The sequence below is a fragment of the Hipposideros armiger genome, unplaced genomic scaffold (genome assembly GCF_001890085.2).
Source record: "Hipposideros armiger isolate ML-2016 unplaced genomic scaffold, ASM189008v1 scaffold_416, whole genome shotgun sequence".
Lineage (NCBI taxonomy): Eukaryota > Metazoa > Chordata > Mammalia > Chiroptera > Hipposideridae > Hipposideros > Hipposideros armiger.
Genome location: NW_017731766.1, coordinates 1,162,331 through 1,233,390, shown reverse-complemented (window position 1 = coordinate 1,233,390; position 71,060 = coordinate 1,162,331). Strand labels below are relative to the sequence as shown.

At 47.9% G+C, this 71,060-nt stretch overlaps 2 protein-coding genes across 5 annotated transcripts; one reads left to right on the top strand and one right to left on the bottom strand.

Moving 5' to 3' along the window:
- Positions 1-10,363: 10,363 nt before the first annotated feature.
- On the top strand, positions 10,364-14,761 carry FABP6 (fatty acid binding protein 6). Its single transcript, XM_019664085.1, has 4 exons — positions 10,364-10,487; positions 11,888-12,063; positions 13,247-13,336; positions 14,699-14,761. The coding sequence occupies exons 1-4, from the start codon at positions 10,421-10,423 to the stop codon at positions 14,750-14,752; spliced, it is 387 nt and encodes a 128-aa protein (XP_019519630.1). The 5' UTR covers positions 10,364-10,420; the 3' UTR covers positions 14,753-14,761.
- Positions 14,762-21,264: 6,503 nt separating this feature from the next.
- Positions 21,265-69,248, bottom strand: CCNJL (cyclin J like). 4 transcript variants are annotated; one of them, XR_002126412.1, is made up of 8 exons: positions 68,954-69,248; positions 68,463-68,577; positions 54,141-54,233; positions 43,135-43,348; positions 27,079-27,381; positions 25,392-25,551; positions 23,020-23,863; positions 21,265-22,122 (listed from the first exon to the last, which is right to left on the bottom strand). XR_002126412.1 is itself a non-coding variant. In XM_019664074.1 (7 exons), the coding sequence occupies exons 2-7, from the start codon at positions 68,523-68,525 to the stop codon at positions 23,440-23,442; spliced, it is 1,257 nt and encodes a 418-aa protein (XP_019519619.1). In that variant the 5' UTR covers positions 68,526-68,577; positions 68,954-69,248; the 3' UTR covers positions 21,265-23,439. The 4 variants fall into 4 exon arrangements, 3 of the variants coding, with proteins under 3 accessions (XP_019519619.1, XP_019519620.1, XP_019519621.1); XM_019664074.1 differs by having other exon boundaries at positions 21,265-23,863; XM_019664075.1 differs by lacking the exon at positions 54,141-54,233 and having other exon boundaries at positions 21,265-23,863; positions 68,954-69,246.
- Positions 69,249-71,060: the final 1,812 nt, after the last annotated feature.

Genomic DNA, 71,060 nt, shown 5'->3' with positions numbered 1-71,060 from the left:
AATTTCCATTGCTTGCAATGAAGAGCTCCATCTTCCTGCTCACAGCTGATTGGATCAGAGGTGGACACCTGACTCATGATAGACTAATCAGATTATCTCTCTCCTGAATTAGCTTTTGAAAGTCCTGTTGTCTGCATGCACGAGGGGGGGAGGGGGAAAGAGAAAGAGAGAGAGAGAGATTTCTCCAGTTCCTTATGAAGCCCTCTGTTTCTACCCCCTTGGGTTCCCAGAGTTGCCCCTGCATCCTTAAAATATGAGTGAAGAGTGAAGACAGGGAATATATAAAATGAAGTCACTTTAACCAGGCTGCTAAAATTATTAATAATTATGAAGGTTGAGGCATGAAGAAATACCCTACTCTAACTAGCCTGGAAACTTAAACTTTTTCAACTTTCCAGTATGTCAATACCTGGAAATACATCTGGTCATATATCAGACATCCAGATAATCCTCTGATCATTCCCTGAAGGACTCACCTGATATCTGGGCCACCTGACATCCACTTGACATCCATTATCCAGACGACCGGGTATGACCAGACCTCCTGGCATCAGACTGATAACCATCCTGGACCAATCCTAGGGCTAAGAATGCAGGACTGATTATTCTCAACAGTGCACTTTTTACTATAAGAACTCTTAACATTTCTTCTGCAGAACACTTCTGGGTTTTTGCATAACTGGGTTTCAAGTTTGCAAACTCTAAGACCCTTGAATAAATCTTTACCATTAGTTTCTACAATAGCTCAAGCCTCCAGACTCTTTTTGAGCTCATGTGACAAATATTAGATTGAATCAAATAAAATTGTCTCTATAGATCAAAAAGGTCAAATATCAATTCTGTACAGTATAACCTAAAGTTCCTGTTTTTTTTTAATTGGGGAATTGGGGGGATGGGAACAGTGCTGGGGAATTGGGGGAAGGGGAACAGACAAGTTGCTGTCATTTGGTTCTTCAGTCTAGTTGTGGAGGATGTTGCTTCACTGGCCCAAGTTGACACCATCATTGCGCTCTTCCCGGGCGAAGCAGATCAGTCGCCAGCTTCTGGACGGCCACTCACTGCGGCTGCTGGCCACTCACGCTGGCAGCTGGCTACATATGGTAGCCCATGGCAACCCACTGCCACAGGGGCTGCAGCCTACGCCATCGCCGGTGACTCACAGCAGCCCAGCTCTCGGTTGAGCTGTCAGCATCTTAACTGTGGAGGGCAGTGTCACTGGACCTCATATGTGGGATCCGAACCAGGGCCCTCTGGCATCCCAAGCCAGTTCTTAACCATCGTGCCACTCGGCCGGCCCTAAAGTTCCTGTTTTTGACCTAAGCTAGCTCAAGTGGTTTTCCTTACAACCCAAAGGGCTTTGTCTACAATGGTCAGACATTCCATCAGCTCAAAAGTAGGGAGTGGAACAGGCAGAGACAGAGCAGAAGCAGAAAACAAGGGTATTTCCCTGTTGGCAATGATTGTGTGCCCTGCACACCAGTGGCTGCAGGACTTGCCATCTCACCTCTGGGCACCGTATCTGAGGTCACCATCCACCACCAGCTTATGACCCATGAACATCCAGAGGAACTTCAGCCCCATACCACTCATCTCAAAAAATACTATTCATGTGAATAAACAGTCTTGAATAATGCTCCTGTTTTTGTTTTCTCCACATTATAGTGTTGCCGACTCATGTGTGCACTTCTTTCTACCCAACCTAATTATCCAACAATAGGGAACCAGTTAAATAGTTGTGCTATATCTATGCAATGAATTACTATATGGCCATTAAAGTGACGGCTGGGGCTGGAGTGGGCATTCAGGTGGTGGGAGTGATATAGGAGACCTGATAAAACTAGTTATTATGGGAAATGGGGCTGAGAACCACCCAGTGATGAGGGGAAGAACCACAGAGCTGTTTAAAACCTGGCTGAGGAAGGACTATTAATTTGTAATGGTGTCACCCTTCACTGTGCCTTTTCTTCTGGTCGTAGTCAACAGTCCTAGTGATGGGAGGTGAAAAGACAAAATTCTTTTTTGTCCAAACACGGGAACTGGGAAGTCAAGGTGATAAAGAACACTGAAGGTCCTGGCAGAGGAAGTGATGCATCCGTGAGCTGGATAGAAAAGGAAGTGAGGCTAAGAGTAGGGGAGGAACTGGGGGGAAGGGGATGAGCTGTGAGGCTCGGAGCTTCATTTAGTGCAATGATGACTGCTTCTTCTAATGGGTATCTCCATTCCCTAACGCATAGCCTGGGGCTCAGTAAATGCACACTGAATGAATGAATGAATGAATACATGGGTTATAACTCTGGTATTAGAGCCAGAGACTGGCGTTGTGTTTTTCATCAGAGAGCCAGGAGTATTCACAGTGGTGGCCAGGTCAGGAATAACTCAGTTGAAATCTGAGCTTCATCAACGACAAGCCGTGTGACCTTGGACAAGTCACCTAACCTTTCTGAGCCCCAGACTTTCTTTTCTGTAACTAGGTATAATAACAGCTCTCTCAGAAGTCGGTTGCATGGATCGAAGGAGATGCTGTATGTTGAGCACTTAGCACAGCGTCTTACACTTTGAGATCACAGGAGCAATAATGGTCTCCAAGAGCCTGTTGGTTCTGAGGCTGCATCCAAATCAAACTGCTGTATTTAGTTAGAAGACATGAGCGCAGGATCTGAAGCTAGACTGCCTCTTCCACTTACTGACTGACTGTGACATTTGTGAGCCTGTTTCCTCATTTACATAGTGGGGAGAACATCAGGCTGCCTAATGGACTGGTTGGGAGAATTGGGTGTTAACTCACATAATAAACCATTTAGCACCCCTCCCAATAGATGGAATCGGCAGTATTTCCTATCAGCCGAGATGGAGAAGTCCATTGGAGGAACAGGCTTTGTGGAGGGTGGAAGAACAGAAGTTTTGGACATGTTAAGTTTGAGATGGCATTAGACGTGAAGTGAAGCTCTTAGGGAGGCAGTTGGATATAAATCCAGAGGGGAGGTCTGAGATGGGGAAAAATTCGGGAGTCACCAGCATATAGCTGATATTTAAAGCCATGGACTGGATGAGATCACCAGGGGAGTGACTGCTCAGAGAAAACACGAGAAGGAGGACTGAACTCTGGGGCCTCTGACACTTAGCGATGATGGAGATAATTGTCACAGCAAAGCTGGTGACCAGACACAGTGATGTTGAAGCACACAGCTACCTCTGTCTCCGCCATATTTACTTAACACACTCTATATACTCTGTGCCAGGCTCTGAGAAAACTGCTTTACAAAAATTAACTCATTTAACGCTCATAACAACGCTTTAAGTTAGGCCCAGTTATTATCCCCATTTTGCAAGTGAGAAAACTGAGGCATAGGAAGATAAGTAACTTGCCTGAGGTCATTCAGCCAGCAAGTGTCAGAGCTGGGATTCAAATCCAGGCAGCCGGGCCTCAGAGTCCCTTCCTCTTCTAATTTCTAATTCTAATTTCTAACTGTGGATAAACAAAGTGCTCACTGGACTTGCTAAGAACATGCTAAATTTCTTAGCCGCTGATAGAGCAAGGAGAATCACCACGCAGTAACTTGCCCTCAGAGGTCCCGTTTAACCTTGACGTTCTAGGATCCACCCCAATCGGCATTTCAGATTCTTGGCTGAGGAAAGCAGAAGGGGCCTTGATCAAGGACTCTGTAACGCTCATTAGTCACTTATTTCATGCGGGGCCCTGGCAGCTGCCCAGGATAGGTCAGGGGGAGGCCCAGGGCTCCTCTAATCAGGGACTCAAGCGTCTTCATTTCCTGCTCCCTTCACTCGTTACTCTCAGAATAATGGTGACTGATCTGAGGCCGGAGCCAGAGTCCAGGTGGGAAGTTGGGGTGGCCCAGAGGGGATTAGCCTTGGGGTCCTTTTTATCTCCATTGGGGTTTGGTGGCTTTATTGGTTCAATTGCCCTATAAAACTTCACTGTGATACAAGGCAGTTTGAATTCATTCACCCTTCTTGAAAGGCTCTCAGTGAGTGGCGGATGGAAAAGGTAAACCCCAGGTGAAGAGGGAGAGAGGCAGGGCATAGGTGGGTGCACGGCTATGCGTCAGATGTACGCATAGACTCCAGGGAAGGGGAGAGGAACACAGCTGACTCAGGTGTTCCAGTGCCAACGTTGTCCTTTCCACACCCCCACCACTCCCATGTGCCATTGACCCTGACCTTGGATGAGTAGCTACTAAGGAGAAAACAGTCCTGGCCATGCAGAAGAAAGTCAGTGGAAAAGGGAGCAACATGGGGGCCTGCACAGGCCATCTGCGCCATCCTGCCAGCTCTGCTCACATCCTCTGGCGAGGAGATTCTCAGGGTAACTGTGTATCACAACCACGGGGGAACTTATCAAACGCAGACTCCAGGGCCCCACCCAGGCCTACCGAATCAGAACTTCTGGGGGTCAGGGCCCAGGGATTTCTATTTTTCACAAGCCCTCCCCTCCTGCCCCCTCAGCAGTGTATGATGAAGACCATGCTTTGAAGAACACAGCCTCACAGCCTGTTCCAGACTGATCTGAACAAATAAAAAGAAATCAACGGTATCCCAGTGCCTGCCAGGCACACATTCATAAGGAAGTGTGAAATGCATCCTCTCTCCTTGAAGGGATTACAATCTAATTGGGAGATAAAAGACACACTTTGTGAAGAGTTAAATGAATGCTACAATAAGTAGTAATTCAAAACAATAGGCTGATAGGCTGGACAAATTGGCAATGAGTGGGAATAACAGTATCATTCACTGACCACCTATGAAATACTAGATCCTGTGCTACACACCTTATTTATATACTCTCATTTAATCCTCATTTAATCTCATTAAAAGCTCCGGTATTTTTATCTCCACTTAATAATGATGAAATTAAGGCTTTGGCTTATTTGTCAGGTCCTCTCAGATCAGCCTTTCCTGATCCTTAGGAGGTAACTGGTGTGATGTCTCTTTTCCCACGATATCTCAGTGGCCTTTATCTCATTTATCACACCATGTTGTCATTGCCTGTTTACTAGGCTTGGTCTCCCACAAGATTTAAGGACAGATGTTTGGTAGTTCCAGAGTCTAGTGCACAGTAGGTGCTCAGGTAATGTTTGCTGAATGAATATAGGTTGTGTGTCTGAAGTATCAGAGCTAATAGGTGAAGACTAATACAATACCTATGACTCTAAATCCCAGGTTTCCCTTCAGCCATTACAAGAGGATGGCACAAAGTAGGGGATAGGGGGCTGGCCGAGTGGCTCATTTGGTTAAGAGCTCGCTTAAGAGTGCGAGCTCTGAGCAATAGGGTCGCAGGCTCTATTCCCAGCCCGAGCTGAGCTGCCAACAGGTGGCAGGATGACTCAGCTAAAAAAAAAAAACAAACGAAAAAAAACAAAGTAGGGGATAGGTTGGAGTAATCAGAGAAGGCTCCCTGGAGGAGCTGGTGCTGAAAGTATAATTTGGAAAGAGAGATGAGAGGTGAGCAGTCATTCCAGGCAGGCCAAGGCATGAAGGTGGGATTCAACAAAGTGCACACTTCTTCCAAGACTAGAGACCTCAGGGGGTTTTAGGAGGCTGCACCCTATGCCAGCTTACCCACCAATTGTCACCTTATATTTAACTTATATTCTAAGTGCTGCTGTTAAATTATTTGCCTCCCAGGTTTACAGGAAAATGACAAATGCCCTATTGTTTTTCCATGCCTAGCTCAGGGTGACATAATGTATTCTATTAGTGGATTTCTCCATTTGGAAAGTCCCTTTTAATAATGAATGGGATAGTTTTCAGTTTCTATGAAGAAATAAGATTCAGTAATGTCTATGATATAGTGCTAATTGGGGGGGGGGAAGAGGAGCAAAACAAAACAGTATTTTTTTATTTCATTTTTGTTAAAAAGAACATAAAATGTGATAAGCACAGACATGTTTGTGCGCATATGGGAAACATTTAGAAATTCATGTACTGAATTTATCAGCAGCTGGTTCTGAAAATGAGATGCAGTGGAATCTGGGACTGTCACCTTTACCCAGTTTTGTTTGTTTGTTTGTTTTTTTAAAGATTTTCATTGGGGGATTGGGGGACGGGAACAGTGCTGGGGAATTGGGGGAAGGGGAACAGACAAGTTGCTGTTGTTTTGTTCTTCAATCTAGTTGTGGAGGACGTTGCTTCACTGGCCCAAGTTGGCATCATCATTGCGCTCTTCCCGGGCGAGGCAGGTCAGTCGCCAGCTTCTGGACGGCCGCTCACAGCGGCTGCTGGCCACTCACGCTGGCTGCTGGCTACACATGGTAGCCCATGGCAACCCACTGCAGCAGGGACTGCAGCTTACACCATCGCCAACAACTCACGGCAGCCCAGCTCCAGGTTGAGCTATTTTCAGCATCTTAGCTGTAGAGGGCAGTGTCACTGGACCTCATATGTGGAACCCGAACAGGGGCCCTCTAGCATCCCAAGCCAGCTCTTAACCAATGCGCCACTTGGCCGGCCCTACTTTACCCAGTTTTGAGCTTCTGTCCTTTTAAACATTGAGTATGTATTAATATTACAATTTAAAAACAAGACCCTATGATGGGATTAAAGGTAGCTTTTAGTTTGTTTTGTTTCTCCCAAATTTTCTACATTGAGCATTTATTACTTTATAATCAGAAAAGTAAAAACCCTTTCCTCCATACACATTGTTAAAAAGAAAGGAAATAGATTCTCAAGATGGCACAATTTGTGATGTTGGGGTGGGGGCAGAGTACTTGGGGAAAGCACTAAAGATGCTTTAAACTCTGAGTCCCGAGAAATTTAGCACCTAGGCAGGATGGATATAAACCAATTCCGTCCTAACTTGGCAAAGCATGTTAAGAGCTCCGAGAATGTTCCAGATCCCATAAATTTGTAATCCCATTCTGGGGCTTTAGCTCAAGGAAATGCTTTAAAAAAAAAAAATCCTCTGCTATGAAGCAGCTCACTGTGGCCTGGCATTCAATGGGGTGAGGTGGGAACCCCCTAAAAGTCCAACAGCAAACATTATGCAGCCATTTCTAACAATTAATATGGCAGCTTTTTAGAAACATAGGATTGTGTTTGCCAACTAATGCTGAGCAAAGAAAAGTAGAATGGAACATTGCATCTACATGGTGATTGTGGCTATTATATGCCTCTTATAATGAGTCAGTGAGAAAGAAAGGATGAAAGAGAGGACAGAGAGAACTCTGAAAGAGGGAGGAAGAGAACAGGAAAAATAAAAAGAGTTACAGTGTAACGGGATTAGGGAGGATTTTTAGAAATGTCCTTAAATGATGTTGAAAGGTGTTTCAGTAGTAAATGTGAACTATACACAGGGGCTCTGTGACTTTGGGCCAAGTTACTTAACTTCTCTGAACCCCAGTTTCCTTCTTGTTAAAATGAGGACAATAACTGTATCTACTTCATAGAGTTGTTTTGGGGGTAAATGAGATAATCCATGTAAAACACTCAGCATCGTGCCCGATGTATAATAAACACTCCATGAATGTTACCTATTATTGTCATTGTTATTTCATCGTTTTTATCTATGAGGAAAAAGTCTCATATTCTCTAGGTGGGAGCATAAAGTGATACAGCCTTTCAGAAAGGCAGCAGAGTAATAGATACATACATTTTAGATGCAAAAACCCTTTGTTCCAGGAATCTTATGTCTAGGAATTTATCCTTAGCAAATAATCTTAGTAAATAATCTGACGTATATACCAAGAGGCGGGAACAAGAATGTTTATCTCAGAGTTATTTATAATAGAATAAAATTGGAAACAACCTAAAGGTCCAACAATAGTTACAGAAATAATGAAACATACATGGAATAGAATACTCTGGGACTATGAAGAATATGATATACATTGAAGTAATGGCTTAGACATGTACCTATATCATTACATAAAAAGGTTACAGAACAATATAATCTCATATACACTATATATACGTACAACATCCTAGTATACAATATGGAATGGCCTTTGCTCTCAAATATGCTTCATGTAATGCATATAATGTAGACCTGTGGTACATGTGAGGAATACACACACACACACACACACACACACACACACACACACAGAGACAGTGCCAAAAAAATGTATATACATTTTAAAATAACATCTCTTAAAATGTATATACATTTTTTAATTGGGGTGCCAAAAAATGTATACACATGACTTGTATTCATCTTCTGTCATCGGTATACTCGTATATTGAGTATTACAATTTTAATACAGTTTTTCCCTTTCTTAAAATGTGTATACATTTTTTTGCACCCTCTGTATATAAGAAAGTATATGTATGCATTTTAAAGTCTAGAAGGATAGATACTCAACTGCGGTCAAGGGTCGTCTCTGCCAGGACTGTCAGTTGCTCTGAATTATAAAATTTATATATTGGGTTGTCGGAAAAGTCATGACGTATTTTTTTCTATGTTTTTCATTGCAAAAATGCATCATGGCTTTTCCAATAACCACATATATATATAATTTAGCATCAGAAAAAACATGATGATGAGTGTGTGAATGTGTGTGTGTGTGTGTGTGTGTGTGTGTGTGTATTGGGGGTTTTACTGTGTGTTTTTATGGTTTTTTAAAAAATAAGACCCCTGGGGCCGGCCGAGTGGCGCGATGGTTAAGAACTGGCTTGGGACGCCAGAGGGCCCCGGTTCGGATCCCACATATGAGGGCCAGTGACACTGCCCTCCACAGCTAAGATGCTGAACAACAGCTCAACATGGAGCTGGGCTGCCGTGAGTTGCTGGCCACGGCGTAGGCTGCAGTCCCTGTGGCAGTGGGTTGCCATGGGCTACCGTGTGTAGCCAGCAGCCAGCGTGAGCGGCCAGCAGCCGCAATGAGCGGCCGTCCAGAAGCCGGCGACTGATCTGCCTCTCCAGGGAAGAGCGCAATGATGGTGCCAACTTGGGCAAGTGAAGCAACGTCCTCCACAACTAGACTGAAGAACAAAACGACAGCAACTTGTCTGTTCCCCTTCCCCAATCCCCCAGCACTGTTCCCATTCCCCCGATTCCCCAATAAAAAAAATCTTTAAAAAAAAAATAAAAAAAAAAAAAAATAAATAAATAAATAAATAAATAAATAAGACCCCTGGCTGGGGTATGTAATTCCAAGATTGGAGACTGAAGACTGGCAAAATGTGGCCAAGTTGCTTTCATCAGGTTAGAAGCTACTGAGTCCCAGGTCTGGGGGCGAGTAACTGTGGTGAATTCTGCTTTGAATAGAAATGATGGGGAGTCATGGCAAGAGACCTGCACAGTTTTTCTTAATAATAAAGACAGCTGAGAGCCTTTGTAGAGTGCTTTATATTTTGCACTGTCAACCTGTTGGATCTAGAGGACAGTCCCATGACACAGGAAGGGCAGGAATTATCACCAAGGAGATGGCGTCCCCACATGTGAAGTGGTGTCAGAAGACTGAACAGGAACCAGAAGTCAGGGGTCTGAACTCATAGCCTGCCCAGCTGTGAAGCTCAAGCAAAGTAAAATTCATCAAGCTCCCAGCCCATGCGTGGCACACAGCGGGTCTCCACACACCCTGGCACCGCCTCCTCCAGGTCGGCTCCCTGGGTCCATGGGCTGCTGCTTTACTCTGCTTGCATTATCTGCACCCTTCTTGTATCTGTTCTCCTTCAAGTCCTCTTTGCTGCAACCACATCCATCGTTTCCTTTCATCCTGGCCCTTCTCGCCTTCATCACACTGTTCCCTTATGCTAGCAGGTTGTCTTTCTACATTCTCAGCCTCCTGCAATGTACTGCTTCTCTAGACATCCAAATGCCATTGTCCCTTCAAAACGCCATCCTGTATCAGATGCCGTCTCCGACACAAAGATGCACCAGCCAGCCGGACACCACTGCTCCTTCCCCATGTCCCAGGCCACACGCCTGCCTTTCCTTCAGGACACGTCCCATCCTGTTTGCATGAGAGCTCTCTGCAGGTGTGTGTTCTGTCTCTGGACTAGGCTAGAAGTTTTCTTGGGAAGGGTGTATGTCTCATTCAGTGTTTCCTCAGTGCCGGCTCTACACGCAGGAGGTGCTAGATGCACTTTGGTCAATGAATGAGGGGGTGAAAGAGTACATGTGGGGTGATGAGGAGGGATGGAGGGCAGGGCATGGGTGAGTGGAGGGAGGGAGGGATGGGAAGAGTGGATGACACCCTAAACCCCAAGGCCATGCTGGCCCTGGCATTGCTGGGAATGGCAGTAGGGTTGCAGCCAGCATTTCCCAGGTGAATAACCTCAGGGCTCTGCTCCTCCAGGTCCTGCCCATGTTGTAAAACAGCAAGCACGCCCTCTTCAGGGGAGGGAGGCGAGTAGTGGGGTGATGTCGGGGCTGAGCCTCATCATCTGGGAAGGTTTATAAGCTGGGAAACCAGGCTGCTCAGCACCACGAACCTTCATCATCTCCCTGCTTCCTGGCAGCATGGCCTTCAACGGCAAGTACGAGATTGAGAGCGAGAAGAATTATGACGCGTTCATGAAGCGCCTTGGTGAGTGGGGTCCTGGGTATACCTTCCCTGGATTGATCTGTAACAGCCAGCTCTGGGCCAGGAATCCGAATTCCTGGGGTGAAGCGGGACAGGACTTCATTTATTCATTCATTGACTCCCTCATTTGTTGAGCAACTACTGTATCCCAGGCTCTCAGGCTAATAAGAACTATAAGACTATTTGACTTTAAAACATTTAGAGAATATTAATATCTCTACTTTACTGATAGAAAACTTGAAGCCCAGCGAAGCTGAGGGACAAGTCCAAGGTCACACAGTTAGAAATTGGTGAAGTGGAGACTTGACTGATTTACTCATTCAAACATTTTTTAAACACCTGCTCTATGCAAGCGCCAACCCAATGTTACTGATGGGGTGCCTCTGCATGACTTGCCCAAGGTCACTCTGTAAATCAGTGGCAGAGGCCATTAGACCTCAGGACCTTATGATGAGATTATGAGTGGTGTCATCACATCCTGCCTTGTAAGAGGTGGCCAAGGGGTTAGCATAGAGACTAGGTTTGATACGCCACTTATTCACTCAGTCATTCTGCAAAGGCCTCTTACTGTGTTAGGCTTTTGGGGCAGAGATTAAAGACCCCACTCATCTCACCACTTACTCAATTTGCAACACTGATTGTGAGGAACCAGTGAGACAGTGGACTTGACAATCCTGCAGAAGGCTTGGTGCACTATCTAAGTCTGAGGCAGTGCACCTGTCAAGACTCAGAGAATAGCCCCAGGGGACCAGTACCCTACATCTTGGTGGCAAAGAGGCCTCAAGAGCAGTACCAGTGGGCCCTGGGGCCTTGGGGGACGCAAGAGCCCTTCTGAGTCAATTATTGGGAGTGGCCCTGAAAGAACAGTGACCTGGCCTCACTTACAACAGTCTAGTGTGGAGTTATAAGTCAGCCCGGCTCAGCTCTAGACCCGCTTCTGCTGATATCCTCCACTGAGCTGCTGGGAAGCCCCTTTCCTGCCCTGGGTTGTCATTTCCTAACCTGTGAAGTAAGAGCCTTAGAAGGCAGTCTTGAAGGTCTCACTCACTCTAGAATTTTGTGAGTTTGGCAAGTTTCTGTTCTACTTGTAGTATGTTATTATCAGAAGAGCAGCTATTATCTATTGAATGTCAACTATAGGGCAGGAGTTTTTTGAGACACACTTGAATCCTGGCAACAGCCCTGTGAAATGGGCCTTATTATCCCGATTTTTGTGGATGAAAACCCTGAGGCGTGGAGAGGTGCTTGTCCAAGCAGCATGGCAGCATGGCTCATGGTAGACCTGGGATTTGCGCTTTTAACTGTCAGTCAGGCTAGCCTGCCTCAGCAGAGGTGAACCATTTCTCAAAGCTGTAGGTTGAAAGTAGCTCTTATACAGCCCCTCTGCTTGTCCCCGGTCCCAGGGCTCCCCAGCGACGCCATTGAAAAGGGTCGCAACTTCAAGATTGTCACGGAGGTGCAGCAGGACGGGCAGAATTTCACCTGGTCTCAGCACTACCCCGGGGGCCACTCCATGACCAACAAGTTCACAATTGACAAGGAATGTGACATGGAGACCATGGGAGGCAAGAAATTCAAGGTGAGAAGCCACTGGCCACCCCTCCCTCCTTCCCCACGCCTCTGGCTCACTTCTGGGTCTCAAACATGTCCCCTGGGGCTGCCCCTCAACCTGAGGTGTCTTTCTTTAGTTTACCTTCCAGCATTAAGAGCTTGAATTACTGGACAATTTAACCATTCCTAGGTTTTAATGCTACCATCAATAATAAAACTATAATGATCATAAAAATTGTTAACATTTGCTGAACAATTAATATATGCCAGACACTTGCCGAAAACTTCACATGTTAATAGTTAATTCTACAAAGTCACTATAGTTACTACCCTGATTTACAGATGGGGGACTTGGGCTGAGCTGGGGGTGGGTAGTGGGAGGGCAGACCTTCACACCCAGGCAGCTTGGCTCCAGGGAGCAAAACCCCTTTTTCATGCTGCCTCCCAGTGTCGCCTGGAGATTAATAGCCCAGGCCCTAGAATCAGAGTCATCTGGGTTTGAAACTGCAATCTCAGGCAGCAAAGAAGTGAAAGGTGGCTGTTTGTCCTCACCCTACCCATTCTGGCCCTTCCAGTCTTCCACCCATTGTGGGTCCCCCGCTGTAGCCCCCAACCATGACCATGAGAACTTTGGGCCTCAGGCCAAGGTGGAGAATAAGTAGTCATAATGTTCCTATTCTGCCACTTGGGGTACTTTAAACATTTAACAGTCTCTCACAATGTCTTTCTGTGTCAGCACATGTTGACCTGTCTTATTCTTTTTAATGGCAGCACAGTAGCCTATAACCTAGGTTGGATATTATAATTACAATTATAACCAATGCTGCAATCCACACCCTTGGACAACATCATCATCATCCTAATAATGGTGATCATCACTAACCCCGTCGTTAACAAGGAGGGCTGGCCACGTGCCTGGCAGTGTTCTAAGCACTTTACACATGTCATGTTAAATCACTTAGTCCTCACAGTAACTCTGAAGTGGGTACAGTTATACCCCATTTCAGTGACGAGAAAACGCAGGCACAGTAAGGTGAGGGACTGGCACAGGTAATCTATACCTTTCAATCTATGTAATCGTATACCTATGAAACAAATTAATTCCTAGAGGGGGACTGCCGGGGCTACCGGCGGGCCCTTCCTCCCTGAGCGGCTGGCCCGCGTTTGGGGTCCTCTGCCGACTCAGACTCAGTGCCCTGCTTCTCTTCCAGGCCACCGTGAGGATGGAGGGTGCGAAGGTGGTGGTGGACTTCCCCAACTACCACCAGACCTCGGAGATCGTGGGAGACAAGCTGGTGGAGGTGAGTGTCCTCTGCATCCTGGGAGGGCTGGTGTGCTTTTCTGCTCCCCCGCCCCCCAAGCTATGTCTCCTGAGGGACAGGCCTGTGGGCAGCTGGCTTTATGGCCCTTCCCTAGGGCAGGGTCCTGTGCTGAGTGCTGGCTGCACATCATCTCATCTGATCTTTGCAACAACCCTGCTACGCAGGGGCTTTTATCTGCATTTTACAAGTGAAGAGCCTGAGGCACAGGGAGGCTAAGTGATTAGCTGGAGGGCGCATATGAGTAGCTTTTATGGCAGAGCTGGTATTTGATTATAGGCAGCCTGACTCATGCCCATACTCAGCGACCTCAGACGCCCAAGTCTGGAAGCCATGGGACCCTCCCCAGCACATCAATGAAGGGCGAGTCCAGGTGGGCTCTGCAGGGGCAGCTGCCACCCCGCTCCACTTCCGCAAGAGACTTCAGGCCCTTCCTGCTAGATCTGCTTTTTCAAGAGAAGCTGGAAATTTGCACTGCTATGTGAAGTCTCCAGACTATTAAACGTTGGCAACTAATCGACCATTTTTCAAAATGCTGGCAGGGCCAGGATTAAAAGGGCCAACACACACACATCGGTGAACTGACCCCTCCCACTCTGTGCGTGCTCTGTAAACACGGGTGGGAGGTGCTGCCCTGGAGGCCCTTCCTCTCACCTCCGTTTCTCCCCCTGGGGGCTCCAGAATTTTCCCCAGGTGAAAGAAATGGACATGATGTTGAAAAGGAAAAGCTTGCTGCTTTCCTCTGCAGGGTATCAGGACCACCTGGTGACCCGGGCACATTCCATGGCAGCCTGTCTTGATGGCCTCGAGCCTAGCACTGCACATAGGGGGCCTTCACTGAATAGCATCTTCTTGCCTGCTTCTTCCACAAAACCTTAAGCTTTCCGAGGGCAGGGACCACATCTGCCCATCACCAAGCACTGGTGCCCCATAAACGCTAAATGGTGCAGAGGGTGGGTGTGGCCTCTTGACCTTAGAGGGGTTCCTTGACTGCTCAGAACTTCTGTTTTCTCATCTGTATGACGCGGACAACCTCATCATAGGGCTGTTGGGAGGATTCAACGGGAGAATGGGCAAGGCCTGGTGAGCTGAAATGAACAGACAGGTGGACAGTTATGTGGAGAGTCCCATCACCCATGTCATCTGCTTAGCACTTTCATCACATTGAGTCAGTGCAGTGACTCAAGTAACAAATTGGGAAACTGAGGCCTAGAGAAGTGGTGCAACTGACTCACTTCGACTCAGGGCTGGAATTGGAGGCGGCCTTCCTACAGCTGTGTCTCATGGTCATCTTCGCCTTGGGGTCCCTGCACTGACTCCCTCTTTTCTGGCTGCTTCCTTCAGATCTCCACCATTGGAGGAGTGACCTATGAGCGCGTGAGCAAGAGGCTGGCCTGAGCAAGCAGGCAGGGCTCCAAGGAGACTACCAAGCAACCAATAAAATTGGCACATGAACAGATGTTTTGCTCACTCCAGAAGCTCTTTCTCTGTGTTTTCTGGTGTCGTGGGCCATTTCTGGCTGGGTGAGGGTGGGAAATCCCCGAGGATGGCTGCACAGGCCCAACCTTGGCCCTGGGATCCCTGTGGGATCTGCATCATGGCAGAGGGAGAATTGAATGTGGACTGAACACTCCTGAGCCACTGGGAAAAGCCAAAGGCGGTGCTCAAGAAGCACGGTGGGCACGCTTCTGTGGACCCTTCACCCTACCCTGCCACCCACCACTCTGTGGGTGAGACGATCCTTTAAAGGGACAAATGTCACCTGGGAGGGGTGACGCACTGACTCTGAGATGGGCCTCAGGACAAGCATATCAGAACTGGTGTGTGTGGGGGGAGGTAGGATTGGTACTTCTAGGAAAGGCCCCCGGCTGCCGGGCTCCAAGGCTGCGCAGACCCTGGATGGACACTCGGGGCTTTAGCCGGGAAGGTGTAGCCCTGGTGCTGCTGTTAATTTGCTGTGGAGTCATCCCTCTGGGCCTCAGTTTACCTATTGGTACGAAAAGGGGTCAGGAGGACCAATGAGGGAATGAGGAGAAATGAATAGCCTATGAGATGGTGGCAGGGCAATGCTGGGATGTCATGGTTTGGACTAGTAGCTTGGGCAGGAGGGCCTGGGAGGAACTGTGAGAGGCTGCGGTGGGCTGGAAAAGGCGTTCAGAGGGTCACTCGGATCGCCTGGTAGGTGCCTGGAGCCCTGAATCAGGAAGCACTCTGAGGCAGCTTTTGGATTGAGCAGGTGTACCTGCCAGATTACTGCATGTGTCCAGGGCTGGGGAGTGGGAGAGGGAGGCCTCCTCAGCATTCACCCCAAGATAATCCCCAACCCAGAGCACTGAAGGGGGCTTTTTCTTACTCTCTTCTCTCCTGGGAGTGTTGCCACAACTGGGTGCCACCTTGACTTCGTTTACCCCGTATTTTTCTGTATGACAATTCACTTGTTTTCACGGCAGTGAAAGCTTCACATCACTTCTAACTACACATAAAAAGCCAACATCATTGGCCATACACAAAATTATTTAAAAAGCTGAAACTGAATGATGGTGACTTCAAGCTAGATTCTGTTGCCTGTCCAAAGCCCTGGGCCTGAGATCTACCTTTGAGAAAAGGGAAGAGAGATGTAGACACAAGCAGCATCAAATGGGGACCTTTGTCCTTGACTAATGAGAATTACTGCAAGACTACTCAAAAGAGAATGTACAGGTGTTCCCCACTGTTTGTGGGAATACGTTCCAAGGTCCCCAGTGGATGCCTGAAACCACGGATACTACACAACCCTATATCTACATTTTTTTTTTTCTGTACATACATACCTGGGATAAAGTTTAATTTGGGCACAATAAGAGATAAACAGGGCCAGCCGAGTGGCGTATTGGTTAAGAGCTGGCTTGGGACACCAGAGGGCCCCGGTTCGGATCCCACATATGAGGGCCAGTGACACTGCCCTCTACAGCTAAGATGCTGAACAACAGCTCAACCTGGAGCTGGCCTGCCCTGAGTCGCCGGCATGGCGTAGGCTGCAGCCCCTGTGGCAGTGGATTGCCATGGGCTACCGTGTGTAGCCAGCAGCCAGCGTGAGCAGCCAGCAGCCACTGTAAGCGGCCGTCCAGAGGCCGGTGACTGATCTGCCTCGCCCAGGAAGAGCGCAATGATGGTGCCAACTTGGGCCAGTGAAGCAACGTCCTCCACAACTAGACTGAAGAACAAAAGGACAGCAACGTGTCTGTTCCCCTTCCCCCAATTCCCCAATTAAGGAAAAAAAAAAAGAGATAAACAATAATATTAAAATAGAACAATTATAACAATATACTGTAATAAAAGTTATGTGACTGTGGTCTCTCTCTCAAAATATCTCATTGTGGACAGTACTCACCCTTCTCCTGATGCTGTGAGATGTGGACGTGATGAGGTGAAATGAGGTGCATGACATAGTTGAGATGTCTAGGCCACGACTGACCTTCTGACAATAATGTAACGCACTTTACGGCTTCTCTGTGGCGTATCCAAATTGCCAGCATCACTACGTTTGTGCTTTGCGGCCATTATCAAGTAAAATAAAAGGCTACTTGAACACTGACACTGCGACAGACGATCCGATAACCAGGGTGGCTACGCTAATGGCGGCGAGCGTGTACAGCGTGATGACGCTCGTGACAAAGAGACGAGTCACACCCAGGATGTGCGCCGGTGGGACTCGCGAGATTTCATTACGCGACGCACCATGGCCCACAATGTAAAACTTACGAATTGTTTAGTTCTGGAGTAGTTTTCCATTTACCATTTTCAGGCCGCCGTTGACCGCAGGGTAACCAAAACCGGGAAAAGTGAAACTGCAAACAAGGAACTATCGTACTAACGACAAGAGTTGAGTTATCTAAATTACCTTGAATATCCAAGTCCCACAGAGGGGGCATAAGGTTTAGCCAATGCTGTGCCCCGGGTCTGGCACACAGCAGGTGCTTAATAAGTGCTCCCTGACTAAGGTCCTTGCGGGCGGTGTAATCAGCAGCCTTTTACTCTCTGGGACCAGCCCAGCCCACTGGCAGCTCACTTCTCACCGCCTCCCACATTCTGCTGGGAAACTTATCTTTCCAAGAACAGCAGTCAGCAGCCCCCGCCCCCGCCCCCCCCCCCACCAAACCAGGACCCCACGAATTCCATCATTTTGCTAAGACTTATTGCTAATTAAGGGAACTAGGTAAGCATTAAATTAAACTACCAGTGTTGCTATTTCCCCTCCAGACTGAATAATTATGCATAATGAGCTCAGATAATAAGTCTCTAAATAACAGAGTTAACCATAATTAGGCTGAAAATTGAGCGGGGTGGGGGGGGGAGGTTGTTTTTATTTTGGAAACTGATTTAAGAACAAATTCAAATTATTGGCAGGGAAGAAATTTTTAAGCCAGTGTTGTTATAGATTCACAGACTCATGGTATAGGAGGACCTCAGAGCTTACCTACTTTAAAATCTGTATTTCACAGCTACGGCAACCGAAGCTCAGAGAGGGAAAGAGATTCATCTAAAGTCACACAGCAGAGAGTGCATCTCTGAGAGTCATGTGTAGCTGGGCGTCACTGGCTGATGGAGGCTATAGTTTCTCAGTCCAGCTGATGAGAGTAAATGGAGTCAGGTGAGCTGGAATAAAATGTCCATTTTGCTGACATCTTTTCAGGCAGGAAAAGGGACAGTGGTTAAGGGCTTTGACTCTGGAGTCACATTGTTGGGTCAGAATCCCTCTTCTACCACCCAGAAGCAGTGTGACTTTGGGGTAGTTAAGTCCATCCATTTCTTTGAGCCTCAGTTTCCTCACCTGTAGATTTGGATAATAACTGTACTCACCTACCCTGTTTTTCCGAAAATAAGACCTAGCCAGAGAAGAAGCTCTTGCATGATTTTAGGTGCCAAAATATGGTACCTTGGCATACTGACTATTTTAAGCTGAAGAAGTTTGTGGAAAAGGTGCCCTTCTCCTTGAAACCCTCAGGTGAGGGGTGCGTGCCCTCTACATCCTGGAGGAATCATGCTATGGTTTATTCTCCGGCTAGGTCTTATTTTTGGGGAAACATGGTAATAAGAGTTGTTATGCTACAACCTCTCTCAGCTGTGGCCACTGCCACCACGACCACCATCGCCTCCATTATCACCATCATTTACAAGCCAGTGTGATAAAAGAGTTTAGGAGTGCCTCTTCCACTAACTTGTGAGGCATGTGGACAAGCCCCTGGACGGCTCAGAGTCTTAACTGGTCCATGTGTAAAATGGGCTAATAAGATCATCCCTTGGGTCACAGAGAGGTTGCAAAGATAAAGGGTAAAAATCCATGCTAATGGCTTCCAGAAACTTAGAGGAGCTTCATCGTTTTGCTGTGCTGTTGAAGATGTTGTAGTGACTGCCCACTCAGTTCAGGTGCCCTTTTCCAGGCTCTTCGTGACCTTCACCCTGACCCTTGGGAGTCATCTCTTCCACTCCGCCAGGGCAATCTCTTCCCTCCTGCCAAGCTCATCTAGTGAAACGGGAGCCTCCCAAAGCATCTTTAAAGACCACCGCTAGGTGGCACTGCACCACCCGCCTGCAGCCCCGTGGAGGCCAAAGTCTATGTTGGGAAAGGGAGGGGTGAAGTGGGAGGGGGCGTGAAATCCTGTGATTGGGCCTTGGTGCAGGTGTGTGTATGTGTCATCTAGGGGTGACAAGGAATTGGAGGCCACATGGTCAGGCATATCTAAGTGCAAAACCCACTCCCACCACTTGACCATGGTGAGGCCTTGAACCTCTCTGACCTTCAGTATCCTCATCTGGAAAATGGTGGTGATAATTCTAGCTCATGGTGGTGTTGTGAGGGCAAAATCAGAGGAGGGGGAATAAGAGAGCACGAGGGACGTGTCAAATACAGGGCCTGGGACATAGTAAGTGTTCACTAAACAGCTGTTAAGGGCCCTTCTTGGTTGCTTCCACTGGTGAGAAAGGGTACATAGAGTCAGAGCTTTTTGAGCAGAGAAAATTGTCCAAACTTGGCTATGCATGTGCTTTTCCTGGGGGTCCTGCTGAATGGGGCTCTTTAGGTACAAAGACTGTGAAGTGCTCCCCAGCCAGGCATGACCTTGGAGACGATTCCAGTCCCAACCCTCCCACTTTGCAGATGAAAAAACTGTGATCTAGAAAGGGGAAATCACCTGCCTAGCTCCACATGGCTAGGGACTGGAAGGCCTGACTTCCTGTGTATCCTGCCTGCTGTTGTCTCCGGCAAGGGCAGGGGTCTTACGCGGTCAGAGCTGGCTCAGCAGATGCCTGACCACCTGAGTCCTTTCTTTAAAGCTAGAGCTGGGCTGGAGGGAAGTGAAGCTCAGAGGCTCATCTGAGCCCCCAAAGAAGGAGCCTATTTATTTACAATATTCCTCACAGAACTCACTGCTAACACCACCTATTCCATGCTTTCTTACCATTAACCTGAAGTGAAGGCAGATAGCCTTCCTGACTTACAAATGAGAGAGGTTCTGAGTAGAGAGGTAGCTTTTTTCAAGGTCATTTAGCTACGGACAGATGAACTCACACCTTCCACTTCTCAGGCCCAGTATTCTTGTCTATATACAAGTTGCAAGCTTCCATCCCAAGAATCATTCAAACCTAGTGTGTTTCGTTGGTCTTCTATTGTGTGAAAACCTTTTCATTTTTAAATTCAATGAAAAATTAGTAATTTCCTAAAAAGTATAGATTTCTAGTTTTTCTGGAAATCTGAAGGTTCAGCAACATAGAGCTTACCTCCCTGAAAGGTGTCACTGGTCAGAGCTGAGTAGAAGCCATATCCTCTAGTAGGACACTGGCTGCAACAGTCCCCAGCACCTCACGCTGTCTCCATCGCCCAGCTGGGTTCACTGTTCCCTGCCTGGTCCTGGTGGGCATTTGGGCTTAGACGCCTGTCAAATGATATGGGCTTTCTGCTGAAACTCAAGTCACAAAGTTCTTCCCTGCAGAACAGAGAATGAGGTAATGAGGGCCGGTAAGATTCCTTTCCAGGCACTTGGTACTTGGCATTGCCAGAGCTAGCCCAGAGGCAGGGTCCCTCCCAGGGGAGGCTCCAGGGGTGCCCCAAGCCAGCCCGATCTCCACCTTCACAGATGGGGCTCTGATCTGCCCTCCCAGATCAGAGCCTACTGGGGGCAGACAGATGGAGCCGTAAATTACATTAGCCCGTTGGCAGATGTAGAACAAGCTCTGTTTCTGTATTTCTGTCTGCTGGTGGGCATGCTTTGGGAGAAAGCCTGCCACTCTGTAAGTCAGGAGCACGCACGCCAGGCAACTCTTTTCTCCTACGAGCCCATATCCATTATTCTGTCATGTCTTCCCACCAGATGAGCAGAACAGCTATGAGGTCTTTCACTAATTTAAAACCCTGACTGAGGCACCGCCGGGAGGTGGGGCAGCTCCAGGCTGCCTGGGTTTGAGTGGTGGCTCCTTCCTTCACCACGGCTGTCCTTAGGCAGATAACCTGTCTGTGCCCCATTTTCTGATCTGTAAAATACAGCTAATAATAGTTCCTACCTTGTCGGGTTAAGAGGATGATTACAGGAAATGTCAGCAAAGTCCTTAGCACGGTGATTTATACACAGTAAATGCTCACGAAATGCCACCTGCTATGATTAGTGTCACCATCACCAGATGATATTTTATATATTCTGTTGGGGGGTAGGCAGCTTAGGGTACAACCATCAAACCAAGTAAACAAATTAACAAGATAATTTCACAAGCGTTTAACAGCAAAAAAAAAATAAAATGGGCACAGAGTGATTAGGGGTATTACAGAGACCTCTTCGGGAGGTGACATGTGAGTTGGCACGATTGTCATTTTGGGCCAGATAATTCTTTGTGGTGGGGGCTGTCCTATGCATTGTAGGAGGTTGAGCAGCATCCTTGGCCTCTACTTGCGAAATGCCAGTCACTCCCCTCCCCCAATTGTGACAACCGAAGACAATATCTCCAGACATTGCTACGTGTCCCCTGGGGAGCAGAAATGAGCCCTGCTAAGAATCACTGAAACAAAGGATGAAGGGAGAAAAGAATTCAGATGTGAGAACAGATGGCTTTGGAGAGATGGACTTTGAGCCGGGAGGACATGAGGAAGTACAACCTTGACCGTGACCCTAATCCAGGCATTTGCAATGTGGAACCAATTCCTTAAAATAAATTTCTCTCGCTATATGTAAAATGGATTCTGTTTCTAGAGAATGTTAACCAATTCAGTGGTAAGCCAGGATGTCATTCTTGCTGCCCGTATCCCCTGGGAGGCCCAGCTCCAACCCAGAGGGCCAGACCCAGTTCCATAGCAGCCAGTTACGCTGTTGCCCATTCTCTCCCCGTGCCCCCGACACTACCCCCAGTATAAGCAGAGACACCCACAGTGGTTGATGTGGAGTTGGGGGGGCAGCTGGCCGAGAGGAGCACATTCAGAAGAGACCTAAAGCAGGTGACGTGTTTATTGCTGGACACCTTTTGCTTGGGGGCCCCTCGCAAGCCCCCAGCCGCAGAATAAACAGACACGATAACTTGGAATCCGAACCAGGTGCACATAAATAGGAGGTTGGTAAAGGAAAAAGAGAAAAACAAACGAATGTGCAGTTTCCTAGGCGAGTGTGACAAAGTGGCAGCGCCATATCCATGCCTACTCTCTTCTTACTCCGCTTCCATGCTGAGGCTTTCTTCTGCTCAGAAAATCACCTTTGGATCCGACTCAGCAGCACGCCGCCACCTCCTGGCAGTCCCCCTGCCACAGTCTCCTGGACGGACAAGCGAGTCAAGAAAACCAACATGGGTTCTTCTTAAAAAAACAAACAAACCAAAATGCTTTCGTGGTTCTTTGCACCTCCCAGTTCTGTTGGTTCTGTTGGGGGAACAACGTGTCCGCCGACCCCGAACCAACCAACCAAAAAAACAAACAAACATGCTGAGCGCAAGCCGCGAGTCAGAACAACAACATATTGCACATGGTCACCCGTCTTCCTGAGAGCCCCCTCACTGCAGATACCCAAATACTGGCTTTCGATCCAACCGATCGCTTGCCTGTCAGTGGTGGTATCATAGACACCCCCCACTCCCCAAATCCAGCTGGCACGAAGCACACATTTCTCATTATTATCCTTTGCTATTAGCCAAACTCAAAGCCGAGGATGGAGTGAACCTCACGCACTACAAGCAGGTGGTAGAGAGAGGTGGGGATGTTGGTTTTAAACCTTTGTCTAACCTTCCAACAGCCTTTTACCTCTGGGTGGTTATTGAAGTTCTACAGGTGAACACAGCATCCAAGATACGGAATATTCTGGAATCAAGAGCCTGGAAAGTGGTTCTCCTCAACCATATGCTTTTGAAAAGGAAGTTCTGTTCCTACCCACGGGTGAGGCACAAGCAGGGGCAAAACCTACAGCCCGTGCGTGGGACAGGCAGGATGGCAATCAATCTTGTTTTTCTCCTAAGGAATTTTCAAGTATCACAAAATCCCTGATACAGTATGTAAACAAGACTAACGAACAGAAAGCTAGGTCACTTCGGGAAGCAGCAGCACGTGAAATGTCTAAGGTTCGACAACAAAGGCAAGCGAGTTGCCCACCGTGCTCAGGCATCACACACACACAGGCCCCTCTGCATGGAGCAAGGGAAAGCACCAATCTGGCATATACCGAGGTCCTGAGGACACGTCGGGCTGCCCCTTCTTTTTCAGTGGTGTAGCTGCCTTCGGCTAAACACCGGACATACTCGTGGACTGGTGTCTGCATCCGGTTCCTGGTCTCCTGGCCTCCTGACAGGTATTTCAGGGTTCGCTGGGCCCCTCTTCCAAGGGACAGCCACTGAGCCATTCTCCCTGCACCCCAGGCACACGTGGAAGACGTTTCCGGAGGAATGCTCTTGGGTGAGGTATCTCATCGACAGTTTTGCTCTGGGTCAGTTTTATTTAAGAAAAAGCACGGACCCTCTCTGTTCAAGGGCAATGAGGCTCTGTGGGGACGGCTTCCCTGTCACCTCACTCTGACGAGTTTCCCTTGTCAGTGTCCTCTTCCTCTGCCTGAGTCTCCAAGGCCTCCGTGTGGCCCAAGGGGGCCCTATCTGTCGAAACAACCTGTGGGGAACGCGTGGCTCGCGCTGAAGTAGCTGCTTCTGTAGGTGGCGGCGAGGCAGTGCCTGGGCTCAGCTCTGATGGCCATCTGCATGCTGAGGGATGCGGGGAGCGGCATGGGACACACGTCCAGGGACTGGAGGGTGGGGTACGGGGCATGGAGGGATGAGCCAGTGCCTCCTGAGAGCAGGGTCCCTGAATGGTGGACCTGTAGCGAGTCCCGATAGGCCAAACACAGGTCCTGCACAGGGGTCTGGAACTGTGCCAGGGCCACCGGTGTCGGCTGGCTGAGGGTGGGGTAGGCAGGTGGCTGGAACAGCATTTGGGTGGAGGTTGGGGGTGTGCCAGGCACCATCGCCAAGGCCTGGCTTTTGACTGCGACGGCGTCCTTGAGGACATTGTCATAAGCTCTGAAAGGGAAGAACCTGGGTGAGACTTAGAGGTCAAAGGCCATAACACAAGACACCTGAGAGCACCTCGACCTGCCTTGCTAAGTGGGATCCGAGGTCTGTGAGTTGTTACCGCCGGGCCTTGCCCAGTCTGTGCTCACTGCCCCCAGCCTTATCTCAGTTGTTCTCTGACCAACCTCAGGCCTCAGATCTCAGCTTGGGTCTGCCTCCTAGGAAACCCTCTTCTGACCCCTCACTACTAGCCTAGCTGTCCCCACAGCCCCTGTGCTGGACCATCTTGCGGACAATACCCCAGGCGATAACTTCCAGGTTGCTACCTGGCTTCCTGTGTTGAGTGTGAGCTCTGAGAGGGATGACATTGTCTGCTTTTGCCCACCACTGCGTCCCCACACCTGGCACAGTGCCCACCCAAGGGGGAAGAGCTGGTGCTTAGATGAGCACCACCTCTGCCTTCAAAGCACTTCTAGTTCTATCCCCAGCTGGGTCACTCCTGAGCTAGCAGATCCCAAGCAAGTTGACCGCAAGGCCTAAGTTTCTCCATCCGTAAAGTGGAATGGAACAGGTTTCTTATCATCTAAAAAAAAAAGGTTCCCATAAGCTTTTTGGGAAAACAAGTCTATGAGAGGCTTGTGTAATAAAGAAACCAATGCAGGCTACAGCAAGTCTGAGAGCGGGGTTATCCCAGAGTGACAGCCATGAAGGGGGAGGGCTGGTGGCTAAAAATCCAAGGGTTATCTGTCAGCACTCAGACCAGACCATGTTCTCTGGCTTTGGGTGCGTTCTAAAAGGCACAGGTTTTAAAACAAAGCCCAGGGAGTAGACCTGACATTTCAGAGGAATGAACTAAGGGCAACTACTGGCAAAGCTTCCCACATCAGGAGGCTGAGAGGTGGTTCTTCAGGGGCTGGGCCCCGTGGTCAGTGGGCTCAGCATCCAGATGTTGCCACCTGTCGGGTGCAAGAGCAACTGGGTGCAGCCAGGTCCTCGGTCTTCCTCCCTGCGGTCACCACTCAGCTCTTTGGCCTCCGATGTCAGTTTCATGGTGTTGGGTTTACAATGCCTTTAAGCATCTTCTCTGACACACTGAACGTTTCCTCCCCAAGATTCCCAGGGATCCTTGCAAGGAGGCTATAGACTCTTATGTTAAACCACTCTGGGCTTAGCTGGTTAAGAGTCAGCTCTGTGGCCATGTCTAAAAAAAGCAGCTTATAATGAGAGCCCCTCAATGTGATCGTCCATAAGACTGACCGATAGCCCAGGACTCAGATCAAAGAGCCCAGGCACTCAGAAGGATGTGCACACAGCCCCTCACTCCTTGACCTTAAAATTGCAAACCCAAAGCTACCCAAAATAAGAAGGGCCAACTCTCCAAACCTCAATTCTATCAGGGATCATCATGGCCTACATTATGTGAAACACGAGCTGGGGTACACACCATAAGCCCCAGACTTCGGGAAATCACCTGAATTGGGCCTCAAGTGGAACCTCGATATTTCTGACACATGGAAGGATCCAGAGAGGCACTTACACCAGCAGGATTTCGATGCATGTGCTGAGGTGTTCCAGGGAGTAGTTTGAGATTCTCTGCAGGTCTCTGGTCCAGTAGGGAGAAAGCTGAAGGCAAATTCTAGAGGCCCCAACACAGGCTGCAGCGACCACAGAAGGCTGGAACTTATAGAAAATATGATCTGAAAAAGAATCACAGAGGGCGTTGGCATCAGAAAGCCTCAGCTCGAGGCCTGGTGCCCCACCTGTCTTGTGTCCCCCAAGTTTAAGGCCGTTCACTGCGCACATGCACAGACAGGCAGACAAACACACACACACATACACACAGTGAAAAAGTAGACACAGCATGGAGTCCATTCTTGAACCTTAAGAACCTTGGCCCTCAGTCCGGGATGTCAGCCTAGAGCAGTGATTGTCAAAATATCATCCATGGCTTCTGGGGGCTGCAAGAGGTTTACTGATGTGCTACAAACAGAACCACAAAACATTTGTCCTTTCTTTGGTTGTTAGGGATGAGTGAAACACCATTTCAAAGGCTCCTGTTATGGGGTGTGACTAAAGGCTACTTAGAAATAGTAAGCAAGCCTGGACCACAGGAGGCACTTAATAAAACTCTGTCGGATGAATGGCCAAAAGAGTTTGATAGTCAGAACTGAAATTGGTGCTTGACTTATGTTTATTAAGGAACTTCCACCCCTCAGGTTCATTGAAGTATTATCAACAAATAAAAACTGTACATGTGTAAGGTGTACAACATGATGTTCTAGTATATGTATATACACTGTGAAATGATCTGAGAAATCTTAATGTCCTACTGAGATATCTGGCAGCATGGCAAAGGCAAACTGTTGAAATTTCCACAATTTTCATGAATGACACTTTGTTAGCCGTGCATTAATTATCACATTGCCTTAAATTACTTACGATTTTCGATGATTTCAACATTTGCTTGTTCAAAGTATGAAATCAATCAGGGTGGTAGTCACAGAGTCAGACCCCCAGGTTCAAATCTTAGCAATGACCCTGGGTAAGTTACCTCACCTCTTGAGCATCAGTTGAGGAAACTGATTTATAAAATGAGAATAGCAGAAATTATTTTCATGTGGCGTCATTGGAAGGTTCGAATGAGGTCATGTAAGCAAAGCACTAAAATAAGGAGCCTGGTATATAGTAAGTGATCAAGTAATGTTTGATATCACGACTGGTATTGTTACTACTCAAGACTATTTTGGTTTGTGGTGGATTATCGGGTGGTGGTATCAATTATAGTCCTGACGCAGTATTTTATCTAATACCTAGATTTTAAGACACTGGGAAGAGTGAGATTCAAATACAAGTCTCCAAACAGGGTACCTTTATTGTTCAAGTGGATGTAAACATCATCCCCTCGCTCATTCCATCTACACGATGATAGCCCTTCCAGACTGACCTCCCTGCAAATCTGTGCTACTTAGATAATCTGCAATGTTAGAGGTTACCGTTAAGAAACATTACCAGGTGCCCAGTGAGTTTTGTAGGACAGCAGCTGCCTGTACATAAGTTGCTATTTCTCTTTTACACGTGACTGGTAACACACTGGGCAAACCCTCGCTCCTTCTTTGCTTATTCCCTGCAAAGTGGGCATGACTTGGGTGGATGGGCCCCCCAGTCAGGATGGACAATGCCTCTTGGACAGGGAAGGGCTGACAGGTCCTGACATGGGGCCCCACCTTGCAGGGTGACCTCTAGGAAGTACTGGGCGTACTCCTTGAGGCACTCTTTGGTCTTGCGGGGGCAGGCGGTGGGCCAGCTATGGCAGTGGTGGTCCTTCTGGCTGACGGAGGCCAAGAGGTAGTAGTCCAGGAAGTGGGCAGGCGTGGGCAGGCAGAGGTTCCAGTGGAAGGCCTCCAGGAGCAGCAGCTCTGTGCTCAGCAGCTCCTTCTTGGTGAGGGTGAAGCTCTGGCTGCTCAGGATCCTTGTACTGTTGATTTGCTCCAGCTTGGGTACACGGTCTTCCCTGTCCTCGAACTTACCTGTGGGAGAAGCAGAGGTTACTGGAAGACGGCACTCCTCTGCACTTAGGAAGTAAAGGCCCACCTTAGTGGTGCCCAGATGGTGCCGGCAGGGAGGACAGAAAGCCAGAAGGCGCCACTGCCGAGGGGGTAAGGGCACACACTCCGAATCTGTCAAACGTGGGCTCAAATCCCCAAGACGTCTCTTCCAGCTGTGTGATCATGCACAAGTGTCTTACCCTCTCTGTGCTTCAGTTCTCTGAGCTATAAAATGGAACCCTATATCGCATAAGGCTTTTGTCAGATGCAATGAGAAAATGCACACCCAATGTTCAGACCAGCACGTGCAACACAGAGGGTGCTCAATAGCAGGGAGCAACAGGGGTAAGGGCCTGGGGAATAAGGGGAGCCCTCCTGTCTGGTCCTCACTAATTCAACCTCAAGGCTGGTCAGAGGGTCAGGCCACAGTCAGAATGACCCTGCAAATCTGATCCAGTCCCTCCAGATGTGGAAAAGCTCTTCAATAGCTCCCCGATGGAGTTTAAGCTCCATCGATGGGTTTTTAGTTTAGGGTTCTCTCAGGAACAGCTTGCTTGGGAAGTTAGCCTAGGAAAGGTGGATAGGTGGGAGAAGCCAGGAAGGGAAGAAAGCCAAAAAGGGCACATTATGAAGTGTGCCGCCACCGTGGACAACTGCAGCTTATGCCTATGAGGAATGCTGAGAAACACGGTAGAATGCGGGCCTTGGCCAAGGGCACCAAAGCCCTGACATATCAGCCTGTGGCAGTCGCCCTCAGGACAGAGATGCAGCCAGTGGCAGTTGGGGTCAGACTCAGTGAGGGTCACGGTGCAGGGGCTGTGGCTGGGGAGCTGTGGGAGGCTCTGCAGGTGGGGCTGCTGGGGAACTCCCCAGCCTTAACAGGCGCCCCCCCCCCCGGGAAACCTCGCACCCCTGGGGGGCCCTCCGTCACTGCCAAGCTCTGAAGGCCCTGAGGTCTTGCCTGTAAGCCTCGTCTACACAGCCCCTCTGCCTGCAGCACCCTTCGCCATCCCCTCTCCATTCCACCAACCTCGCCTTGCCCTCCACCTTCAGAGCCACTGCCCCTCGGAAGCCCTCCCTGACCACAGTCCCCACGTACTGCCTGACCCCCATTTCAGATGATGAGCCCTGAGTCCTGGCCTCGCTCTGGTCACCTGGAGCCTCCAAGCTCAACCTCACTGGGTGCAGAGCAGCTGCTGAGCGAGTGTCAGAAGAAGCAGCTGAGCTCAAAGCACAGTCTATGCCAATGAAGGGAACAGCCAACAAAGTGTCCACACACCTGTGCACAACTGCCAGCACTTCTGACCCAGTTCTCACCAGGCTTTCATGCTTTTTAGGAGAGATAAGGGGGTAACCACTCCAGGCTGCCTTGCAGCAGCTACACCACACTCCTCAGGCAGGCTCAAAACAGGTCACTGAGGAGGGAAATGCCGACTCTGGGAAGCCCGCATCTCCACCTTCTCGGCGAGCCTGACAACACCCACCACGTGGAAGAAGATGGCGTGACATGAACCTCTGGTCTTTGATGGGGAGGAGCTGAGAGAGTGGAAAGGTACAATATGGAGAAATGTACAACACAGGGAGGAGCAGAGACGACTGCCAACCGGCTCCTCAGCAGCTTACAGCACCCCCAGACACATCTTCCGGAGCCCTATCCATCAGGAGCTCCGCCTGGCACAGTGCCACCTCCAAAGCATATACCTTCCCTTGTCACACACGCAGGGGTAACTCGGGCAGGTAAAGGCAAGGTCAATGCGGCCCAAGGAGGGACGGCCTCTCGAGCAGCTGGAAATCTTGGGGTGGGCCTTGGATGACCAGGCCTTGCTTCATGTCCCAACACCCTCCCTCCCCCAGCACAGGACCCCACCACATCACGTGTCCTCCAGTGCTCAGGTCAGAGGCCACTGGATGTCCTCAAGGCCCTGCTCACACTCAAGACTGCTTGTTGAGTACTGATTATTAATTTTTCTGGCCAGCCCCTGATCCTTAATAGATACTTAACAGGTCTAAGCCCCATGAGGACAGGAATCATGTCACCAGGTCCCAGCGCGGTCCCTGGCACACAGTTGGTGTGCCCAGGGAATATGTGTTGAGAGAAGGACTGGTTCTCTCTGGATAGTGAAATTTTATGCCATTTGAGTTGTCCTCTGATGATCTCTGATTATCTGTATTTCCTAATTTTTTTCCCCAATGATTTTGTGTTCTTTGGGCAATTTAAAAAGAAAGAAACAATATAAATTTTTTTTGCAAAACTGTCAAGCTTTCCCCGAACCTTGTGCTAAACTGGGTCAACACTGTGCGCAGGCACTCAACAGATACAAACTCTCTTTTCGTCCCCGGAACAGAAGGTGGCACGGTGACGGTCACAGTGCCGGTAGAAACAGGCAGGCATCGTGCTGGGGGCTGGGGGTGGCACTAAGACCCTTCCATGGCACAGCAGGCAGGCAGCCAGCCATCTATGTCAACTGGCAGATGTGCTCAATCAGCTTAGTTTTCCTCCCTGCCCTCAGTGCTTTTCAGACCTTTCAGAGCTCTGTTGTTTCCGCCAGCCACCAAGGCCCAAGAGGATTACCCAGGAATGGAATGGGCCATGTTTACTGGGGAGTCTCAATTCACCTGCTGCTTCTTGCGGACCCACCCATGCAGGAGGCCAGCGCCAGGCAGAGGGGGATCTGAATTCTCAACATGGTGGCGCTGACATAACAGTACCAAGCTCCACAGGCCTCTCACTTCCCACCTAGGAATGTGCCCCGCGTGGATATGAAATGGCTGCACAGAACGAAACGTGCCCAGTGCCCAGCACACAGAGGTGCACAGAGCCCTGTGCTGGGCCGAGCACTGTGCTTTGTGCTGCGCACGCACTGGATCCTGCCAGGTAGGGTTTATCCGGATCCCCCAGAGACTCAGAAAAAGGTCAGAGAACCTAGGAGCAACTTCACAGCCTCTGCTCGTAGTAGCTGGCCTGCTGACACCAGCTCAGCGACGATTCCCCAGCACAAAACATTTCACAGCCAGAAAAGATTTTATGAGTTTCCTGGTGTTGCACGTGCCTGGCAGACATTTATTTCCTCCCCTCCTCCCACGATGGTGAGTGGGGCCAGCTCTTTGTCCTCAGCACCGCCACCACCAAGCACCGCCACTCAGCTGCTGGCTCCTTATCGACAAGACAAACGGCACAGACAACAGATGCCTGGAAGCCTTCAGGCAGGTCCCCTGGGAGCTGCGGGGGACAGAAGTCCCAGCCTTTCCAAGTCAGAAAAGAGCCACAGAGTCTCTTTAACATGCTTGGTGTGCTTTTTATTGGGAAAAATTTCCAAATAAATCTACAGAAGAGATGAAAGAACAGAAGCACAAACCCAGATGACCCTTCATCAAGATTCATTCACCAATGGCTGACACTGAGCCACGTTTGCTGAGTGTGCGTGTATGTACGCGTGTGCGCGCGCGTGCCTGTATACATAAATACTGGTTTTGCCGGACCATTTCTAGTTGGGTTGCAGATGTGACATGCCCCCCTGGACACTTCACCATCCATCCCTGAGGTCATTTTCCTGCATCATCATGTTTTTAGCAATCCTAAGAATATTAGCATTAATGCAATACCATTTTCTAGTATTCAATCCCTGTTTGACTTTTCTGCAAGGGTCCCCAAAACATCTTTTATAACCTTGGGGTTTTTTTCGATCCAGGATCCAACAAGGCTCACACATGGTGTTTGTTATGGTTCTTTGGTCCATTCTTGCTTTGATTTTCATGACACTGTCTCTTTGGATGAATCCAATTATCTTGTAAAATGCCCCGTAGTCTGGACTGAGTGCTTCGTCATGATCAAACAGTTTGGGCAAGAACACACAGAGATGATGTTTTGTCCTTCTTCCTGGACCACATCAGGAGTTATAACGTGTCAGTTTGTCACAGCCACAGTGATGCTATGTTTGATCGCTTGGTTAAGGTGGTGACACCAGATCTCTCCATTGTAAAGGTACCATTTTCCTGTGACATTAGTAAGTAGTAATCTGTGAGGTGACATCTTGAGACTCTGTGAAAATCCCAAAAGCCTTCAATGGTTGGACATCCACAGATGATCCTTTCCTGCATAAATTACTACATTGGGGTTGAAAGGGAATTTTTAACAATTCTATCATTCTGTCTACATTTTTCTTTTTGGATGTTTATCCCAAATTTGAACAGTGACAGCTCTATCAATATCCTTTTAGGATTAAAAAAAAATAATAATCCCAAACCTACTGAAGCACTCACCCTGAGCCTGGGAGGCCAGGCACACCCACGTGAGCCCTCAGTGCTGGTGGCTGGTGGCGAGGGCGCAACCTGCAAATGGTACATTTTTGGATCCTCTGCAAACTGGCTAACTGACTCCTCCCATTCCCAGGGGCCAGTGCGATTCTGGGCAGGCCACACAGTCAGTGGACCTAAACCCTTCACCACACACTAGGCCACTGTCCACACAGCCAGCCTAGGAGGGACACACACACACACACACACACACACACACACACACTGGCTTTTCTTCCTTTTCTTTTTCTTTTTAAATAGCGCTGTTTTTTTTTTATTGTGGTAAAATGCCTACAACATAAAATTTACTATTTTAACCATTTTTAACGGTACAGTTCGGTGGCATTAAGTACATTCGCATTGTTGTGCAACTAACCTCTAGAGCTCTTTTCATCTTGAAAAACTGAAACTGTATACCCATGAAACAATCACTCCTCGCCCCCCGCCCCCAGCTCCTCCTGGTAACCACCACTCTATTTTCTGTCTCTATGAATGGACTACCCCAAAAGACAGGCTTTTCTTCTTCTACCCACTGTCCTAGCAAGCAAACGGGATTCCCGACTTTTCTGAATTAGGGCCAAGAGAAGCACTATTTTTAATTGCTTAAAAAAAGACAAATAAAAACACACTTTATTTTGGGAAAATTTAAATATACAAAAAGTAGAGAAAATTTTATAATGAACCCCCATAAGTGCATTACCCAGCTCTAACCATCATCAGCACTTACACTGCCTTTAGAAACATTCTCTTAACAACAAGGTGAGGGCACGGAGCAGGGTTCTGTAAACTGTCAGTGTTGCCCATTTCTGATGTCCAGACCCAGTGCTGCACACTCTTCTAGACAGTGCTCCTGGTTAATTCCCCAACAGTCCTTCAAGCCGGGCAAGGTGCCCACTGAGATTTATTCAGGGCTACCTGCTGCCCATTCAGGGGCTAGACCTCGGCTCAGAGGTGAGGCCAAAGAGAGCCAGGTTTTCAAGCAACACAAGCAACAGCTGGCTCCTTTTCTTTTCTAAAGAAGCACAACGCCTTTAAAAACGGGCAAAGCTCTGGCTAGGCTGTGCTGGAAGCCCAGAGTGGACACCACAGTGGCTCCAGCCTCCTTCCCCTGGACTGTGACCTTGAACTCTACACTCCCGCTCATGGCTCCAAGGCTCACAGAGAAGGAGGTAAAGGGGAACGTGGAATCCAGCCAAGGCCTTTCCCAGATGGGTCCTCCCCACTGGCGTGGGACTTCCCCAGGTCCCACAGCTGGCTGGCAAGAGGCAGAGATTCCACACCAGGATGTGAGCTCCAGAGGTCAGGGCGGCTGCAGGCCAGGCTCCAGCACGGCCCGGCAGGCATCAGAAAGGGGGAGCCTCCGCAGACTGTGCTTGCTATGTCCACCACAAGCACGCTCTGGTCATGCTGGTAACAACCCTCCCTGGGAGGCTGGGCGTTTTCTACATGGACTCAGAAGCTCAGAAAGGTTAAGTGTGTTGCCCGGATCACCCAGCTAGACGGTAAGGGACAAGGCAAAATGAAAAGTCTGGCTGTCTGCTCCATGAGGGTGGGACCACATCTGTCTTATAGAACATTACAGATCCCCAGCACCCAGCACAGCATCTGGCATAAAGTGAAAACTTAATAGAGAGGTGGGGTTTTTTTTGTTTTTTTGTTTTTAATGAATGAATAAATGACTCCAAAGTTCAGAGCTTTTTAAACCACAACAAGGAAATTGTAGGTATTGTCACAAGGATCCCTACAATCCCAAGTCTCCATAATGAGTGTATCTATCTGGGTACAGGAATTCCCATGGGTGAGGGAGTCAGGCCAGTTGGGGCCCTTCCCATCGAACCACCCTGTTCTCTACAAATACTCTTGTCTTTACCCTCCCCTCTGCTCATGCTACTTGGTAACTTAATTCCAGGGCCTGCCCATTAAGGAGCTGTACAAACAACAGGACTTGGTTTTCTCTTCCAATGATAGAACTGAAGTTGAAGAGGGAGTCTCTACTGGGATACTTTCTGTGATAAAGGACCACCCCAACTCTGGCCAAAGCAGCGTTTTCATTAAAAAACTCTTTGGGGGGGGGCGGCCAGGTGGCTCAGTTGGTTAGAGCTTGTGCTCTTAACAAGGTTGCTAGTTCGATTCCCACATGGGATGGTGGGCTGCGCCTCCCACAACTAGATTGAAAACGATGATTGGACTTGGAGCTGAGCTGTGCCCTCCACAACTAGACTGAAACAACATCTTGACTTGGAGCTGATGGGTCCTAGAAAAACACACTGCTCCCCAATAAAAATTTAAAATAACAACAACAAAAACAAACAAACAAAATTCTTTGGCTTCCTGTAGTTATTAGAGGCCAGAAGGGTGTTTCCTGCATCCAGCAGATAAGTGTCTTTCCAAGGAACCAGGCAAGACAGGTTTTGAGCAATTTGACAGAGACGCCAGGAAACTACTCTGAGGCCAGCATCCCCAGAAAGGCCATTTTACTTCCTGATACAGCATGGAGGGGCAGACAGCACTCTGATGATGACCATGCTGGGTTCTAGGAGGCTCAGCCACTCACTGGTGCGTGTGGTCTGGGTAAGACTCAACCTCCTGGGCCTATGCAATGGGAATAATTGTGGTAAGGATGACATGAGGGCTCAGTTGCTGAGAATGCTGCCCAGGGCTTAACAGACATTAGAAACCATTCTTCTTTATAAACCTCTGCTCGATTCAGGACCAAGTGAGCAATCACGGTCACAGGTACAATGACAGTTCATGTCCTGGGTAGGATTTGATGTGGGGGAGAGAGAAAGCCAGGGACAGAGCAAGGAAACCCTCCAGCTCTAAAACAGCACTTCAGTAGCAGGAATTCAGAGCAGAGAGGAAGCTGTGAAGACCACAGGAAGTGGGGAGCAGGAAGTGTCCCCCTCCACTCTGCTCTTAAAGACTTGCTCCAGCCATGTCCAAGATCTCCGGCCCCTCCAGGGATCTGGAGGTTAGGAAATGTCCCAGAGAAACAAGCCTCCAATCCCAGCCATACTTGGGCTTCAGGGACCCTCTTGGCAGACCCGGCACCTTCCCTCCTGAGCAAACAAAGACAAAGCTCCTTTACTGTGCTTTGCTCCTTCCTCTTAAAAGCAAGGCTGTTCTGTCCGTGGCTGCATCATCGGTGTCTGGGACAGAGTAGTCCCCCCATAAATAACGAAGGAATGAATGAATGCACATTTCTGATAGGCTGAATCAATACCTGACTCCAACTTTGGCAACACGGACTACAGGTGAAGTTTCAGGCCCCTGTTCTCTTCAGGAGGAAATTCTAAAAATGCCTCCCAGGTCAGAAGTGGCGTTCAGCCAGCTGGGTCACACACCGACTTCCCTTCTGGCTGGAAGGACTTCCCTGTCTCAGGATGGAGCAACTGGTGTGATGACTTCACACGGTGACTCTGGCCAATCCCTGCCCCCCCGTGCTCTGATTTACAAGGGACCGAAATAACTGCACCGTTTAACAGCAGGGGCTGTAGGGCGGGGGCCGCTTGTCATGTACATGGCTGGCATCTGGAGCCAGGGTCGAGCAAGGGCTTCATGAGAGGAATGGCGTTGTCTCCCGTAACAAAGGTCACTGCTGTGCAGAAGGCCCATGCCACGCTCACCAGGGGCTGCTCTGGACCAGGCCTGATGGGGCTGCGGCTGCAGTACAAGCAGACAATGAGTCCTCCCGGGCAAATGACAAAGGTGTGGACATCGGGGGCCATAGGTCCTTTGTTGTTCCAGCCTGTGCTGAGAGTAGAGAGAAGGAGGACAAGAAACACCGCTTCCCTCCAGGTTCGAAGGGAAGCCACTTCCAGACATGAGACCTGGTGCTGAGGGCTGAAATTTTCATCCAGGTGAACTTGCAGCTCAGAGCCGGGGGTTTCCAAGCAATCTCTCCATTTGCTGGCCCGAGTCTTCCTGGTGCAGCCAAGGAGGTGATCTGCTACAGGACAACACAGTAGCCGCTGAGAATGAACAACTCGGGGATGGCTGTCTGTTTCCTGTCCCCAACCTAGCCATGTACCCTTGAGCAAGTTACCTGCCTTATTAGGCGTCAGTTTCCTCCTCTGTCAACAAAATAATAATGCCTACTTCATGGGATGGTTTTGAAGATAAAATGAGTAAATCCATGCAAAAAATGCAGCACACTGCCTGGTATAAAAACACTCAATAAATATTAGCCATTCCATGATCGCAAGGCCAGGATCTGCCTTCCGCCCCCAAGTTTTGATTATATATATATAAATGTACTGAGTTTGCAACTAATTTTTATTTTATTCTTTATGTATTTTTTCTACATTCTAATTTTCTACAAGGAGTAAATATCATTATCCCGTTGAGGAAAAGAGGTTTAAATTTCTCAGAAAAGGTAAGACACCACTGGTGGGACCCTAAAAGCTGGAACCAGCAGAGTAACTGCCAAAGAAGATTCTAGAAGGTGGGTCTGCCCTAGTCCAAGACTATCACAGCATGAATCTACTTTACAAGTGCCCGTAGGTCAGGAGGTGTCATACTTTCCTAGCAGAGTCCCATAAATCCCAACATGTTCAGTGACAAAGAAAAGACTTCCTGTCTAGACATTGAAATGCTTATAATTAAAATGAAGACTTAGGCGGTTGGGAGAGGGAGACGCAATGCAAGCTGCTCGGAAATTCAGGCAAACACGGATCACATGAAAACAATCTCTCACCTCACCACCCAGGGATGTAACAAGCTGGAATATTTCCTAAGGGCCTGAAAGTGGTTTCAAAACCAACTGCAACTGCCTTTCTGGTATTATCACAACCAATGCTGACTAGGTGGTGGGTGCCCAGCGAGGGGTGTAGGCTGCTGTGACCCGGGGGGTTAACTCTCCACCACGTGGAGTCTTCTAGGCGAGGCAAGGGAGAGCTATAATCTGGAAAATCCTCTGGTGGTTCTCCCAGGGAACAAGGGACCTCATGAATAAGGACTTTAGTGTCTTCTTCCACTTTGGCAATAGCAAGAGAGTGGGTATAATGCAATCCTGGCCATAAACCGGGGAGAAAGGACAAAACACAAGTATTCGCCACAGAGAAGAAATACAAACAAAATAAAAACGACCGCCTCGCTCCCAGCAGCCACACTGCAGATAGCATGAAGAGCAGACAGGGTGCCTCAGGGTCAATGTCCTGGTCATCTTCCCACTAACTGTGTGAGCCAGGCTGTTCTCCTAACAGGAAGGACAGCTGGGTTTTTCTTAGAAGGGCCAACAGGTTTGTTCCTGGCATGTGCCCAGAGACCTGCTGGTAATGCCTGGCTTGAAGGCTGCTTAAGACAGGGACTTGATCTGTTTTGTGCTCCACTGTCTCCCAGGCTCAGCGCATAGTAGGTACATGTGGATGAAATGAATCATCTTCTACAACAGGGACTTTAGATATTCCTTCCGTTCACCACTGTCTCCCCAGAGCTGAACACAGCGTCTGGCCTAGAGCAGAGCTAGAAGAAATGTTCTTTGAATGATTTACCTGTGTGAGGTCAAAGGCTCCTGAACAGTCCATGTTCAATTAACTCATGCAGTTTAAGATCCGACCCCCCACCCCCACCCCCACCCTCAGAGCCCAGAGCCCCAGGCCCTAGACAAGCAGGTCTGGGCACCAGACTTGCTAAGGCCAACAGTACAATTTCTGAGTTTCCAGCCCAGCCAGCTGTCTGACAGGCACTTCACACAAAACCCTCCCTTTGAAACAACCCTAAGCCTGCCAGTCTGAGAGACGGGAACACCATAGAAAATCACCCATGTCCTCGCTCACTGTGCTGGATGGACACTGAAGCCCCGGGCCCGCATTGGAACAGCGTGGCCCTCACGTGACAGATCACCTTTTCCAGTCTGCTCTGTGCTATGTGGCCACTGATTAGAAGGTGCACCGTGCACGCTGCAGTTGCTTTGCAGAGGAAACAATAAACAACTGTCACATTTAAGTGCACACATCCAATGTAAGACCTATTCTGATTTCTGAAACGTGAAACCATGGCCGGGAGGAAATGTCATATTCCTCCTGGGCACTCTTGTGTGAGATGCAAGAAGCTGTTAAATTTATCTCCTGCACAGGGGCAGCCACATTTCCTTGCAGTTAGGTCTCATCCTGTGAGAACATTTCATGCTTTGTCTGAAATACATCCCTGAAAAAGGCCACTTGGAAAATCGACCCCTGTGCAGGCACTGCTTACAATTAGTGCCTGGAGGTGGAGAGCTGGTTGGCTTGACCTCCCCAGGCAGGAAGGGAGTGCCTCCTTCATCCTTTCTACCGGGAGGGATTAAGGCTGCTTTCAAGCTTCCAAAATCTCCAAAGGTGACCCCATCCTACTCCACTGCCCTGCTGTCAAAGAAGCAACAGTTGCCAAATAATCAAAGCAGGGGGAGGGGAAAAGGAGGGAGGCAGGGGTGAATGCAGGGGAATGAAGGTGGTTTACTGGGAGAAAGAGAGGCAGGCTTCTATTAATATCTCAGATAACCAGCCCACAAGCGCCCAGCAAGCAATGGCTTTTACTGGTACGTGCCCTAAAAGATGCGCCTAATGATTTCCGGCTTAAGGAGCATTCAAAACAATTGGTCTGGGAACTCATTCCTCGCCTGGACATCTCAGACAGCACAGGGCAGAAAGGTGGGATACAAATGCACTTCCCACTATGGGGGGCGGGGCACAGAGAAAAAGCCACAAGTGGACACCCGTGAGGGGCCAGGACGCAGGTCGGACATTGCCTTTCTTCTGATAGTTTGCTATTTAGGTGGAAGGCGTGGTTCCAAAGGCTTCCGCAAATTAAATTCAATTTAATGAAAAAGAGATCTCGTTCGCTGTAGGTTCTGTTAAAACCTCTGCAAGGCCATTTTGCACTATTTATCAAAATCTTAAATGCACATGTCCTTTGACCAAAACAATTCCACCTCTGGGAATTGATCTCACAGACATATGCACTCCATGTACACGTACAAAGACATAGGGAAAAGGATAGTTGTCACATTGTGTGTAGCAGTAAAAAAAACAGACGTCAATCTAACTGTCCATTGACAGAGGAATCATTTAAACAGATGGCAGGGTTTATAATATGGAAGACTCTGCAATCGGTAAAAAGAGTAAGGGAAATCCATGCAGACTGATGGGAAAGATATTCCCGAACATACAATGAAGAAAGCACCTTTGGTTTTAACTCACTTGTGTAAATATATAGTCGATTCTAGTTATTCATGATTATTATGTTAAAGTCGCTGCAGACATCGAACTGGTGAACACTGAACTGTGCACGCTCCTAGCGGAAGGTACAAGGTTAGGCTCCTGTGAGATTCTGATCACAATCAATCACTAACCACATAACCTTGTTTTGTGTTCTTCTGTGTAATATTTTGTTGCTTCATTATCTGAATAATGAACTCATAACCAACAGCATAATAACTCATGTCTGAATAAAGCTTATCAAACACACATATTTTCTCCAAAAGGTGCACACAGCTGTCTTGCACTTGGGAACACTAGACAGCAACTCAGCACTCTGGCTGAGGGCCACTTTAAACAGCAAAAGCACCAACAAGCCGAAAAACTGGAAAATATGGCAAAGGACGCTGGTTTTACCTATGAGAGTTGAAACAAGAAGGCAGAGCGTTGCCTTGTTCCATCTCAGTGGGGAACACACAGCTTGGGCCACACTGCTGCTCTGCCTATGTCCGTGAAGGACCGCAAAAGCTCTGTGAGCACTGATTTGGGGTTAAAAATAAATGCCAGCGCGTAAGCGAATTCAGAAGTGCGGAATGTTCGAATCCTGAGGATCGGCTGTATGTTTGTACATGCTCGGAACATTTCTAGAAAATATACCAGCTTGATTTTGGAAGAAGACACAAGAAATCTGCTCCCAGAAGTTATCTCTGGAGCGGGGCATGGACATCAGATGGAAAGAAAAAAACAAACAAACAAAAAAAAACGGAAAAGGGAGGAAGAGAGAGACTCGTCCAGTTTTGTTTACTGGACAGTTTCTTTGGGTGTAATCTACGATTCATTTTCCCCACCTTGTAAATGAAAATGGGTTTATTTTCCCAATTATGAGAACAAATAAGTACATCTAGGAAAGAAACACACCAGGCTGTGGGGATGGGACTACAGATTCAGGAGGGAACTAATTTTTTATACCAGGTACACTTCTGTATCGTTTGGATGTTTTACAATCAAAATGTATCTCATACTTCTTGTATCCTAAGAATAAGGTCTTACATTTAAGGCCATGCTACCATATCAGAAAGGCCACTGACCCCATCCTTTGCCTTTCTGGCTTTCTCTCCTGCCCTCTTTCTTTCCTCTCGCTCTTTCATGCTCTGGGGCTAAGGACTCGATACCCAATCATCTCTGAACGGCAACAACCAGGCAAAAAGCAAAACGCCAAGTTCCCTCAAATTGCGCAATGACCAGCAATTCCAATTAGGTTTAGACCCAAAGGGAGTGAAAAACTGGTGTTCAAATACAACTGGTACCCAAACGTTCGTAGCAGCACTAATCGTAATAGTCAAAAGGTAGACACAACCCAAATCCCCATCAACAGATGGATGGGTAAACACAAGTGGTGTATCCATACAATGGAATACTACTCGGCCATAGTGAGAACTGAAGTACTGATACCTGCTACAACTTGGAGGGCCCTAGAAAACATTAAGTGAAAGAAGCCAGATGCGAAAGGCCACAGATTATATGATTCCTTGTATATGAAATATCCACAATAGGCAAATCCATATGAACAGAAAACAGATGAGTGGCTGCCGGAAGCTGGGGGTGGGAAGGAATGGGAAATGATTGCTTCATGAGTAGGAGGGTTCCTTCTGGGGTTATAAACATTTCTGTTGGCAATAAGTAACAAAGCTACTGTCTGACACCAGGGTGATGGTGATGTCACTCTGCCTAAGCCAACTCACCTGGAAATTGTGGGGTTTCCATGTTTTCAAATTGTCCTTTTAATTAAACAACAACAACAAAAAGGCAGTTGGGGGAGGGGTGCCGCATAAGATGAAAGATTAAAGGAGGGTGGCTCTGCTTATTTATAGTATATTTACAGCTAGCCTGTATGTAGAGCCTGTCCTGTGTTAATTAAGCAGGAAAAGCAATTACCTCAGTCACAGAGAGACAATGGGGCAGCTCTGCCACTGGCCCACCATACATAGAACAAACTATAAGCTTTTGCTTTTTCCACCTCCTTCCAAGGGCCTGCAGACATGGGTCCGGGCCGGACCCGTTCTATGGGCAAAGAAAGGGCTCTACGTCGATGAAAAGGTTCCATCTGTGCAAAGACTCTTATCAGGAAGCAGCACTCAAAACCTAAGAACTGACAGGTGGGGGCAAGAGGGACCGTGACTCTTCTTATCTCTCTGGGAATTATTTGGTATGGAATTAGCAGAACTTCAGACTTCCTTGCCGCTGACAGCGGGCACAGGGAGAGGGGAGGGACGAATGAATAGGATTTCAGGCTGCCATGGAAACTTTTCTTTGAGCATATGGCAGGTGTCCTGAAAACTCTGGTCCTGCCCCGAGGCTGGCTGCCGGACCTCAGGCATGTGGGTGGGGGCATCTGCCTCTCGGTCTGCAAGACTCCCTCCTACCGCCATGGCAGCAGCAGCACAAAGGACTCTCCAGTGTGTGCCTCACGTCCCAGCTCCCCAGACAGACGTTGGGGGAGAGGCTCCGTGGCCCCATGGAAATCTAAGTCCCCTGCCCCCAGCGGGCCTCGATGCAGCCCACAGATCACAGACAGCAGCAGGCCAAAGGCCATGGCGCGGGCTTCTCCCTGAAATGCGATGCCCACCCTGCCTTCCGCTGATGGGATGTCTTGCAAGACCTACATCTCTTCCCAGGACCTGCGAGAGCTGCATGGCGATTTGGGACTTTGAAGGAGCAGGCAGCCAGGCTGGACTCTCAGCAAGACTGGCTTGTCTGTGTGACATGGGAAATCCGGCTGGCCCAAGGGAGAGAAAATCACAAACTGGGAGGCTATAAACTCAAAGCAGCCGAAGGGATTATAAATAACAGCAGGTGGAAGGTGCAAGGGTGGCAAACAAGACAACATTTGGAAAAATCTAAAGCTTCTGGAACTAGGTGATTGTGCCCGTAGGGGGAAGGGTCACGGCAGTGTGCCAGGAGCAGACAAAGCTATGGGAGAAAACGGGTGCCATCTTCTCGCAGCATCAGCGGGACTCAAGGATGGGGAGACGGTGAACGTATAATAAAATAGGACCATAACACACTGTGGAGGAGACAGTAAAACCTGATTGAATTTGAAGGAGAAAATACTAGACGTTCAGGAAACGTCATGATGGCTGCTGGCCACTCTGGGGCATTCCGTTCCTCTGCGTTAAGGGCTCCTTAGAAAAGGGTGGGAGCCCAGCTCTAAAGGAATCCCCCTCCGTTCATTTCATTTATCCCATAATTATTTTTTTGAGGTCTTACTACGTGCTGGGCTCCCTTCCCTCCCTGCAACTCACTGTTTAGTGGGGGAGGTGTGTGTTAATTACAAGTACATGACACCATGGGACTGTGTATCAGAGAGACCTTACCTGCTGAGCACAGTGGGGGAAGGCTTTCTTGGGGTGACAGCCCAAGTGACCTTTAACCCGGACCAGACAAACAGGGTGAGGAAGCGGGGATCCCCAGGCGGAGGGAACAGTATGTGCAAAGTTCAGTGACCAGAGGGAGCTTGGCTGGAACTCAGGGAGTGATGAAGGAGGGAAAGGCCAGAGGTAAGAGAGACAGGACCTTGACTGCTGGCTTTTATCCTAAGAATGCTGGTAAACTAGGGGGTGATTTTAAGTGGCACAGTGGCATGGCGGAATTGTGTTTTAAGCAGAGTCCCCGAGCAGCAGCACAGTATTCATGTAGTAATCCCTACCAAGGCAGGCAGATGGTGGCAGCTATACTGTGTTTTCAGTGAGGCCTCTTTGGAAGATGCAAGCCCCGAGAGGGGCCTGCTGACTACATAATAGGTCCTGCTTGGGCCCCAATCCAGCAGGCACATTTCTAAACGCCTCTAAGAGCAGTGGTTGCTAGGCGTTCCCCCTCTCCCAGCACGTTCAGAGGTCCCACACCAGGAAGCAGGTGACACGGGGTTAAGTGCCCAGGTTCTGGGCTTAAATCTTGTCTGCTATATATGAGCTGGGTGACCCAAGGCAAGTTTCTTACCCTGTCTGTGCCTCGGTAAAATAGGAGCGCTAAAAGCACCCGTCTCCTAGGGTCACCGAGTGGCTTCATTAAGATCAATATGCTAAAATCCTTATCTGTTAGCCTGGTACGTCAGAGATGCTAATGTTGTTTATTATTAGTAATAATATCAGTTTGGACCCTGCTAAGGATGAACACAAACGACCATGGAAATGTACAATGATTTGGGAGCACCTGGACTCGAGGAGCGGGAGGAGGCAGCTGAGGGAGGGAGGAAGCGATGTCCACCTACTTGCCAGCAGGAGGCAGGAGACGGCCACCGCGTACAGCTGCTTGGAGGTGGTGATGTTATAGCGATCCAAGAAGTGGTCCATCAGGTAGACGGCCAGGTGCCGGGCCGTGGGGCACAGTTGGCAGTGGCTGCTCAGCAGGGTCAAGATGTCAACGAAGAACCGGCGGCTCTTCAGGAGTGGGGAGTGGGCTTGAAAGGCAGGCAGCTTCAGTTCCTGGAAGGGGAAGGGCACAGGGGGGGTCAGGGCTGCCTCCCGAGGACCTCCAATGGCCCAGAAAAGTGAGAGGTGAGAGCCCCTGGTGTCTGGTTAGGGGGTGCCGATCCCTTCCAAATCCTGTTTACTCTCCTTCAAGTCTCAGGATGGCAGTTCCCCTATCCCAGATACTCCTGGGCCATCTCCTACCCACCCTCACTGAGCACAAGCTTGTCAAGTGTCACCTAAATGATGACAGAGGCAGGTGAAGGAGACCACTGGCTTCAGTCCCGGGAAAAAGCTGACTACTGGAGATAACGGAACGTAGGAGACCCACATCCAAATTCTGGTTCTACTACCCACCCAAGCTGTGCTACCCACGTCACCTGCCTTCATCCTTGTTTCCTCCTCAGCAGATGAGGATTAAATGAAAAATGGAAAGCACCTAGCACACAGTACCCTCTCAGGGCCCACAGCTTAACTCCCTTTGTAGATAGGTCGTGAGAGACAAAAAAGAAATCCATTGTAAAAAAGTTGTTAAAATAATAGTACAATAACAGTACAACTAATAGTTCATTAGTACAACAGGACAACTAATGTTGACACTTTCTCTTGTTTTTCAGCAAACACATATACTTTCTTCTAAAAGTTCAACATCATACGTTTCCCCAGGAGACGACTTTTACTTTGTAATTTATACATGGTCATGTTATCTGAATTTATTTATCTAACACAAGAAAAACCGAGAGAACTAGCGAACCAACCAAGATTATTAAGACAGGAAATTTTTTCTTATATATCTATCGTATTTACAATTTAACCAAAGCAGACCAGAAACTGTTATTTAGGAACTGTCTTGCAACATTTTGTCAAATAAAGAAACCAAAGAGAAGCAAAGCTAAGGAAAAAGAGCAAAGGAGAAGCTGGCAGAAAAGCAACTGTGAGAGGTCAGTAACAGCGGGTTCACTGGGGGATGAGATTAAAACAAACTGGTGCCCTTCCCCTGTCTAATGCCACTCTCTTAACCTTAGGACTTGACTTATGTAGCAAGAGCTCTGGGACTAGGAGGTATCTGTTCGTTCGTCCATCCATCCATCCATCCATCCATCCATCCATCCATCCATCCATCCATCCAAGATACTCAATAAGTATCAAGTACCTTCTACCTATCAGGCGTTATTCTAGGCACTGGGGATACAATCTGGTATAAGATAGACACAGACCTAAATGTAAGATTAAAACTACAAAACTCTTAGAAGGAAACAGGGCAAATCTTTATGACTTGATTAGGCAACAGTTTATTCTCTATACTACCAAAAGCAGAAGCAACAAAAGAAAAAGTAGCTAATTGGACTTCAAAATTAAACTCTTTCACGCTTCAAAGACACCATCGAGAAAGTAAAAGGAAACCCAGAGAATGGGAGAAAATGTTTGGAAATCATATACCAGAGACTGTACTCTGAATATATAAAGAACTTTTACAATTCAACAATAAAAAGGTAAACAATCTATTGTAATTTAAAAGTGGGCAAAAGGATAGTTCTCCAAAGAAAATACAGAAACAGCCAATAAGCACATGAAAAGATGCTCAACATTGCTAATCACTAGGGAAATTCAAGTCAAAACCACAATGACATATCACCTCACACCCACCAGGATGGCAATTATAAAAACAAAACCAGAAAATAAACAAGTGTTGGTGAGGGTGTAGACAAATTAGAACCTGCATACACTGCTGGTGGGAAAGTAAAACGGTGCAGCTTCTATGGAAAAGACTTGGTTAGTTCTTCAAAATGTGAGGTGTAGAGTTACCACATGACCCAGCAATTCCAATCCTTGGGATATACCCAAGGGAAATGAAAATACATGGCCACACAAAAGCGTGGATACGAATGTTCATAACAGCATTTTCATAATAGTATCAAAAGGAAAACAACCCAAATGCCCATCAAATAACGAGTGGGTAAATAAAATGCAGTACATATCCACACGATAGATTAGGCCATAAGAAGGAATGACGTAATGATACATGTTATAACATGGATGAACCTTAGTGAAAAAAAATTGGTGTTTAGTGATGATGCTGTGTGAGAAAAAGCCAGTCATAAAAGGCCATGTATTGTATGATTCCATTTATATGAAACGTCCAGTATAGGCAATTCCATACAAACAGAAAGTAGATTAGTGGTTGCCAGGGACTAGGGGTAGAGGTTAATGGGGGGTGACTGCTAACGGAGGTGAGGTTTCCTTTTGGGATCATGAAAATATTCTGAAATTAGATAGTGTTGATGTTGCACTACTCTGTGAATACACTAGAAGCCACTGAACTGTATACTTTAAAAGGGTGAATTTTATGGTATATGAATTCTATGTCAATAAAGCTGCTATTAAAATACAAGATGGGGGAAAAAAGAAGAGAAAAACAACAACAGCAACAAAAAATAAAATGGACACGTTCCCCACTCTCATGGAGTTTACGGCCAGTAGGAGAGAGAGAGATGGTGATCAAATACAAATATGACAAATACAGAATTCCACACTGATGAACCCCAGGAAGGAAAGCTGCCAGCGGTGAGAACCCAGCTTCTCTGAAGGCAGGGCAGTCGGCCTGTGCAAGTGGAGCTGGAGCTGAGATTTCACGTGGGGATCCCGTCTCTTCTGGCTTGCTCCCCGGCAGAGCCTGAGGCCAGGACACAGCTCCCAGCTCCTGCGGGAGCCCCAGAACGTTGCTCCTGGAAGGTGCTCAAAGCCTGAATAAATCAGTTCCTCTCCCTGATGTTTACATATGAAGAAACGGAATTTGAAAAAGTCCTGTAACTCCAAGGCTCTCCTTAACAAGCAACAGATCTGAGACTAAAAGACTTTTAGTGTATCCTTCCCACCCCACCCCCCCAACCTTTTATTTTTTTTTCATCATGGAGACGAGCTTTTATCCCCCGTTTAACTTCTGGAAGAAAAAGACCTGACTGCCTGATGTAGTCTTCATCTTCATTATTTGATGGATGTATGCGGCCACCATGGGACTTCGAACTTCGTGAGGCTGGGGTCTCACCTTGTTTTCCCACCCCCCCTAGGTTGACTAGAACATGGTCTGGTGCCCAATAACGAATCAATGAAGAAATGAAGGGAGGAAGATGGAGAAGAAGGGAGGAAAGAAGGACTGATGTGAAGTGGTGACACAGAGTGCCCTGGGCCCACAGAGCAAGGTGTGACCATCTGTAGAGAGCAGCAGGTCAGTGGGGACTTCAAAGAAAAAAGAGTTGTCTAGACAAGTTTTGGAAGGACGTCTAGGAATAGACCTGTTGAAGATGCAGGAAGAATGCTCAGCAGGAAAAACAGCACCTGCAAAGCCACAGAAGTGTCTGTGTCCCACCTGGGGAATCTAGTCTAGAGTGCTTGAAAGAGCCAGACAAGTGGGGTATGTCTGGACAAAGCAAGCTGGGGGGATGGGGGGTGGGCAGGGTCCCAACTCGTATGCTCTGCTAAGGTATCTGGCCTGTCTTGAGGGCAATGGGGAGCCACTGAAAGGTTTAGACAGGGCATCGATGCGGGCCTAGTGGCCATGCATGAAGATCTCTTGGCCAGCCTGCTCCCAGGCTATGGCCAGACAGCTGGTACGAGCAGCCAATGTGGGGCTGCCGCTTCCTCTAACAGCAGCTCCCCTCCCCATCCCCCAGGAGTCCCTGCAAGCTTGAAGGCTACTTGTGTATTTCCTCTAAGCCCTAGGGCTCTAGGGCTCTTGACAAGAAAAAAAACACAATCACAGATCCTTGGTGTTCCGTAGGCAGCAGCTACCGGAAATGAGCCATGTGAACTTTGGCCAGGGCTGCACTGCCCTCATCAAGGCAGTTCAAAGCCCCAAAACACAAGTCAGATATGCAACCTCTGATTTTCCTCCCTGCTCAAATGCAGTCAAGCTTACCTCCTCCTGGATTTCCCTTTGTGCCAAGTGGGGGAAGACAGCTCAAAGCAACACACTATTGGTCTTCCCTCTGAACACTCCCCGTAAAAAGGGTCTACGGGCTTGAGAAGATTCTCACAGGAAGCTATCGGGGCATAAAAGAAAAAGTTAAGGACCTTTGGAACGGGTAACAACAACTCATGTCAAATAGGAGTTAGCTAGTAGGGCTTCCAGGAAAAAGCCAGTCTTCAGGGTAGGCAGGATTTTGAAAGCTACAACAGTGGCTCGCAATGTTCTTCATCTCCATTTCTGCTGTCCCTCAGCTATCGGTTTAAATGTCCTTCCTAAGAGAGGCTTTCTCAACCCCTTCTCATTCCAAATCAGGTCCCCCTCGCTGGCTCTCTCAGCATGCTGTTCTTCATGGCCAAATATTTACTTCTTTGTGTGTCTCTCCCCGTTGAACTCCAGCTCCGTGGAGCAGGGGCCATGTCCATTTTGTCTATACCGTTTGCCCAGTGCTCAGAATGTTCCTGGCACAGAGGCACGTGCTCAAAAAATATACACGTCAGTAAAAAAGAACGGAGAGCCATCAAACGACACGGAGGAAACGTAAATGCATATTACTCAGTAAAAGAAGTCAATCTGAAAAGGCTACATACTGTATGATTCCAGCTATAGGACATTCTGGAAAAGGCAAAGCTACAGGACAGTAAAAAAATCAGCATTTGGGGGTGGGGTGGGGGGAAGGATGAATAGGCATAGAGAGCACAGAAGTAAAACTTCTCTGAATGATACTATAATGGTGTATACTTGTCATTATACATTTGTCCAAACCCACAGAATGTACACCAAGAGTGAACCTTAATGTAAACTATGGATTTTGGGTGACAATGATGTGTCCATGCAGGTTCATCGATTGTAACAAAGGTATCACTCAAGTGGGGGTGTTGATAATGGGGGAGGCTGTGCAGATGTGGGGAACAGGGCGTACAGGGGAAATCTCTGTACCTACTACTGCTCAATACGGTTGCGAACCTAAAACTGCTTTAAAAACTAAGTCTACTAAAAAAATAAAAAGGGCCGGCCGAGTGGCACGATGGTTAAGAATTCGCTTGGGATGCCAGAGGGCCCCGGTTCGGATCCCACATATGAGGGCCAGTGACACTGCCCTCTACAGCTAAGATGCTGAACAACAGCTCAACCTGGAGCTGGCCTGCCATGAGTCACCGGCGACGGCGTGGACTGCAGTCCCTGTGGCAGTGAGTTGCCATGGGCTACCGTATGTAGCCAGCAGCCAGCGTGAGCGGCCAGCAGCCGCAGTGAGCGGCCGTCCAGAAGCCGGCGACTGATCTGCCTTGCCAGAGAAGAGAGCAATGATGGTGCCAATTTGGGCCAGTGAAGCAACATCCTCCACAACTTGATTGAAGAACAAAACGACAGCAACTTGTCTGTTCCCCTTCCCCCAATTCCCCAGCACTGTTCCCATGCCCCCAATTCCCCAATAAAAAAAATAAATAAATAAAAATAAAAAGAATGAATAACAAGGATGCCCTCTCTGTACTAAATACACTCCTCCGTCGACACATGGGGGAGCAGCTCAGCAGAGACTGAAGTCAGGCAGGTCTAGGGTAGAATCCCAACTCCGCTGTTTACTAACTGTGGGCATGTGAATTCTGAGCCCCGGAGTCGTTATGTGGAAAATGGGGACCACGCTGCTTTAAATGTAAATTATTTGACACTTATAGTACTCAGCAAGCATTAGTGGCCTTTCTCGCAACCTGGGCAATCAGACCTCAGATAAGTTGAGCTTTTTTGCCTCTGTTGGTCTCTCAGAGGAACCTGCTTTGTACAGTGGAATTAAGCTTTCTACCTGAGGTTTGATAGCTGGGCCGGGGGCCTGTGCCGGAAAGGAACCCTGGCTATCCTGAGTATCTTCTCTGCAGAGCTCCCAAGCCAAACAGAATTAGAAGCTGAGTCTCAGCCTCTCCTCGGCACTGGGAGAAGGGCAACACTTCAGCAAATGAACAATGTGGGAGGCCAGCACGCCTGCCCTGTTGGTTTGAGTCCAGCTGATTACTTCCCTAACCCAATTAGGGAGAAAGGCATTCATTACAAGGGCTTTGCTCTAAGGATCCACATTTCCCCCAAGCACTCTTGACCTGGGTCAGCTTGAAGGCCACTGCAGCCAGGGGCATGGAGGCGGCCAGTCTGCTGAGCTGCCTGGATTCCAGAAACAAAAGAGCAGCCTGCGAGGGGGGGGGTGCGGCCTGTAAAGCTCTCCTAGATTAGGCAGGCGCTTGGCAGGCACTCAGCAGTCAGCGGGAGGAAAGGGGGCAGGAATCCGGCCAGGCAGGGTGACCTTCCTCCCGCAGGGCCAGGGGCAGCATCAATGTGGCCAGCAGAAAGGCTGCGGCGAGGGCAATGATGAAGAGGGGAGGAAAGGCAGGCAGAGGCTTCCTGAAACACCCTCCCCGGATGCTGGCCCTTTATCACCTGAGCCGGACAGGAGAGCACAGGCACCTCATGTCTAGAGGGGAGCAGATGACCCGGTGGGAAACAGGGACAGATGGACGTGACCGAGTTCCAGGGGGGGAAAATTCATCTTACAAAAAACCCCTGCTTTTGTTATCACAGTAGTGTATTTTCTTTTTAAAAATAATAACGGGCTAGAAAAAGACGATTAGATAACACACCAAAACGTTCACAGCGGTTATCTCAAAGACAGCTGGGATCGCGGGTGATTTTTTTACTTTCATGCTTTTCAACACTGTCTGCATTTTTTAAAAACATGCAATATTTTCACCAGTTTATTATTTCAATTACTGTGTTTCCAGTCTGAAAGAAAAAAAATGGAGAGAAGGACTAGATACTCACAGCATGAAGGCCAACTCAAAATACATCCCTGAGAGTTCCCAGGCCACCCCACGCCATCGCTCTCACAAAATTAACCCTTTGATAACAACATCCCACGGCAGTACTTTGCTAAAGATCCCACTTCATTCTCACAAGACACAAAGGACCCACCCATGTCCTACCCAGAAGTGGTCTTTTTGTTTTCACTAATTATAAACGATGTGTTCTCTGGCACATTTCCAAAAGAATAACAAATAGCACATATAATGCCTCACGTGGAGGGAAGTACTATTAAGGTTTATTGTGGATTCCTCACACGTTTCTCTGTGCAAACTCTCACAAGATGGGGTCATGATGCACAAGTGCGTCCCACGTCCCCTTTAGACAGCGATGGAAACGATGTTTTCAATGGCTGCCTACTGTCTCACTGTAAGGCTGTGCGGTGACCTTCCCAGACCCCCATTTTGGACATCTGGGCCATTTCTCTTCCTTCCGGTCTCTGTTCAGGACACTCATCAGTGCCCCGTGCGGTCCCACAGTCGGCAGTTACTGTTGACTGAAGTGTCTGCCTGTTCGTGAACCGTCCTCCTCCGCTCCCCGAGAATATCTCTGTGGGGGGCAGGGGGACCACTTCTCTTTTCTGGTCCTGGCTGTACCTCTGGTACCCAGCACACACTTCAGGGTACTGAGTATCTGTTGAATGGAGTGTTTTGTGTGACGGACACAGGTGCGCCCTGGGCAAACAGCAAATGGAGGACCCTCTCTCCGCCTGTGGCCTGCGATGCCCTCCGTCCCCCAGGTCTCTCTTACCTAGCCCTGCACCATTCTGTAGGGTAACCAGCAGGGTGGGGAGAGCTGCCCCCCTGGGAAGGAAACCCTGGCATTTCCAAGACCAGAGGAGCCATTCAAGGGGAAAGGAACATGGTGGTTGTCCAGACAGGCTTGAGCGCTTCAGAAACCACTCTTCTTGCTGCCCGAGGTCTCTGCCTCGGGGTTCTGAAGCGGAAAGAGAATTCTCTGAGAGGGACAGAACTCTGAGAAAGGTCAAAGATAAGACAGGCATGACCCACATGAAACCCCAAACCGAGCTACATACAGAGGTGGCGGGGCTGCCCGGACAGGCCTTCTGAGGAGCCCAGGTGAGAGTTTTGTCTCCACTACGCCCCCCGATCCTTGCCGTGCTGACCTCAGCAGAGGCGGCAACCACTCCACGCCTGTGCTGGACTCAAAGGCGCCTGGGAGTACGAGCCAGACCAGCCCAAGTGCAGTTAGAAAGACCCCAAGCCCACAGCCAGGACTGCTGGGCCGCGACCCCGGGCTGTCACTGTTGCAGGACAGATGGGGGAAAAAATTCAGTGTGTGCTTTTCACACACAGGCTCTGCCGGCATTTTGAGGCTAACCTCAGAGGAGTTTGAAGGTCACGTACATTGTAAAAGTTCAGCTAATCACCCCTGGTGTCTCATATTAGGGGAGGGAGGGAAGAGAAGTCTTCATTTGAACCCTGGGTGTCCTGCACTGTGCTATTTTCTAATTCCTTCACTGTTAACCCACTCTTCCTTCAGGTCTCAGCTTAAAAGTCACTTCTGGGAAGTGTGTTCCCTGGTCATGTCCCTATCAGATACTCTCCGAGCATCAAGGACTTTCCACCATCCATCCATCCATCCATCCATCCATCCATCCATCCACCCACCCATCCATCCGCTTTTACTGTTCTTCACCCCTCAACTGTAAACATCGTGAGGGCAGAGATGGGTTCACCTTGTTCAGCAGCTCTGTGACCCCAATACCTGACATGAAAGAGAAGCTCAATAATTACCCAAATCCCCAAATTTGGGGAATGGCAAATACCTGAAAAGGTAAGAAATAATGATTTGCTCCTGACCTTTGGCTGAATAAAACTATTCATCATAATGAGCAATTCCAAATACTCACGAAGACCAGAGAGGAAGTACAAGAAGCTTGGGCTGCTGAGTTCCATTAGAAAGGGACAGCTCTGTCCGTGCCTCGGGGTGGCATGTGCCTTAGTCTACCCAATAGCAATAGAGGATTACTAAGGAGGAATCAGGTCAGTCTTTACTGAGGGCTAGGAGTTATGAATTATGCACTTTATACTCAGTCATTTCAAAGGCAACGTTTCCCAATGTGTGATTCCATGACACCCCAGTCCCAAGATACACTCCCTGAAGGAAAGGGTTCTGTGGGCCATTAGTTTGGGAAACACTGATACTACATTATTTCTTCCTAAAATGAATCATATATTAGCCCGTTAGAGGACCCGAATTATTCGTTCAGGAAAAAAGTTATATAGTTTTGGGAAACTCTAGGTTAAATTTATTTATCCACAGACGACCACCACCACCCCGCTTTTTGGGAGTCAGAGTAACAATATTCCAGAGAGCTTGTTCTGGGATATGGTGCTTTAGGGTGCTGGTGGCTGGGTACTGGTGCATTGGGGAAAATTGAACCCCAGTGCATCTGCATGGTGAAGCTCTGGCAAAAACCCCTGGCACAATGCCTAATAGTTGAATGATTCCAAACCGAGGGGTTCACTGAAAAGCTCGCTGAGATTAAAAACCATAGCTTCCACCTGAAGAATTACCCTGGTAAGAATTTCCACACAGCCATGGTATTAGGAGCCGAGGAGAGACACAAGAGGCTGCAGGCGTCAGCTCACGGAAGCCCCAGGCCGTCAAGTACTGGGTGCCCTGCCTTGTGAGGCAGGGGGTCCATGGACTAGATGCAAGATTAAATCCCCTCACCCCTGCCCCATCTCATATATATATGTGTGTGTACACACACACACACACACACACACACACACACACACACACACACACACACACAGAGTAATACCTTGGTTTGCGAGCTTAATTCGTTCCGTAAACAAATTACTTCTATTGCAAGACCTCGCTCGTTTACCACGTTAACATGTATTAGAAATGTTGGCTTGTCTTGCGGAACACTTGCAAACCAAGTTACTCGCAATCTAAGGTTTTACTGTATATAATTTTGGAAGCTCCCAATTCTCTGTAAACACTGACCTGCTTCCTTCTTGGGAACCCTCTGTTGCTACTGGGTAAAGTGAGGCACATAACACCCCAAGGCAAGGACAGCTTTCTCTTCCCCCTGGAATTCAGCTCCATCAGTTTCCTGTACCTCCCCTCTGGTCTTCATGAGTACTTGGAATTGCTCAGTATGGTGAAAAGTTTTATATACCCTTCCATTTTACATATATATATATATAATCTGAAAGCGCACGCGCGCGCGCGCGCACACACACACACACACACTTTCACGAACTCGCCGACACTGTCTTCCCTGCATTTTGTCCTCTCATCCTCCAACAGACCCACGAGGTGGGGATTATCAGCATCCCAGACCAGGGCAGCTCAGAGAGGCTAAGTCACCCAATAAATAAATGATGGATATGAATCTGGGTTTTCTGACTCCACTCGCTTAACGCAATGTTTTGGGGCCTCCACAGGATAGTTTAGGTTTGTGTTTTCCTCCCAAACTGATGTTATATTTAGCCAATTATAAAATATCTAATCACTACAGAAATTTTAGGAAACACAGATGAGTACAAAGCACATTAACATCACCAACAGTCCCACCAGCAGGAGACCATTTCGAATATGAAGCACATGTCAGTATGTGCCCTTCCTGTTTTGTTTCTCTGCACACCCTGACCCCCACTTCTCTCTCTCAAAGGACTGTCACCTCCCTGACGGCTGTATCTGAAACTCAGTTTAGGTTCTCCATCCCAACACCCACCCTCTTGAGGTGGGCCCAGGCAGAGGTACTACCACTAGCACTAGTACCCAGGAAACCGAGGCACGGAAGTCAAAAGGCCAGGATCACATGACAGGCTGGTGGCAAATCCTGAACTTGGACATCAGAGGGGCTGGCCAGTCCCTCAGGGGTGTGACACTGCTTTGAGTGTGACACACGCTTCATAAACAGCCCAAGGTGCACAGCAGGGCTGAGCTGTTCTCCCACGCAAGCCACTGAAAGAAAACCACTCTGTTCTCCTCCTGTGTGTGTCCCGCCATGCTCACCCTTCCGGGTACCCACTGCTGCTTCCCGAGGGAGGCTGGGCCTCGATGCACTGGGCCAGCTGCTTGGGAAACAGCTCCAGGGGTTGAGTCGGCCTGAGAACAAAGAGTAGCAAGCAGTGAAGTAACACCACAGGCAACCGGGTAACCGAGGTGACCAACAGGAAGTGGAGACTTGCAAATTGAAAGGGAAAAAGAAACGGGAGGGGTGATTTGGTTCTTCAGAGGCCTCAAGAGTACATACCACGGACCTGGGAGGCCTGCGGAGGCCAGAAAATCACCTTCCTTCCCCTCTCCACCCCAGTTGCTTCATACACCCAAGGAGGCATTTTCGGTAAAGGATCAACATCTCTGCAGGAACACTATTTCAACATTCTCGAGAGGGTGGCCTGCGGCACAAGAAGCCAACAATGCCAGTGACATCCCCTCCTTGCTGACTTCTGGCCTGTAGCTTCTTTCCAGCAGAGAAAGGTCACCCCCAGCCACCACGCCTCTCACTGGCCCCCTGAATGCAGCAAACCGCAGGGGGACCAGCTCTGGACACACCTCCTCATTCCCAGGAGCCAAGGCCACTGCCCTTCCAAGCACACTCTGCATCAGGCCTGGCTACAGCTGCTGGGCATCCAACGGTGGCCAAAGACATGTCTGCCCACCCCCGGTGGACCCCTCTTACCCATGCCATTCAGCCCTCCCAAAGCCCCCACAGACAACACTCGTGGCATTTTTACAACCCCTGCCCCCAAGTTCTTCACTTCAGCAATTTACTAACATGACCACATGCCTCACACCTTTCGCCTGGGGGTACCCCTAATTTTCCCATGCCCTCCATTATCTAGGGGCAGGGGTCACCTTCCATATGTTCCCTTTCATGCTGGGTCTCTGTAACAGGTCCAAACCCTTGGATCGCTCTGTCTTTCCTCTTAAGCTGTGGCCTCAAAAGCTCTCTGTTCCACACTTCCAGCTTCCTTCTGATGGATTCTCCCAGGCACCTTGACCCTAACATGCGGCTCGAAACAAGTCAGTCAAATAACCACTACCACCACCACCACCCCCAGTCATCCCCTGCTGGTCCACAATCTAGGGTTTCTGCAACTGTGGTCAGTTTACCACAGGCATTGGGAACTTCTGGGAACTTATTGAAAAATGGAAGCTTCCCCCCTATACTGAATTGGATAGTGTCCCCCCCTAAAACTCATGCCTACCCATAACCTAACAATGTCATCTCATTTGGAAATAGGGTCTTTGCAGATATAATCAAGTTAAAATGAGGTCCTACTGGATTACCACTGGCCCTAATCCAATGGCTAACGTCCTTATAAAGAGAGAAAACAGAGACGCACACAGACAGAGGAAACGCGAGGCGAAGATGGAGACAGGGAGGAGGCCATGTGAAGATGGAGGCAGAGAGCGGAGTGACGCAGCTACAAGCCAGGGAACGCCAAGGATCACCAGAAACCAGCCGATGCTAGAAGAGGCAAGAAAGGATCCTCCCCAGAGCTGCTGACGAGAGCATGGCCCTGATTTTGAACTTCTGGCCTCCAGAACTGTGAGAGAATAAACTGTGGTTGTTTTAAGCCACCCAGTTGGAGGCAGCCCGAGGAATCTCTGATACTCTCCATTTCCCGACTTACTGAATCAGACTTCTGGGCACAGAGCTGAGCACCTATCTGCACTTTATAAGCCCTTCATTTGGGCCTGATGCTTAACTATAAGCTCCGTGAAGGCAGAGAACTTTGTTTTGTTACCACTTATAGTCATGTGACACTTCGTGATGGGGATTCGTTCTGAGAAATTCATCGTTAGGCAATTCTGTCGTGCGAACATCATAGAGTACAGTTACACACAGCTAAGTGGAACAGCTGACTACACACCTAGGCTACAGGTAGAGCCTATTGCTCCTAGGCTATAAGCTTCCATAGCATGTTGCTACACTGAATGCAGTAGGCAGTTTAACACAATGGTAAGTATTTGTGGACCTAAACATATCTAAACATAGAAAAGGTGCCATAAAAATACGGTATAAAAGATAAACGGTCCACCTGTATAGGGCACTTACCATGAATGCAGCTTGCAGGACTGCAGGTTGTTCTGTCTGAGGCAGAGTGTGACTGGTGAGTGGATGTGAAGCGTAGGACTACTACCGCAGACTTTATAAACACTGTCCCATAAGCCCTTACACTAAAATATTGAGAAGAAACTGGGTAAGGCGTAAATCACCATGATAATGACAGTGAGGAGGGAGCAAAAAGCCTGAGGAGCGGTAGGAATAAGAAATCAAGACCGGGAGGTAAAGAAACAAGGGATTGTCATGGCAATGTGGTTTCAGCTATCGCATGTTGGAGCAGTGGTCAGATTAAGGAACATTGTGGTATTCATAAAAAAGAGGGTGTTTAACATGGAGAGGGTGCAGAATTGAGGACTCAATATTTTGACTTTGCCCATTTGTTTCTGGTTCCTTTGACCCTGTCTGGTACAAAGGGCTCTCTCTGGCACCAAACTGAGGAAAAAAATAAAATCCATGCGTTACATCATTACAACTGAGTATACTTCCAAAGTGGAGGAACAGGCTGGCGCCACACTACCACAGAAAGCTTTAACGAGAGTGGCAGTGGCACTTAATACTTGTTAAGGTCGCTCCTATGGACCTGTGTCTTTGTATAGGATCTTAGACCCTCAACAAAGAACTTACAGCAATGTACTCTGAAGACCAAAGAGCTAGGTCTCCAAGGGCTGTAGCACCCTCTGAATATTTAGCGCTGGGGGTGCAGGGTGGCGGACAGGCTCCTCTGTGCTGAGACAGTTCAGAGACTGACTGATTGGGATGTAATCTCTGCACTCAAAATTAAGGTGCTGTGAGTGACGGGGAATCTACTCCCAAGCCCCACAGATACTGCTCCTTTCAGAGAAAGAAAAAAATCCTCCTAGACAATACATCCTTCCATTTCTTACAGGAAATTCAGGTCCATTATAATTTTATGGGACTGCCATTGTACCTGCAGTCTGCTGTTGACCGAAACGCCATTATGCAACACGTGACACTGAATCCCCTTTGGCTAGCAGTGCTTGGCATGTGGCTGGCAGCTAAAAATGATGTATTGAAGGCAAGAATGAATTGGCAGAGGCCGGCCGAGTGGCTCAGTTGGTTAAGAGCTCGCTTAAGAGTGTGAGCTCTGAGCAACAGAGTTGCCGGTTCGATTCCTGGCCCGAACTGAGCTGCCGCTGAGCTGCCAACAGGTAGCAGGATGGCTCAGCTACAAAAAAAAAAGAATTGGCACTGATGTTCAAGAATTACTAGCACTTTGGTCAGGACACTTCTCCTTTTCTTTCTTTCTTTTTTTTTTTAGCTGACCATCCTGCCACCGGTTTGCAGCTCAGCGGCAGCTCAGTTCGGGCCAGGAATCAAACCGGGGACCCTGTTGCTCAGAGCTCAAACTCTTGAGCGAGCTCTTAACCAACTGAGCCACTCGGCCGGCCCTCTCCTTTTCTTTTTTAAAAGCAACTTTAATAATCACATGAAATAATGGGAATCAAGCATTTAACAGTGTCTGGCATACTGTAGGTGCCCAATAAACATCTACTCCCTTAATTTAGTGGGAATTGGGAGTCTTCAAAGATTACATAGAAACCAGCAATGGCTAGAAGGCACTTTCTAAGGACAATGCTCCCTGTGAAAAAGGCCAATCATGCTCAGCAATGGAAAATTACTTTGTTCCAACTACTAAGAAACTTGAAATCTTTCATTCCATTTGACACTATTTCCTAAAACTCTCAAGTCTCCCCACTTCCTGCCATCTCTTTGGATCACTGCCAACACCCAGTCTCCAAGGCCAGGGCCACTTCCCAGTGATCTAGCACGCTGTCCTCACACCCTCCTCAAGGCTCTCCATGTGCTCTCAGGATGAGTGCAGACCTAGGGCGGCCAGCAGCCCCCGAGCCGATGCACCTGGTCCATCTCCCTCTCCTCACGACTCACCAGACCGCCGCCCCTCAAAGGTCACTGATGCAGGACCATCAGGTGCTGCCCTGGGCCCTGGCAGATGAACTTCCTCCACACACCTCTCTTTGCCTAGCAAGCTTCTGTTTATTCTTTGAACCCAGCTCACAGCACCTCTTTGAAGCTTTTCATAGTTCCCTAGGCAACTGGATGTCACTGTTGGTACAGTGGTTAAGATCCTGAGTTCAAGCCTTGGCTCTGCCATCTACTCGCTGTATGGCCTTGTGTACGTTATGTATGTATTTGCTTGTTTATTTATTTAGAATTTTTGTAAGAGCTTATTTGAGCCAAACATCAAGATCTCAAATGTTCCGGAAAAGCACACTTTGTAGCTTCTTTTATGCATTTGAAATTAAGGAGGGGTCGTAAAGATTACATGGAGATGGGAGAAAGCCAGGCAAGGATTGGATTACAGGATAGTTTTAAGATTATGTGTTCTCTTGAGGTGTGTTGACGTAGATGCACAGATGGACAGGGCTTGCTTTAGGTAGGCAAAGGTAAAAAAAACCTTTTACTAGAAGTCATACGCCTGGAGCATGATGACCCACCAGATAGGAATTTATGATCAGATTACCCTGTGAGTTTAGTTAATTATTTCTCTAAACTTTAGCATGACCCATCTATAAAATGGGGATAATTACAATATTTACTGGAGGGGACTGAGGACGTATGATAATGGAGGGGCAGAGCAAGTATTCATTTCTGTGGACAATCATTACTGACACTGAGAGCCCCCAGGATGGGGTCCATGGCCTCTCTGGTAGAGCCTCCCATGAGTCTGCAGGTTATACACGGGGCTCAGTAAATGGCTGCCGAATAAAGAGGCTGACTGCCAACCAAGCCACAGAGACGGTCCAAGGAAATAAGCCAGAACTCTGCCTTCCCCAGACTCATGGCCAGCAAAGGCTATCCGTGCCAGCGGGGCTTCCTCCTTCCTGACTACCTAGGAAGATGTCCACAGTAGTTTGACAAAAACTCCCGTCAGAAACCACTTCACGGCCCAACTTAAAAGTAACCACGCAAACTAAACCCTGAAGCGTTACTGTGCCTGCAACTTGGTACCAAAAAAATATAAAAACTGCATAAAGACAGAAAAAGAGAATAGTAAGGCACAAGTAATGTGTTAAAATGTTCACAACTGTGTATTGTGCCGGCAACTCCCCTGTACGCTTGAAATTATTTCAAAACAAAAAGTGAACACAAAAGGAGAGAGACCAGCAAGAGATTTTAACTCAGAGCCAACAGCTTAACACCCCCCACCCCTCTCCATGGGCCTTCTCACCTCTTCAGTAGCCGCTCACAGTGTTAACCCCCTGAAGGGGAAGTTCATGTTACACCATCACAGACATCAAGGCTGGTTGCAATTCCTCAGCTTGTCGAAAGTCAGGTTCTGGACAGCAGATTGCAAAGTTTTAAGGCCCCAGCTCTCCCACTTAATAGGGGGGCCTGGCCAAGTCCTCGAGCCCTTGGAGGCTGTTTCTTTACCGGAAGGATGGAGTTATTGGTAGCGTGCTACCTACCCCCCTCCCCCGCCCCACCCCAACAAGACTATTTCAACAGTGAGATCCAAGAAGACAGTGTGGGCTGTAAGGTACTGACCCCAGATAAGGTGCCCGGGATGTGCACATACTGATGGGGGGCCTCGTCTGCTGCAGCTGCTCAGAACTGAGGAGACACAGCCCCTGCCTTCCCTCATGGGCCTGCTGTCTAGGAAGGGAGGTGGATCCAAATTAAACAATCGCATTAATAGGTATATAATTATAAATTGTGCTGAGCGCTAAAGGAATAATCCAGAGTGATCTGAAAACATATAACAGGGGCCCAGCCCTGACCTTGTCTGGGACTCAGGAAAGGCACCTCTGAGGAAGTGATCTTTGAGCTGACAGCTAGAAAACAAGTAGGTTAAAATCCCACAAGTGAAGGGAAGTATATAAACTAACTGTTAATAGAGAACTTACATGGCCCTTATCTGGACCATGATTTAACAAACCATCTATGAAAGCCATTTTTGAGACAACTAGGGAAAACTACATATGGACTGGGCAATAGAACATATTATATTAATGAATTGTTAATTTTGTTAGGTATAATAATGGCACAGTTGTTACATTTTTTTAAAATCCTTTATCAGTTAGTGGATATTTATAGGTGAAATGACATGTTATCTGGGGACAGATGAAACAGGTACTGAAGCTGGGTGAGGGGTACATGGGGATTCATTCTATTCTATTTTTGTGTATCTTTTAAAATGTCTATAATAAAAAGTTAAGGAAAAACAGTGGTACACTCCACAGAGTCGGAAGTGCTCTGAGTTGTTTGGATCTTTACAACGACCAGAAAAAGCAACTGTCGGTAAGTACCAAGTTGCCTGCCACATCACATCTAACGACGCTGCCACATTTTTAGTGTATGGATGAACCGCAGTGAAACCAATTTCCTTCTGATGACATTTAGATTCTTTTCAACTCTTCCTTCCGGTAACTGGCTCTATCCAATTCCTGAGGCTTCTGTGCTGATGATCCTCCCCCCTTCCCCTGACTCCTCCAAACCACCCACTAAAATCAGGAGATGACCATTTCTGGACCAAGTAGCTGGTGGTCTCAGCATGGAAGTTCCTATCATCAAGAAGGACCAGGCTCTGGCACCTGCTCTGCTCAGGTTCTGCTCCAGTAACCTGCAAGGGACCCAGTGCCTTAGGACAATTCAAACTCAGCCTCCAAAGGAGTTGGTTTCTAAGTAACTGCCACTTTGGGGGTAGAGGGCAGCACACACTGCAGTGATGGGGCTAAGAGGAAACATAGGCAGTTTTCTGGCCAGGGTAGGTCACCTCAATAGCCCTCACCGACATGGGTGTCAGGCTGCTTCTCTGTTGCAGATGGGGCTCCCCAGGCCCTGGAACATATTCAGAGCTCCCTACCCCTTCTCTCCATCCTCCAGTGCTTGTCCTGCTCAGGGTTCCCACTTCCTTTAAACACAGTCAAGAGACACCATTTTGACCTAGCCAAAGGATGCTGATTTTTTTTTTTTTTAAGGATAATATCCAGGGTTAGCAAAATTGCTGGGAAGCAGGCATTCTCCCAAACCACTGGTGGAAGTGCAAACTGGTGTGACCTTTTGGGAATTTATTAACTGGTGATCTGTAAAGTTCTCAAAATCATACCTTGTGACCAGCAATTTCATTTTAGGAAACTGAGCCACAGTCACAGAGAGACCACTAGGGCCACCACCACCACCACGGTGCTGTGTAAAATCAAATGGTGCGCTGCAAACAACCCAAAAGGCCATCAAGAGGGGAATGAATGAAGAAACTGTGCTATATACATACACTGAAATACTACTCAGCAATAAAAGGAAATAAACTCCTAACAGATACAACAACATGGATGAATCTCAAACACATTACATTAAGCAAAGAAAGGCAGACAGAAAAGAGTACATACATGTAACTCCATTTATATGAAAGTTTAGAAAAGAAATCTAGTTTACAGAGACAGAAAGCAGATCAGTGGCTGCCTGGGTCCGGGAGCAGGATGGGGTGAGTGGCTGAGAAGGGGCACCAGGGAAGTGTCTAGGCTGATGACAACCTTAATCATGGTGGCAGGTCCACGGGTGTACACATCTGTGAAAACTCGCTGTGCACTCTAAACTGTATGCGCACTTAAAGATCTGGACATTGTACCATCTAAAAATTAACTTCCATTTTAGAAAATAAGCAGCTCCACCTAAATATCCAACACGGAGAGGATGTAATCAAATCACTGTATATCCATACAATCAAATATTATGTATGATATTGCAGAATAGTTAATGACATGCAAAAGTTATTTAGTATATCCAATTAATAAAAATATTAAGTTACAGAACTATAATATACTACGATGGCATTTTTGTAAAATAAAATGTATATATTTGGATAGAAAATGTATATATTTGGAAAGAAAATTCCATTTGTTCATTCAATACAAATTTACTGAGTATGTACTATATACCTTTATGGTTACAATGAGCAGAAAAGATGAAACAAAATCCCTTCTGGTTATAGAACCTCTGTTTGGTCGTTTCATAGAAAATATTTAAATTATTAAAATGTAAACATTAAAAAAATCAAATGGTACGGGAAAGGGTGTAAATTATACTACCACTTGTGTTAGAAGACACACACACACAAACACAAGACACACATTTGTGTTTGTTTATGAACAGAAAAACTTGGGAAGGATTCACGAGAAATTGGGACCTTTTGGGGAAGGAATCTAGAATGACACAGGAGTGCTAGGAAGCCTATTTACTATCTACCCTTTTATAAAGCTTGATTTTTTTTTACCATGTTCTTGTATTATTTATTCTAAATAAACACAATCGATAGTTTCTAATCGACAGTTGCTAATGTCCGATAATCAGGAATTGGGTGGAGAAGAATGATATGAGAATGTGTACGTGATATACTGCGTAATAAACTAAGTGTTTTGAGCAAGACACTTTCTATTTTTACTTGAAAATTTCCAGAATAAAAATGTGTTGTGATGACATACACGCAAGAGAAGAACCTATACCAAATGTCAACAGAGATTACTCCAAGTGGTAGGACTAGGGGCAGAATTTTACTTTCTTCTGTTTGCTTGTATTTACTTTTGCAGTTGCCTAAATGAACAAGAAAACACACTTTGTGTGTGTGCCTGTGTGTGTCTAACAACTTTAAAAAAAAAATGAAAAGAGCAGACCCAGTGTCACCTCCTTCTGCCAGGTGCTCAGACACACTAGAGAATGTTGGCTGCACTCCCTCTACCCAAGGGGCTGTGTGATTTAGGAAGACAAAGAACAAATCAAGGGCAGGGGCACAGAGCCAGCTCAAAGGCTTTAATGCCCTCCCTGCACGTAGAAAGCACAGGCCTCCCAGCCAACCCGAGTGCCCGCCAAGCCCCTTCCCCACCCCACAATCCAGAGGCTCGAGGCCCCAGAGGTTGAAGACGGAGTGCGCCCACACCCACTTTCTCCTAGGACACCTGGGAGGCAGGTGGGGCAGGGATCACATCACTGTTCCAGTTTATAGATGAAAGGAAGGCTACCAGATAATACACTTCTTCCACAGGTAAGGTACACAAGTCTCAGCTGAGTGTTGTGGGCACACTGAGCACTTCAGTACTCTAAGACATGAGGGACTCAAGAGAGGATGCCAAGTTCTGATTCAGTTTTCCCCCAGATTCCTACAGAATATAGGTGAGCCCCTGGAGTATGGGAGTCTCCAAGCTGAGCACCACCTTGAACGACATCTCATCCAGACTCTCAACTCCATTTCTCTTCCCGTCCCCCATCTTTCATCCTCTGTTTGTATTCACCTCCAGGGACAGCCTAGATCGCCCATCTCTGCAGGATGGACTGCAAGAAACTCCTCTTTACACTAAGCCTCATCCTTACCTCCAGGAAGGGCCCCTGAGGACCAGTTGCTTAGGATCTCGCTTAAGCACCAGAAGCATAAGGCAGCCCTATTAGGAGGTAGTTTAGGGAGGGCCCAGATCTTGTAGAACCATCATGACACAAACTAAAATACAGAGCCTACAGTGTCAAGGATGGCACAGCCTCGACTGTTCCCTGCCCTGTACTTTATTCTTGGCTAGAATGGATGTTTTTTCAAATAAATTTACACTCAAGCTCTGATACAATCATCTGTTTGATCTCAAGTCAGTTACTCACACCCTCTGAGTCTTGCAATTTCCCACCTATAAAACGGCATCAATCAAAGCAATGGGGCAGATATGAGCAGTGAATGAGCTAATCACAGGGGTGTGCTTGGCACATTGCCTGAAACATAGTAAGTGCTCAATAAACAGCTGTCACTATCATCATCACCACCAAAGGTCGTTTTTTGTTTTTTTTTCCTTTGGTGTTTTGGAAGATCTTTGTATAAATCCAGTCACAATCAGTAAAAATGTCCTTTATCTGTCCACTGGTTCAAGAAACGTGGCCTTACACAGCTGAAGTTCTCTAGGTGTGCAAGGAAGCAAGCTTCAGGAAGTAGGAAAAACGCACTGGGTGGTTGGTTGCTCAGCAGATCTCAAATCTGGGGCCAGATGAAAAGGCCACTAAGGTCTTCCATGACTCCAGTCCTGGGAACAGGCGAGCACCCAATGGGGAAGGAGGCACCCTGTGGCCTGCAGGCCCCCTCAAAGCCCCAGAAGATAAAGCTACTAGGTCATACCAAGTGGGCTTGTCACATGGCTTTGGGAAGGTGCAAAGTTTTTCCCCTGCAAGTATCCCCAAATCCCCATATTCAGAAAGTCTTCCACACACCCAAGAAGATTTAAATTACAGAGTGAGTATCCTTAAACATTTTGTTTACTAACATAACCATTTCCACTTAATAAGAGTGAAGATTGTGCATCAAATGGACATAAATCGAAAGACCAGACCAAGTTCTACCTATTTTGAGCTCCTTAGGAGATAAAATTCGGGGAAACTCCTGGCAAAAGCCTGGGAGGAATAATCTAGATTTCTATGACCTGGGCTCAACCTGTAGTTCTTTCCCTAAGATCCTTACGCTGGACTTTGGTCCACACCAGTCAATCTGCTCTTGTACAGAATTCCACTTCTAAACCCTCCCCTTATCCCTCTCCTTCCCGCCCCACCCCACACACACACATTATCTGAGAGAAGGTGCAAGTCTGTAGGAAGCTGGGAGGCAGCCTCCACCTGGTCCTGCACCTGGCACCACAGCCAGCATTGTGGCTGTTCATAGGCTGCCCGGCCAGGCCAGGGGGCATCTTCTGGCATTCGCCAAAGACCCGACTAGGATGCCCAGGGAGCATCCTGCACATCCACTGGACATGCCCCAGGGGAGTCCATCTGAGCCTGGTCCTTCCCTTCTGTGCTCTCCCAACGGCTGTGCCAATAGCAGGTGAGGTGGTGGACACCACTCAGCCCCTTTCCACACCAGACACTGGTCCGGGAATGCTGAGATAGCGGACACACCTCATGCCTGCAAGGAGCTCAGTCGAGTGGGTAGGCCAAGTTACTATATAGGGTGACAAGGACCGTGACAGAAATAAGCATGAAGCTGGGGCCAGGACACGTGGTAGAGGGGAGAGAGGCTTTAAGTACAAAGAAGGTGGCCCTCAACCCATTGTTGGACTCAAGACCCTATTAATTTTAAACTTTGGTGGATGCATCCTTCTTCTCATCATTCCACACAGATCGGGGAGGTTCTGCTTTTAGGCACCAAGGCCCGGCACTGAACAAGACATGCACAGGCTTATTCTTGTGGGGCATATATTCTAATATGGAGGAAAAGATAATAAAAGGAAAGAATTCCCAACGCTAGTAAATGCTATAGCGAAAACAAGACAGGATGATCTGATAGACGGACACAGAAGAACAGTAACAGAAAAGTAGACACAAATACGTGGAACAGCCAGTGCAAAGGCCCTGAGACACACATGAGCTTGACTTATTCAAGGAAGAAAAAGGGGGTCAGTGTGGGAGGGGTTATGAGACAAGGCAGAAGAACAGGCCAGCTCGACTGTGTCAGGTATTACAAGTGGTGGTAAGGACTAGAATTTTATTCTAAGTGCGATGGGATGACACTGAAGGTATTTAAGCAAGGAAATGACACACGCTAAGTTCTGGCTATTGTGGAAGAATGGATGATGGAGGCCAGGTTTAAGGAGGTTTCGAGAGGTTAAATAAGCAGCTCAGGGTTTTACAGCCATTACTAGTTTGCATCCAATACCAAAGTTCATTTCCATGGTGCCCCATTTTACATACTGTAGTATAATGTTATACTGGAATGTCACATCTGACAAAGTGGGGTTCTCACTACCTCCATGACCCCAGCCTGGTATCTTGCATTATCAGGCAAGTAAGGATAACTGCTCATGGTTATATGACAATTCAACAGCAGATATTGGGTTGTCTGAAAAGTCATGACGTATTTTTTCTCTGTTTTTCGTTGCAAAAATGTGTCATGACCTTTCCGATAACCCAATATATAGTAACTTGCTTTGCATTCATCTGGCAACATTCAACAAATAGTGTCTACTGTGTGTCAGGCACTTGTAAAGTTGTTCTACAGTGTTAGAAATATATTATTAGAGTAGACGTTTCATAAAAAAAAAAAATTGCTCATCTGGGAAAAATAAAGTGCCAGCCCTCATTCCTAAAAAAGGTGAGAACATTGTGGATACTGGGTTCCCGCTAGTCTGCACTTTTCCCTGCAAACTCTCCAGTAAGTCAAATTTTCTCGAGAAGCATCTTCTTTGAACAGAGAGAAGAAACAAAGAAGAAAAATAGTTAATATACTGGGGAGGTGAGGCATTATAATGAAAGGAACCTGGGATTTACCCTATAAGACCAGCTTCAAGTCACAGGTAACCCGAAGCATCCACCCCTGAGTGAGTTTTCTACTTCTAACCTGTGCAACCTGGATAAACCCATTCTCCCTGAAGGTAGGCAGCCTCATAGTGAACTAACCTGGCACTATGGCATGGGTGAGGACAATTAATGGGTGAGGACCTGCATGCCCTGCTCCTCTGAGTGGCTAGAGATTAGAACACGCTCGCTTATTTATAAAAGATTGGGGATTCTCAGGTAACTGAGCTGGTTGAATTTCTACTGTTCTCAGAAATTCTTCCTGCTAGAAAGGGGTAAATAAGGTTAAAGTTATTCCTCCCAAGCTATGAACAGAACTGACAACCACTGGAGCCCATGATAAACAAGGAAGTCCAATTTCCATGGCCGCCCTCACTAATTCATTTAGCCACCACCTCCAGAAAAGGACCAAGGCCGAACTGCCTGGTCTACCGTCCCACTGCCCTGCCTTTTATCGAACACTAAGACATAGGTTTCTTCTCTAGATGCCCAGAATGTGCTGCACCTTGGCCATTCTGCTCCAGGGAGAAGACCAAGGGAAGCAAAGGAAAGTTACAGCCTGGACAAGCAACACAACACAGAGACGGACTAGCAGGTACAGGAAAAAAGAAAAAAAATACTTAACTGTGTCTGGAAGATAGCTACTCCCAAATGAGGAAAAAACCTGAATAGCTACTGACTTTTTAAGCAGAATTTCATAGATACTGGGTACAAATGCACTGGATGTGGGACCTATCTGTGTAGAGACCTAGGTACTCCACTAAAAAGACCTTTCCATGTACTGGGTTGAATAGTGTCCTCCCAAATTCATGTCTACCTGGAACCTTAGGAGGTGTCAAATGGACATCTTTGGAAATAGGGTCTTTTCAGATGTACAGTGATTAATTCAATTAAGACAAGGTCATATGCGATTAAAGTAGACCCTATTCCAATGACTGGTGTCCTTACAAGGAGAGAGAACAGATATACACAGACACACAGCTAGAATGCCATGTGACAACAGAGTTGGACATTGCAGTGATATGTCTACAAGCAACGGAACGCTGCAGGTCAGATTGGCCTGGCCAACACCTTGATTTCAGAGCTCTAGCCTCCAGACTGTGAGGACACATTTCTGTTGCTTTAAGCCCCTCCATTTGTGGTACTTCCTCAAGGCAGCCCTAGGAATCTAATACACTCTGTTTCACACCTGTTCCCCGAACCACCCGTCCCAGCCTCACCCCAGGGGCAGGACGCAAGACACACAGGCCATGCCTCCAGCCCACCTGGCCTTTTCCACCTTCTCAGTGCCCATGGGCAAGGCTCCCTTTGAGGGGAGGGGAGTGCAGGGATCACATTTCAGCTGCCCCCACCTTCTGCCACCGGAGGCAAACTGGCAGGGAGTGTTTGTTTTCTCCTAACATCCTCCTAGATTTATAGCCTCTCATTTAGGTTAGTGTTTCTAACATTTGATTCAGTCCCATCCTAGAGATATTGGGGGGACAAAGGGGGGGGGCATAACTATGTATACCTTATACTGTCATTTACCTAATATTTCCTTATATTGAGTCACTACTTTTACTTTATTTGAAAAGGAACTACTACATCGTTATAATAAATGGAAAATCAGCATCATTTATCCTATGGGGAGCTTGCTAGATGTTTTTAAATTGCACATTAAAATATTTTTAAGTCCATGCATACAAAATAATCTTGGGTGAGAACACTATGGGAAATACCGCCTTAAAGGGTACGGTGACTGTCTTGGTTCAGCTGGTCGGGAGCTCTGGGCTCCTAATCAGAAAAACCAACTTAAGCTCTACAATCTCGTTTCGCACCCGGACTCTCCGGAAGAAGGCTAAGGGCAGGACGAAAGAAAGGCACCGGGAGTTCCTAGTTCCCTCGCGGGGTGACCTGAGCAAACCGAGTCGAGAGCGAAAGGGACTTTAAATACCCAGTCCTGCGAGCGACAAGAGCGGGGAGGGACTGACCTTCTCGCGCAGGGTGCAGTGGACGTCCGAGGCGACGCGCCCTTCCCACCACGGCTCATCCATCGTCGCGTACGCAGCGCCGCGATCCGAGGCTACCGGGCTCTCAGGGCGCACCCTGCGTGGACATGGGCTACCTCAGCGGACGCGGCGCACCCCCGGGCTCCAACCTCCGGCATTCCTATCCTCATTCGCCCCCAGCCGGGAGCCCCCTCCTGACCACCTCAGCTGAGCTGGGGTCGCCGCCCATCCCGGGAAGGTTGCGGTGTCCCCTCCCCTCTGTTCGTGGGACCTGGGGCGACCTGGAGCTGTGCAACAACTGGCAGAATTGTCTTCCCTTTTGCAAAAGTTGCAGAGAAAGTTGCCGACTCCGCTAGCGCGCCCGAGGCTGGGGCTCCGGCAGCGGCCACCAGCTCGCAGTCCCCAACTCCTCCCCCGCCGCCTAGCCTTTGTCCTGCTCCCACATCCTGCCCTCGAGCCGGGGCGAGACTCACGCATCCCTCTCCGGGCGTGGGGGGCTGCGGGCGCCAGGCCCCTCCCAGGGCTGAGCCGGCGGGCCCGCGGGTGGCAGCACGCGACGGGGCCCTCACGCCCGGCGCTCCACGCTCTAGACGGCCGCCTCCGCAGCCCCGCTTGCCCCGGCGCCGCCGCGCCCCTGCGTGCGCTCGGGTCCCGCCGCTGCTCGCAGTCTCTGGGCCGCCGGGGGCCTCCCTCCCTCGCTAAGGGAATTGGGGGCCGGGCCTCGCGCATGCGCTGCCAGCCCCCGCACCCCGCGGGGCGGGGGGCTGGGAATTGGAGTCTTTCTTTCGCCTGCGCTGGCTCGGTTTCCTGCTCGCCCTCCTCCCCCGCCTTGGTGGGAAAGCGCCTCCTCACCTTGGCGGAGACTCGGGGTGGCCTCCAGGGCATCCCGCGGGCTTACTCGGGGAGCGCATGGACCGCGGCGCCACCTGCGCGCACCACGCGTGAAACGCGCGGGCAGGATGCCCCAGAAAGTTCTGTCTCCCGCGTGCGCTGCTCTTGTCAACGTTACGTAGGTTCCACCTGTTTTTTGTGTGTGTGGTTTTTTTTTCTTCTTTTTTTTCTTTTGAACGTGTTCTGCGACCGGGAGGCAGATACGGTCAATTCCCACGAAAGCTCCAGAAAAGCCACTCTAGATTATCCACGAATCCCTAATTCTCATGGAGGCTCAGTAAAGCAACTGGTATTTACTGTGCTACTGCAAAGTACAGATCTATGCCGTACATTGGAGGAAAACCAGTCTTTTTGGAGGTACTGGTGGGTGGAAAGCATTGTCTTTTTCAGTTGTTTTCGGAAAGGCTCTCCCTTGAATCAGCTCATCTGATGGCACAGCATTGGCTGATGGTTTTTTGTGATACTTTCGGAGATTCACAGACCTGTTTCAAACCCACTTACCAACTGGATGGTATTTGCCAAGTTCCTTAGGCTCTCTAAGCCTGGGAACCCTCATGTGTAAGATGGGAATAAAAATTGCACCAACCTGCTGCAGATACCCATCACTAAATAAGATAATTCGTATAAAGGGATAATCGCCATGCCAAGTATAAAAAGAACACTCAATAAATAGCTGCTACTAAAGAGCTTTTAGTTTCTGACTGGTTTCCTGCAAACAAATACCCACCTGGAGAAAATTTTAAAGTCAGCTTTGTTAAGCTTCAATTGGAGCTTAAAGAGCAGTTTAAATAATAATAATAATTATTATTATTATTATTATAATTACGAATTCTTGTAAAAGTGTAAAATACCTAGGAATAAACTTACTAAAAAGTGCATACTCTTAAGAAATTATAACAGTTAAAACAAGAAAGGCTTGAAGACATAGAAGGTGAAAATACCAACTTTACCCAAATTAACTCTTTTAATAAAAATCTAATGGTTGTAGGTAGGTGGTAGTGAGAAAGGAATGGCATAACTTTTTCTAATACTCAAATAGAGTATCTGAGAAAAGCGAAGATTTTTTTTTTAATGGAGGGATAGAACTATGTTACCAAATCTTAAAACATATTGCAAAGCTATCATTAAAACAGTGGTGTTGATGCACTAATGGATGACTACACATCAGTGGAATAGTTGAAAGCTTAGAATCACACACAACATGCTTATAAGTTAACTGTATGATAAAATGTGTAATTTCACTTTTGTGAGGAAAAGGATAAAGTTTTCATAAGGCTGGGGAAATTAGTTAATTTTGAGGGAACACATAAAAACAGAATCTATGTAAACCATCACCAAAATAAATATAACAAGCTGTCAAATGTCAACACTAAAACCATTTAGTAATGACTTTAATGTCTTTTATTCAGGGGAAATCAGCCCATGGATTCTGGGAGTACAGTGCCTCACAAGAAGTGGAGCACTCTCCCCAAGGGATTTTGGATAACAATGAGTTTTATGGAACGTTAAGAGGCAACACAGAAACGGCATGATTGCCTAGGAGTTTGGGATTTCCCTATAAGGCTAGCAGGTCCTATTTTCTAGGGTGAGGTGAGCTAGCTAAAGCTGAAGTGGAGGGCTGTGATTGGTGTATGTTAGGTGTCCTTGATAGATGTTTCTGTAAGTGCAGGCTGACTTAGGTTTAGATTT

Excerpts from the sequence above, each read along its gene's own strand:
- FABP6 (XM_019664085.1), top strand. The coding sequence starts at position 10,421 with ATGGCCTTCAACGGCAAGTACGAGATTGAGAGCGAGAAGAATTATGAC. Across the intron at positions 12,064-13,246 it reads TGGGAGGCAAGAAATTCAAG|GCCACCGTGAGGATGGAGGG; the intron begins GTGAGAAGCCAC and ends CTTCTCTTCCAG. Across the intron at positions 13,337-14,698 it reads TGGGAGACAAGCTGGTGGAG|ATCTCCACCATTGGAGGAGT; the intron begins GTGAGTGTCCTC and ends TGCTTCCTTCAG.
- CCNJL (XM_019664074.1), bottom strand. The coding sequence starts at position 68,525 with ATGGATGAGCCGTGGTGGGAAGGGCGCGTCGCCTCGGACGTCCACTGC. Across the intron at positions 54,234-68,462 it reads ACTGCACCCTGCGCGAGAAG|GCCGACTCAACCCCTGGAGC; the intron begins GTCAGTCCCTCC and ends CTTTGTTCTCAG. Across the intron at positions 23,864-25,391 it reads TGCATCGAAATCCTGCTGGT|AGCTTATGACAATGTCCTCA; the intron begins GTAAGTGCCTCT and ends CTTCCCTTTCAG.